The sequence below is a fragment of the Gracilinanus agilis genome, chromosome 4 (genome assembly GCF_016433145.1).
Source record: "Gracilinanus agilis isolate LMUSP501 chromosome 4, AgileGrace, whole genome shotgun sequence".
In the NCBI taxonomy this organism is placed as follows: Eukaryota; Metazoa; Chordata; class Mammalia; order Didelphimorphia; family Didelphidae; genus Gracilinanus; species Gracilinanus agilis.
The window spans coordinates 89431967-89504055 of NC_058133.1; the positions used below are offsets into that span (position 1 = coordinate 89431967).

Here is a 72089-nt window from a genome sequence, read left to right on the forward strand (position 1 = left end):
TTTGAGGGTTCTCACAGCTTTCCAAAGAGGTTCACAGGATGCCCAAATCCTAGGTGGTCCAAGATATCCAAGAAGAAAGAGTGTGCTTCAGAAACTGTCCACCAGGTCCCAAACTTCTCCTCTTCTTGATGCTGCTCTGTTGTTGCTGGAAATCCACCTCCACTCAGGATCCCAAGGAAATCAGGAAGCAGGGTCTGAGATCTCCCTGGGCTGGCAACAGTTTCTGCCCACCTCTAATGGAGTCTCTCTCGGGGCACAAGTCACTTCTTCCTGCTCCTTCATTCCATCTTGGAATTCCCAGCTCCAGCTCCTTCCTGCTAGATACACCTTAATTCTTAATTACTAACTAATCTAATCTTCCTCACAACAGTATACCGTTATCCCCAGGGTAGCCATATTCAGAAGAAAAAAATAAATGTGACCCAGAAACATACACAATATAGATGATTTATGTCTACAGTAGAAATTATACAATAAAATAAGTGTACCTTATTACAATTATGACAGCAGTGTTAATTCTTATTCTTGTTTTCATTTGCAAAACTGAGGACGTTTGACAAGATGACATCTGAGGTCCTTTCTAGCTCTAAAACCCACTTTTTTCAATATAAATAAAGCCTGGTTTGTCCTTTTTACTCTTTCTCATGTTTGACATAGTTAAGTATGTTTAAGATAGCTAGATGGCACAACAGAGTAACAACAGTTGGCATTAGAAAGACCTGAGTTCAAATCCCATCTGAGATACTTCCTAGCTGGCTGACCCTTGGTAAATACTTAACTTCTGCCTCAATTTCCTGCAATGTACAAAAAGGATAGAATGACAGCACCTAAACACAAGGTTGCTGTAAAGATCAAAATAAGATTTGTAAAGTGCTTAGCACAGTGAATTTATCTTGGTGTAGGGTGTGAGATGTTGATCTAAACCTAATCTCTCCCATATTGTTTTCCAAATTTCCCAGCAGTTTTTGTCCAATAGTAGATTTTTGTCCCCCAAATCAGGCTCTTTGTGTTTATCATACACTGTTTTGCTGATGTCACTTACCCCACGTCTATTCTACTGATCCTCCCTTCTATCTCTTAGCCAGTACTATATTGTTTTGATGACTGCTGCTTTATATTTTAGCTTAATATCTGGTACTGCTAAGCTACCTTCCTTCACATTTTTTTTACATTATTTCCCTTGATATTCTTGATCTTTTGTTCTTCCAAATAAACTTTGTTATAGTTTTTTTCTATTTCAGTAGAAAAGTTTTTTTTGGTATTTTGATAGGTATGGCACTAAATAAGTAAATTAATTTGGGTAGAATGGTCATTTTTGTTATGTTAGCTTGTCCTACCCATGAGCACTAAATGTTTTTCCAATTGTTTAGATCTAGTTTTAATTGTTTGGAAAAGTATTGCTTCCCTCCCCACCAGTCCCTTTGTTACCCTTCTACTTCTCTATAGGGTATGAATCAATTATCTGCCCCTATGGATCTGATTGTTCTTCTCTAAGTTGATTTCAATGCACTTAAGTATTGAATATTTCCTCTCTCTAACCTCTTTACCCTTACAGTGTATTGTTATTTTTTTCTGTTTTTCCCACAAGCTTCTTTATAGAATATAAATTTATTCCTTTTTGTTTGTTTTCCTATTTTTCTTGTTATTATCTTCTTCCTCCCCCATGTAGGTTCCCTACCTACCTACCTACATACATATATATCTTTATATATCACTTGACATTTCATCCTGTACAGTGTGTCCCTGTTCCCTCTATGTAAACTTCTAATTACCCTGTTGATAATAATAATTTGTAATATTTGCCAATACCTTCTTTTCTTCTTGGAATATAAATTTATTGAACTTGTTGTGTCCCTTAAAGAAAATAATTTTTTTCTCCTCCCCCCATTCTCTTAATTACCTTATGTTGATTCTCTTGAGTTCTGGGTTTGGGCAGCAAACTCTCTGTTTAAGTCCGGTTTTTTCTTGATGAATGTTTGGAAGTCCTCAATTTTATTGAATGACCATACTTTCCCCTGCAATAATATAGTTAGTCTTGCTGGATTGTTTATTCTTGGTTGTAGACCCAGTTCTCTTGCTTCCGGAAAATTGTGTTCCGTGCCTTCTGGTCCTTCAATATAGATGTAGCCAGATCCTGTGTTATCCTAACTGTGGTTCCCTGATATATGAATGACTTCTTTTTAGCAGTTTGTAATATTTTTCCTTGGTCTGGTAGTTTTTGAATTTGGCTATAATATTCCTGGAAGTTGTCGATTGTGGATTAAATGTATGAGGTGATCTGTGGATTCTGCCAATTTCCACTTTTCCCTCTTGTTCAAGAATTTCTGGGCAATTTTCTCTGATAATTTCTTGTAAAATGTTATCTAAACTTTTTCTTTTATCATGATGTTCTGGTAAACCAATAATTCTTAATTTGTCTCTTCTAGCTCTGTTCTCCAGATCTTTGGTTGATTCAATGAAGTGTTTCATATTCTCCTCAAATTTTTCTTTTTTTTAAATTTTGTTTTTTTTCTTATTTTTTTTTAATTTAAAATTTTTTTTTACTTAAATTTTGTTTAGTATATTCTTGCTGCCTTGTGAAGTCATTTTCTTCTAGTTGTTGAGTTCTGTTTTTTAAAGACTGAATTTCATCCCTGGCTTTTTGGTCATCCTTCTCTTTCTGGTCTGATTTTCTTTGTAGATCATCTTTTGCCTTCTTTGCTTCATTTTCAAGCTGCCTAATTCTGGCTTTTAAGACTTTATTTTCTTGTTTTAGTTCATGTATTTCCTTTTTCAAATTGTCTTCAGCCTCTCTTGATTACTTTTTGAGTTCCCGAAGTTCTTGAGTTAATTGAGTTTTAAATTCTTGAGTTAATTGAATTTTGAAATCTTCCAAAGCCTGTGTCCAGTTTGCTGGAACTACTTCCTCTTCTTCTATTTCTGTTTCATTTGCTCTCTTTTCACTTCCTTGAAAGAAGTTGTCAATTGTCATTTCTTTTTCTCTTTTTCTGTTGCTTACTCATTTTTTTCCCTTCCTTGTTCTGCTAGTTTGAGCAGATGTATTTAATGATCTTTGATGAAAGATTCAGCTGGTAATGGAGGTTTGTAGTTACTTTCTCTGCCCTCTGAAGACTTCTTGTCTGTCCAATTGTTGGGATTAATCCTCTATTGATTGGATTGATCTTACTGCTTTATCTGCCCTGAGGCTAAAACCTCTAGGGGAGGGAAAAACAAACAGAAAAAAATGTGGGGGGACAAGAAGGAGTGTTTTCACTGAACTGAGCTCTCCAGCAGTGGGGTCCCCTTGTGCTGTCTGCTGTGTTTGATCTGGTTTTCTTTCCTCTTGAATCCCTGAGTTCTCTATCTCGATATGAGGAAGCCAAGCTATCTGTGGTCTGGGGTTTGGCTCTAAGCCACCATCTCTTCTGGGTGTTTTTTCTGTGTTTCTCTGGTTTTCTCCTCCAGTCACCTCTCCATTGCCTGTGTTTGACTCCCTGAGTCCGATGCCAGCAAGGCCCTCTCTCTTGACTGGTGTGCCCACCTGCCCTGAGATTTCCTGGGCCTCTGGAGACTCCGCACTGCACATGGGGGAGGAGTCCTGGGATCCTGGGATTCCCCTTCTACACCCTCAGACCTGACAGTTCAAGAATTGAAGCCTTTTTCTTGGCGTACCTCTTTAGTTATGCTGCAGTAGGGTTCCCCCTGCTCTGACCCGTTATTAGATTTGGTCCTCTTTCTTCTCGAAGCACATTGTTTTCTATCTCGGTGTGTAAGGGTGAGGAGGTTTTAAGATTCACTCCATCTAAGCCACCATCTTCCCGTAAGTCCCCAGGATATTCTAGTCTGGTTTTTTCTTGATGAATGTTTAGAAGTCCTCAATTTTATTGAATGACCATACTTTCTCCTGCAATAATATAGTTAGTTTTGTTGGATAGTTGATTCTTGGTTGTAGACCCAGTTCTCTTGCTTTCTGGAATACTGTGTTCAAAGCCTTCCGGTCATTCAATGTAGATGCAGCCAGATCCTGTGTTATCTTAACTGTTGTTTCCTGATATCTGAATGACTTCTTTTTAGCAGCTTGTAATATTTTTTTCTTGGTCTGGTAGTTTTTGAATTTGGCTATAATATTCCTGGAAGTTGTCAGTTGTGGATTAAATGTAAGAGGTGATCTGTGGATTCTTTCAATTTCCACTTTTCCCTCTTGTTTGAGAACAACTGGAAAAAAAATAAAAAAATAAAAAAAGTCCATTACATATGATTGTGCCACAATGTTTCACTTTCTGTGTTCAATGTTATCCTGGTTCTGCTCATTTCTCTTTGAATCAATTCCCGGAGGTCTTTCCAGTTCACATGGAATTCCTCCAGTTCATTATTCCTTTCAGCACAATATTATTCCATCACCAACGGATACCACAATTTGTTCTGCCTTTCCCCAATCGATGAACACCCCCCTCATTTTCCAATTTTTTGCCACCACAAAGAGAGCATGGCTATAAATATTTTTGTACATGTATTTTTCCTTATTATTTCTTTGAGGTACAAAATCCAGCAATGGTATGGCTGAATCAAAGGGCATGCAGTCTTTTAAAGCCCATTAGGCATAGTTCCAAATTTCCTTCCAGAATGGTTGGACCAATTCATACTGCATTAGCAATGCATTAGTGTCTCGATTTTATTGGCCAATCTGGTAGGTGTGAGGTGGTACCTCAACATTGTTTTGATTTGCATTTCTCTAATTATGAGAGGTTTAAAACACTTTTTCATGTGCTTATTGATAGTTTTGATTTCTTTATCTGAAAACTGCCTATGTTCTTTGACCATTTGTAAACTGGGGAATAACTTGATTTTTGTACAATTGGCTTAGCTCCTTATAAATTTGAGAAATCAGACCTTTGACAGAGGTTCATGTTATAAAATTTTCCCCCAATTTGTTGCTTCTATAACTATATAACAATATAGTTTCCACTGTACCTTCTTAAGTATACTTCTTCTAGCTAGAAAGCTGATGATGATAATGATGTTTTAGTTACCAATATCATCTTTTCTTATAGGAATACAAATCATTTGACTTTAAGTCACTTTTTTTTCTTTCTTAATTATTTTTGTGATTCTCTTGAGTTCTGTATTTAGGCTTCTAATTTTCTGTTTAAGTGTGGTCTTTTCTTCAGGAATGCTTGGAAATCTTCTATTTTACTAAATTACGATACCTGCTGGATAGTTGATTTTTGGTTGTAGACCCAGTTATCTTGCTTTGCTGGATATCATATTCCATGGCTTCCAGGCCCTTAGTGTGGGTGCAACCAGGTCCTGTGTAATCCTGACTGTGGCTCCATGATATCTGAATTACTTCTTTTTAGCGGCTTGTAGTATATTTTTCTTGGTCTGGTTGTTGTAGAGCTTGGCTATAACATTCCTAGGCATTGTCATTCTGGGGATTGTCATTTTAGGGATTTAACACAGGAGGTAATCTCTGGATTTCTTTAAATCTATTTTACCTGCTTATTCAAGAATATCAGGGCAGTTTTCTTGAATAATTTCCTGTAGAATGATGTCTAGGATTTTTCATTGGTCATGATTATCAGGTCGTCCAATAATTCTTAAATTGTCTCTTCTGGATCTATTTTCTGTGTCAGTTATTTTATCAATGAGGTGTTTCATATTTTTCCATTTTTTCATTCTTTTGATTTTGTTTTATACATTCTTGCTGCCTTATAAAGTCATTTGCTTCTAGTTGTTCAATTCTAATTTTTAAAGATTAAATTTAATCCCTGATTTTTTTATCCTCCTTTTCCTTTTGATCTATTTTTCTTTGTTAGTCACTGTTTTTATATTTTACTTTCTTTGCCTCATTTTCCAGCTGGTCAATTCTGGCTTTTCCTAAAGCACTATTTTCTTGTTTTATTTCATGTGCTTTTGTTTCTAGATGACCTATTTTGCTTTTTTAAACCATTTCCCTAATTTTTTTCTTAATTGTTTTTTGAATTGTTTTTTTAGCTCTTCTAGACCCTGAGCCTAATTTGCTGGAGTTTCTGAGATTTTGCTTGCTATTCCTTGGCCTTCCTCTGTTCCATTTGTTTTTAGTTCAATACCTGAATAGAAACTGCCAATCTAAATTTCTTTTTCTCTTTTTTGTTGTTTACTCATTTTTTTCATTTCTTGCCCCTCTTTATGGGCTATATTCTTCCTTCTGTGTTTGTTTGCTGAATATGTGAGTTTGAGCTTTTCTTCCCTGAAGGGGCTTTTTCTTTATGTTGTTGGTAAACTGAATTAGGTAACCGAGCTAACCTGTTATTTTAGCATACCTTAAACCAAATCCTCCCTAGTTGCCAGCAGAGGCTGAAGGTGAAGGTGAAGATGTGGAGGTTGAAGGTAGTTACCCTTGGTCTTCCCCTCTGCTCCTCTCTGCCAAACAATGTCCTGCCAGCTCCCCAGTCAAAGGACTGAGCATCCCATTGTGATACCAAGGTATTCCATTGTGGTAGCAGCCTTTACCTTGGGATCCCAGAGTCAGCCAGAGCCCTTTTGTGGGTCTCAGGGCAGTAGGTGGGGGAGGGATGTTGGATCTTTCCCTTATATGCAAGAATTTGACTTTATCTGCGTACCTTTCAGGTCAATCAAATAGGAGAGAACTGTGGCACTCTGTCTTGTTGAGTTTGGCTTTCTGTCTATTTTGAAGCACTTATTTCTGCTTTTTGTGTAGAAGGAAGTCAGGGGTTTCTACTTCTGCTGCTTCTAACCTGCCATCTTGACTCTACCCGTTTTCTAAAATGACTTCTAGATATAACTCTATAATCTGATGATTTTAAATGTTTGTTTCCCTTCTAGGATAACCTAGAGTGTAACCTATGCAAATCATTTGTGCTTATATATGTTTGCTCTCATTGGTCCTTAAATCAGTTTGTAGTTCCTGCATAATATAAAGTTTGTTTTCATGTATAACTAGCTCAGTTTTTTATGTTAATAAAATCTCCCCCTCACTCCTCTTAGCCAAGCCATCACCCTTTTTTTAAAAAAGAAAGATCCATACCCTGATTAAGTTATTCTCTGTAATAATAATACACAAAGAGACTAATGTGGTATAGTAGAGAAAACTAAGTAATTTCTATTCTAGAGATCCAATGCAATTTCTTTCCTTTACTCCCCACTAATCTATACCTTTGAACCTCTTCTTTTCACTGATCACATTTTCTGATATCATATTTATTTCTATGCTCCTCCCCAGAGCTTGTATGTATGTGCATGCATATGTATTTCCTTAACATGTATTTCAATTACTTCTACAGAGTAGATATGATTCAGTTCAGTGACTGAGAAGTCATTAATTTTAATATTACTTCTATTTTTCAAAAATGAGGAAACTGAGGTTTGGCAATGTTAAGGAATATAACCAAGGCTATAAGGTAAAATAGGTACCAGAGACAAGCTTTGAGCTATGATCTTCAGTCTTTAAGTTTTGTATTCTTTCCACCTACACTAGGTGGAATTGGATTATTAAGTGCTATTTCTGGAGACCTATTAAGATCCTTCACTAGAATATCATGATAAATTCAGCACTGGCAAATTTTATTTAGTAGTGTTACAAGTTTTTTTTGGTACAATAAAAACTGAATGAAAATAAGACTTAAATTTCCAAATAAAAAAGAATGCCTCTGTTGTCATTTCCAAAACCACATTTTAGGTATATATTAATCATATTGTTTTCAGGGAAGGCATGAACAAATTTAAAGTATTTTTTGTCTATGCCAATTCAGCACTATGCCGATTAGTATGAACTCACATGATGGTATCACATTAAGGCTGTCATCTGTGCTATAGAAAGCAGGAATCATAAAGTTTACAAATGAAATTTGAAGAGAAGACAATGGATAAATTTACAGAGAAAAACAGGAAATGGAATCAATCCAAGTTAGATGCATTATTAATCTGCCTTATAGTTTACATACTATTTTAAGGTTTTGTTTAATTGAATCTAATGAACAAAATAAGCTAAGGTCATAGGATATAACTCTACCAAGTATATCATATATTTTTTTCTTTGGTAACCAGTGCTAATATGTATTTTGTGGATATTCTTTGTTAAATCTTTTACTTTTTTCTAATTTTCATGGAACAAAATTTGGCAATTGGATATCATGTTAATCTGAGAGTATAATTTCATGGAGAAAAAATTGAAGACACAATCTCAGATCTGATAATAACCATACCATTGTAATGTACTATTTGAAATTCATGGGACTTGGGCTTTCCCAGCTTTCTCTTAGTCCCATTGCATTTCTGAGAATTATGATTGACTAACCTTGCATGAAGGGTTTGCCCCAGAAGTTATTCCCTAAGTATGCCTTACTGTTCTCTCATCAAAATGGCTTCACTCTCAAATATTGGTTTGGTTATAACTCCTATCCTGCGTCTCTGCATTTTAAAAAATGTTTTCCATCCCTTGACACATCCATGACAATTGTCGAAGTAATGACATGTATGTATGAATATGTATGTATAAATGTCTGTTTATAAAAATATACCTACATAAACACATGTATTTAAAGTTATTTTATGTACACATATACACATCTAAGGGTACATGTAATGTGTGTATGCATATTACAAAATGGGTTCACTTACGAACTTATAAATTCTATCTAGTATTCCCCATTTTTAAGAACATTTTCTATTCCCCAACATATTCAGGATCTTATTAGAAGTAACAAGGCACATATGTATATGAATCTGAGTATCCCAAGAAAACATATGTATAGAAATATACTGTATGTACATATGTGTAATGTGTGTGTCACCTACCTACAGCACACCTTCTTAGGGATGAGGATTGAAAGAGATGAGCTCAGCTGCCATCATCCATGCACATAGTGCTATATGAATAAGACAACGATTTAGTTTTTCACCTCTGATTCCTTGTATGTGAGGACTACGAGCATGTATCGATTCAGATATCATAGATGCCCATCTAAGAAACAGGAAAGGAAACACCAAGTCAAAATCCATCTGTAAAATCATTAACCAGGTCCTCCAGCTTAGAATATCCACTTATACGACATTATTTTTTCTTTCTTTCTAAAAATAATGTTTTCCCCAAATGCATGTTAAAAACAGTTTTAATGTTATTATCCAATATTTATCATCCAAATTCTCTTCTTTCCTCCCTCCCTTCCCCTATTCCTGAGACAGAAAGTAACTTGATTTAGGTTATATTGGTGCAATCGTGCAATAATGTATTTCCATATTTTAGTCAGATTTTGAAAGAAAACTGCAAAAGAAAATGCTAGAAAGATATAGAGAAAAATACCATACACATTCATACACATTCACAAAATAAAACTGGCGTCATATGAAGTGATGCAAAGTGAAATGAACAGAACTAGGAGAAAATTATACACAGTAACACCAATAATGTACAATGATCCGCTGGAAATGACTTAAGTAATATCAACAGTGAAAATATCTCAGACAATTCCAAGGAACTCATGATGAAAAGGGCTCTCCACCACCAAAGAAGGAACTGATTGAGTCTCCATAAAGACTGAAGCATTTCATTCTTCATTTTATTTCCTTCACAATTTTTTTCTATTATAAGCCATATGTGCCTTCTTTCACAATATGATGAACATTGAAATTATATTGCATTTACGTACATGTACAACCTATATCATATTACTTTCCATCTTGGGGATGAGAGAGGGAGTAGAGGAAGTGAGAAAACATGGATCACAAAATGGCATAAAAATATTATTAAAACCATATCTATGCATAATCTGGAAAAATACAATAAAACAAAAAATAGCATACTTTGATCTTCATTCGAACTAAATCATGAGTACTTTGGAATTGTGTTGGCTTTTTATATCAATTCAAATACCTAAGTCATTCACATTTAATCCTCATACTACATTGCTGTTACAACATACAATGTTCTCCTGGATTTATTTACTTCACTTTGCATCTGTTCATGTAAATCTTTCCAGGCTTTTCTGAAATAATCTGCATCATTTTTTATGGCACAAAAGAATTTCAGCACAATCATATACCACAATTTATTTAGTCATTCCTCAATTGATGGACATTCCCTCAATTTCTAATTCTTTGTCGCAACAAAAATAGCTGCTATAAATATTTTTGTACAAATAGGTCCTTTTCTGATTTTATATTTTATTTCTTTGAAATACAGATCTAGTAGTAATATTCAAAAATATGTTTTTGATAGCCCTTTGCGTATAGTTCCAAATTTTTCTACAGAATGGTTGGATCAGTTCACAATCTCACCAACAGCTCATTATATCCCAATTTCCCCACATCTCCTTTAACATTTAGCATTTTTTACTGTCATATTACCCAATATGGTAGCTGTGAAATAAACCTCAGCATTGTGTTTTTTTTAATTTGCATTTCTCTAGCTAATAGTGATTTTGATTTTGAACATTTTAAAAATATATCCACAGACAACTTTGATTTCTTCATTTGAAAACTGCCTAATCATATCCTTTGACCATTTGTCCATTCAGGAATGCCTCGTATTTTGATATATTTGACTCATGTCTTTATATATTTATACATTTGAGAAATGATGTCTTTATCAATGTTACTTGGTATAAAAATATTTCCCAGCTTTCTGCTTGACTTCTCATTTTGCTTGAAACTGTTTTCATGCAAAAACTATTTAATTTATCATAATCAAAATTGTTTATTTTACATCTCATAATGCTTTCTATGTATAGTTTCATCATAAATATCCATAGATCCAAAAGATAAAATATTTTGTACTCCCACAAATTGCTCATATTATCCGTTTTCTCGTCTAAGTCATGTACTTACTTTGACATTATTTTGGTACACTGGCTGAGATGTTAGTCTATACCTAGTGAGAGGAACATTGTTCTATTGCTTTACAACATGGATTATTGTATTAAAGCAAAATTTAGAAAAGAAATGGCAATTATAAGTTTTAGAGTTAGACCTGGTTATTAAACTAATTGTATATAAGATGTCAATTATAATACCAGAATATTATCCAAAATATTAGAAAGGATATAGCTTGATATATTGGAATATTATAGCAACTAAATAGATTTAGTTTCTGTTGGAGGAAAGTCATGGAGAAGAAGCTGGGTTCATTGAGAGTGGAGAATGTACAACTGGCCTGAGGAGATAATATGAAAACAACCTTGTTTTCTTCAGATGTTTGATCCCATAATGATTTATGTTCTATTGGCTCCCCAGAATATTGTATCCAAGAAATGTTACCCTCACCTAGGTACGCTAGCTAACCTTGTTCTGAACATTGAGGATTTCTTAGCAAATGTTTCAAACCCTTTTCTCTACTTATTCAATGCCATTGTAGCTTGTAAAGGCATTCTAATTAGATAAGATAATCAACTGTACATGACTTATCTATTATCAGCAATGCAAAGATTCAGGACATCTTCAAGGGACTCATGATGGAAAAGACACTGCCAAGGAGAAACTGAGGGAGTCTGAATCAAGATTGAAGTGTGCCGTTTATTTCCTCCATGAATTTTCCTATAGTATATGTGATATGAGTCTTTTTTCACAAAATGACCCACAAGGAAATATGCATTGTACGATAACACATATACTACTACCTAAATCATATTACTACTATCTGTGGGAGGTATGGGGGTGATAGGAAGAATGGTGAGAACATAGATTGAAAAATGTTAGAAAATGATTATTGAAAATAGTATTGACATGTAAGCTGGGAAAAATAAAAAAAAGATCACCATTTGATAAAGAAAATTATTGTAGAAATATTCCTTACTTTGAAGGCCTATTTAAAATTAAAATTTATCTTTATTTTATTTCAATAACAAATTCATGGTTGTTGTTTTTTTTAAATAAGAATATTATTTGTCCTGAAAACTGTCTTTGAATCCTTAAAACCTAGCAGGTCATCTGGCACATAGTGAATGCTTAAATAAGGATTCAAATGACAAATTGCATATTTGTCTGTGATGGAATGAATTCTAGCAACACTATTATCATATAATAAAGAGAAAAGAGTTAAAATTCTGTCTTTGTCTCATGAATATATCATGGGTATTTGATTTCAGAAGTTATATAGGACTTGGATTCCCAAATTAATAGTTCCTCCTATGACTTCATCAAAAGCATTTCTCATATACTTGAAGAAATTGCAGATTTGCAGATAATATGCTTATATGTCTAATATTATCACAGGTCTCTTAGCCTCTAAGTAAATTCTTTGTGTATTTTAATACAAAGTTTTTTCAGTAATCTTTTCCTCTATTTGACTCTTTGCCTGTAAAATCCTTAGGATTTGGTGTGTGTGTGTGGTAGAAGGAAGGATGGATGGGAGGAAGGGAAAAGGAAGGTAGGGAAGCCAGAGGAAGGTAGGGTAGCTCCCAGCCCCAGAAGGGAGAAATTGACCCGAGCCCTTCAGAGGGTAGGCTAGGATCTTTAGGTAGAAAAAAGTCAGATTAATCTCTGGGGGTATTTAACTGGGTTTCATTTAGATTGGAAAAAGTTATGTAAGGGAAAGGCTAGGAGTAGATCTCTGATGGGTTCCTTAGAAAAAAATGCTCTGGGGGAAAAAGGTGACAAAAGCACCAGCTCTCCCTTCTCTTAGTGGGAGGTGTCTGGGGAAGTTGGGGGAGAAGATTCTGGGAGAGATACTCTTCCAGGGTTAGTGCATTTTAAAATACAAAATGGTATACATCAAATGTTAGAAAGCACAGTACCTGTGAAAAAATTTAAAAAAAAAAAATATATATATATATATATATATTCAGGAACTGAACAAATATTCATCTGAATCTGTTTCTATTATACTGTCCCTCAGTAAGAGCTGATTATTTTCAGAAAGGTTGTAATCTGATTCATTATCATCTATTAATAAGCTTGTACAATCAATCAATAAATAAAAGTGGTTTTCAAAGACATTTCCTCTGTAAGAAGATTAGAGAATTAAATTGGTTATGAGTATTATTTGCATGCCTTAGCAAAAGTGAACTTCAGTCACCACAAAGCTTATCCTACCATTTAACTTTAGTACAGATTTAAGTGTTATAGCCTAGTAATCACAAACCTGAGATCTAGAGAGAGATGAGGGATTATGTGAATATAGACAAATCATTCTAATATAGAAATGAAGTAGATATAGATTACTGTTAAATTCAATATAATTATTTTGGGAAGAATCTACATCACCAGTACATCATTATTGTTAATAATTTTCTTCATCATTTTATATCTGCAGATTTCAGCACATCTTTGCCTTTTTATTTCTTACAACATTTTCTGTAGTTTCTCATAAATTCTCCATAAATAATTTACCCATTAAGTTATTCCATTAGTATGTCAGAATGTATACCTTAGAAAGGTAGTACACATAGACAGTGAGCTATCCTAAGAATTGAATAGGAAGCAACATGATGGATTGCATATAGGAAACTGCAATTCTTTAAAATGATCCCAAGCTGCTCCCAGGAAGACACATGGATATATCTTAATGCCAGTTTTCTCCCAGCAATGCAATATTGTTGTGAATTATAAAATGCTACCTTGTCCAAAGAATCATAATTGCCAGTGATCCAAAGAGCAAAGTAGTCATGTGGAGAATATAAGTAGGCAGGAACATTTTTTTGTATCATTATATATTTTTAATTTTTTTTTGGTTCAGCGAGTACTTTAGGGGATTTAATCTTAAAATCCATACAAGATAATTTCAAAGTATCATAAAAGATATCCATGAATTAGTAGTTCTAACATATATACTTATATATGTATATATAATACATTTCTCTAAAATACTCAAAATGGCTAGATTGGGTTATTAATTTTTATGAATGAATTATATATTTGTTTTTGAAATTTAAGTCTTTGAGTAATAACAGATGAAGTTTACTGTTTCATATTAGAAACAATGAAACTATCTTACATGGTTTCATTTATGATAGAAAAAAAGACTAAGTAAAGAGTAACTGTACATGTGTCATTTATAATTTGGGAACATAATATTTTATAATTATTTAAACAAAAGAAAAGAGGACTTTGCCTAGAAGATGAAAATGTCAAAAAAATTTATTTTAAAAATTATCTGATATTGAGGCAAAGACTTCCATGAATAAAATATATAAATATTATAAATATATATTATGTTTATTTAACTATAATCATATAAGTAGCATAACTAGAAATGTATGTTATAATTATGTTATATAAATAATATAACTTTAAAAATTCTTTATTCCTTTTCTCTAATTTTACAGGGGACCCAGAGGTCTTCTTACCATAGAGATGTATAGGGATTAACCAGCCCACAGTGACAGGAAGGAGAAACCATAGAGACAGGAAGTGAGGTAGGGGAAGGTTTTAAAAGGGGACCACTGTGGATTGATTGGTCTGTCAGTTGATAGTTATAGAGGTCAGTTGCTGACAGTTGCAATCTGTCAGTTGCTGACAGGGCTGGCAGTTGTGGGAAGTTGGTTGCTGGGTGTGAGTTGGTTGTTGGTGATTGGTTTCTGGTGGTGTGGGTTGGTGATTAGTTGCTTTTAGGTGTTGAGTTGCTGGAATATAAAGACAGACTTGAGCTTACTGAGAGGGCTTTTAGCTTTAGCCTTTAGAGGGCTTTTTTACCTTTTGGGTTTTTGGCTTTTTGTTTGGGCTGTTAGTTTTTTTCCCCTTCCTTGAACTTTTTGGAACATTGCTGGTCTTTGCTGACCAACCTAATTGGGGTTGGATTAAACACTGATTGGGTTGGTTTTGATTGGGCTGGATTGGGTTGGAACTTTGTGGGGTAGTTTTTATTAGTGGTAGTTATAGGCAGTTATAGGTAGATATAGGCAGTTTTAGATAGTAGTTATAGGCAGTTATAGGATAACTAGTATAGACAATAGGAAAATTTCTTTCTCTACTTCTTTCCTACATTTCCATCCTTTACTATATTAATTTTACTATAATATTTTACTATCTCTGTTTTAATTAAACTAAATTGTCTAAGATCAGACAGGATAGGCATCAAGCCTTGAGAGGTGAATTGGTGGAAAAGCAGTTGGAATTCTTCCCAAGTCAGTACTGATCTTCTTAAAATTAATTGAAGAATTTAGGCCAGTGGCTTCTTTATGAGGACTCTAATAGATTAACAGCAGAAGAAATAGAATACTTAAATAATACAATATCAGAAAAAGAAATTGAACAAGCCATCAGAGATCTTCTTAAGAAAAAATCCCCAGGGCCAAATAGATTCACAAGTGAATTCTATCAAACATTTAAAGAACAACTAACCCTATTAGGGTATACAAATTATTTGACAAAATAAGCAAAGAAGGAGTTCTACCAAATTCCTTTTATGAAACAAATATGATACTGATTCCAAAGCCAAACAGATCAAAAACAGAGAAAGAAAACTATAGACCCATCTCCTTAATGAATATAAATGTAAAAATATTAAATAGAATACTAGCAAAAAGACTCCAGCAAGTGATGGTAAGGATTATTCATTATGATCAGGAGGGATATATTATATTAGTTTATATTATACCTGGGATGCAAGAATGGTTTAATATTAGGGAAAACCATCCACATAATTGACCATATCAACAACCAAACTAACAGAAATCACATGATTATCTCAATAGATGCTGAAAAAGCCTCTGACAAAATACAACACTTATTCTTACTGAAAACACTAGAAAGTATAGGAATAGAAGGGCCTTTCCCAAAATAATAAACAGTATATATTTAAAAACATTAGCAAGCATCATCAGTAATGGGGATAAATTAGAAGCCTTCCCAATAAGATCAGGAGTGAAACAAGGACAACCATTATCAACTCTATTATTTAACATTGTACTACAAAAATAGCAGTAGCAATCAGAGAAGAAAAAGAAATTGAAGGTATTGAAATAGGCAACAAAAAGGCTAAACTAGCACTCTTTGTAAATGATATGATAGTCTACTTAAGGAATCCTTGAGAATCAACTAAGAAACTAGTGGAAATAATCAACAACTTTAGCAAAGTTGCAGGATACAAAATAAACCCACATAAATCATCTGCATTTCTATAAATTTCCAACAGAACTCAGCAGTAAGAGTTAGAAAAATAAAATCCATTTAAAATCACCATAAACAATATAAAATACTTGGGAATCTATTTGCTAAGACAAACACTGGAACTATATGAACAAAACTACAAAATACTTTCCATACATTAAAACTAGATCTAAACAATTGGAAAAACATTAATTGCTCATGAGTAGGAGGAGATAACATGATAATAATGACAATCCTACCCAAATTAATTTACTTACTCAGTGCATACCTATCAAACTACCAAGAAACTTATTTACTAAAATTGAAAAAATCACAAAAAAGTTCATTTGGAAGAACAAAAGATCAAGAATATCAAGGGAAATAATGAAAAAAATGTGAAGGATGGGGATCTAGCAGTACCAGATCTTAAAATGTACTATAAAGCAGTGATGATCAAAATAATATGGTACTCACTAAAAGACAGAAGACTGAGGATCAGTGGAATAGACTTCGGGTAAATGACCTCAGCAAGCTCATGTTCAATAAGCCCAAAGATCCCAGTTTGGGGGACAAGATCTCACTATTTGACAAAAATTTCTGGGAAAACTGGAAAAAAGTATGGGGTAGATAAGGTTTAGATCAACATCTCACACCCTACACCAAGATAAATTCAGAACTGGTGAATGATTTAAATGTAAAGAAGGAAATTATAAGTAAATTAGGTGAACATAGAATAGTTTACCTATAAGATCTGTGGGAAAGGAAAGATTTTAAGACCAAGCAAGAGATAGAGAATATTACAAAATATTAAATAAATAATTTTCATTACATTAAATTGAAAAGGTTTTGTACAAATAAAACCAATACAAACAAAATTATAAGGGAAGCAACAAATTGGGAAAAATCTTTATAACAAAAAACTCTGACAAAGCTCCAATTACTCAAATATATAAGGAACTGAATCAATCTTACAAAAAAATCAACTGACTGATGGGCAAGGGACATGAATAGGCAATTTTCAGATAAAGAAATCAAAACTATCAATAAGTACATGAAAAAGTTTCCTAAATCTCTTATAATCAGAGAAATGCAAACCAAAACAGCTCTGAGGTACCACCTCACACCAAGCAGGTTGGCTAATATGACAGCAAAGGAAACTAACGAATGTTGGTTGGCATGTGGCAGAATTGGGGCATTAATACACTGCTTGTGGCTTTGTGAATTGATCCAACCATTCTGGAAGGTAATTTGTAACTATGTCCAAAGGGCTATAAAAGACTGTCTGCCCTTTGATCCAGCCATACCACTGCTAGGTTTGTACCCCAAAGAGATCATGAGGGAAAAGGCTTATACAAATTATTTATAGCCACACTCTTTTTGGTGGCAAAAAATTGTAAAATGAGGGAATGTCCTTCAATTGTGGAATGGCTGAACAAACTGTGGTATCTATTGGTGATGGGACACTATTGTGTGCAAAGGAATAATGAACTGGATGAATTCCATATGAACTGGAATGACCTCCAGGAATTGAGGCAGAGTAAAAGGAACAGAACCAAGAGACATTATACACAGAGACTGATACACTGTGGCACAATTGAATGTAATAGGCTTCTCTACTAGCAGCGATGCAATGATCCAGGACAATTCTGAGGGACTTACAAGAAAGAACACTACCCACATCCAGAGAAAGAACTGTGGGAGTAGAAACGCAGAAGCAAAACAACTGCTTTATCACAAGGTTTGATGGGATATGATTGGGGATATAGAATCTAAAAGATCACTCTAGTGCAAATACTAATAATATGGAAATAGATCTTTACTAATGACATATGTAAAACCCAGTAGAATTGCTTGTTGGCAAGGGAGGGGGTAGAGGAGGGGAAGGAAAGAATATGATTCATGTAACTATGGAAAAATATTCTAAATTAACTAAATAAAAAAACTTTTAAAAATAAAGTTAATTGGATACTAAATATTCTAATCCTAAAATAAGTGAGTAAAAAACAAATCACTGAAATAATCGATAGTTTCATTGAAAAAAATCATGAGACAACATGCCAGATTTTATGGGATGCAGCAAAAGCAACTTTAAGAGAGTTTTTAAAAACTGATTACTTAGATCAATACAATAGAAAAAGAGCAAATCAATAAATTGGGTATGCAACTAAAAATGGTGATACCTCAGTTTTCATTGATTATCAGTCTGGAAACAATCAGCGAAATTCAAAACAAATGAAAAATGAGGCAATTATTTCCATATGAATCAATGTAAATCCAATTAATTCATTCTAGACACTCCAAAATACATACCAAAAACACATTTTATAGAGAATATATATATATTGTTTAATACTAAAAATAATAAGAAAGTAATATAAAATGAATATAAAAGACTAATGTAAAGAATAAATGAATATTTAGAATGACATTTACCTTTCTGAAGACTTTTCTTGGCATATGGAAGACAGTGGGGGCGGGGAGAGAGACATTATTTAAAAGGGGAATCCCCCTCCATAAGGACTTTAAGTATAAAGGCACTATCCAGAAAGACTTTGGAAAGAAGCTGGCATGTAGAGGAATTGTTACCTTGATTATGTCTCTCTTCTCAGCTGAAGTACTATGGGACAATTTCTACTTGACTGAGATGAGATATCTCACTTCCAATAAGAGATCTCATTCATTTTGTAATTGTCAGGTATATATTCTCCTCTATATGCTTTTTCTGATTTTCCTTTGCTATCTGTTTGGATAAATGAATTTATTTGCTTTTCAATACATGTATTGCTCACACTAAGCAGGAGAAAGGTGTAAGTAGCCCTTTGCTTTTGCAAAATTAGCATCCAGGTCAAGTGGGCACACCCACAAAATCAGAGGCAACTGATGAAATTTTTCACAGGAAAAATCGATGAAAACCAAAACCTACAATAATCAATGTCAAGGAAAGCCAAATTATTACTGTACTTGAAAATAAAATAAGATGTTGCAATCTTAAAAATCAAAGAAGATATTAATAAATTTGAAAGTAGGGAAACCATAACGCTAATAAAAGTAGAAAATAATATTATGACAAAAATAATAAAATACAACAATCGTCACTGGATAATTTGATTTTTTAAAAAGAAGAAATCCAAACAATGATATAAAAATAAAATAATGAATTCAAAAGAAATAATACAAAAAAGTAATTATTAGAAACTAATTTGGCCAATTATTTGCCAACAAAATTTAAAATCCAAGTAAAATGGATGGATTTGAAAAATATATATTACCCAATTTAAGTGGAAATAAAATACTTAAATAAATCCATCTTAGAAAAATAAATTAAGCAAGTCATTAATGAGCTCATAAGAAAAAAAATCGACTGGGCCAAATGAATTTACATCTGAATTCTACTAAACTTTTAAAGAGCAATTACTTCCTGTAGTATACAAATTATTTGAGAAAATAGGTAAAGGAGTCATACCAAATTCTTTTTATGACACAAATAAAGTGCTTATACCTTATTCAGGAAAAACAAAAGCAAAGAAAGAAAGTTATAGATGAATTTCCCTAATGAATAATGAAAAGTTTAAAGTACTAGCAAAGAAACTACAACAATATATCACAAAAATCCTCTATTATGACCAACTAGCATTTGTACCAGAAATACAGGGCTGGTTCAATATTAGGAAAATTATCAGTAAAAAAATTATATGATTATCTCAAAAGATAGAAGAAAATCTTTTGATAAAATACAATACCTCTCCCTTTTAAAAATGCTAGAAAGCATAATAATAAGTGGAGCTTCCCTTAAAGTGATAAGTAGTATCTATCTAAAACTATCAGCAAACCTTTTCTGTGATGGAGAAGAGCAAGAACCCTTCCCATTAAGATCAGGGGTGAAGCAAGGATACCCATTGTCACCACTCTTATTCAATATTATAATAGAAATGGTAACTATAACAATGAAAGAAGAAAATATTATTATATATTTAGATAATCCTAGAACATAAACTAAAAATATGAAACAATAATTTAGATTAAGTGCTTAATAATTTTTGAAAAGCCTTTTTTAATGATCTGTCAAATGTCAGTCTTGAATCTAGTTCATTTAGACTATAAAGTACAGTCAATAACCATTGTATCATGTTACCTCTGCATGACAAAAATTGGCATACTAATTCAATTAAAAAGCATTTTTCCCTATTATGTCAAGCACTATTCTATGAACTGAATCTACAAGGAAAAAATGAAAATTTATATTTAGATTAAATAGAATTAATTTTAGGTTAAATAGAATAAATTTTAGGTTAAATACATTAAAATTAATTAAAATTAGGTTAAATTAAATGCAAATTAAATATTAACAATAATTAATTTTTTGATAAATAAAAAAAGATTTAATTTCTTTTTTTAGAAATAATTTTGAACATATGTTACTTATTCCCCTGAGGTATTGAGTATGGAAATCTACAAATGAAGTGTTAAGTTTCCAGGATAGTTAAATATCAACTAAAAACTGTGATTATAATGAACTATAATGGAAGAAGTATGTATTTATCACCTCTCATGCTTCTTATCTGACTGTAAGTTTTTTCTTTTGCATTTTCTTTTTACTTTTTCCAGATTACATATCAATACTATTTTAGCTAATCGCTTTCTGACCTTTATAAATTCTCATTCTTTTCCTACTTTCCACCCCTCCCCATCCTGAATAAGGCAGGAAATATGATATAGATTGTACATATTTTACCATAAAATGCATATTTATATGTATATCTTATTTAACAAGATATATATTGCTTATGCTAAAGAAAAATTCATGGAGGAAATAAGTGAAGAATAGTATAGTTCAATCTTCATTTGAAATCCATCTTTTCCTTCTGTGGAGGTAGATATCCTTTTTGTTATTTTTTTTCAATTTATAATAAATTTACTTTACATAAAGGAAGAAGCTTGCCAGTAGTGAAAAATTCAGTAGAAAACAGTTCCCCTGCTTTCCATCTAGTTTACTCCAAAGTAGAATCTGCTCGTTAGTGAAAACTTCAGTAAGAAACAGAGTATCCTATAAGAAAACACCCTTGGCAGGAAGTAAAAAGCTCTTAACAACAAATCTGAAGTCATGAAATATTTACTATGCAATATTATTGGCAGAAAAGCGTAGTTCTGATGGCTGGTAGTCCTTGACATTAAAAGGGAAGACTCTTAAACCTGCTTTTTACATAGTTAATCATATATAAATATGGTGTCATAACTAGTAGTCTGTATAGAGATCTCCCACTTAGTTAAGCAGTTCTAAATAAGTAATTGGTACTTTGCCCTTTTGATTTCCCCTTTCACCCAGCAGCCCATCTGAATCCGTACCAATGATACCATCTACTGTGATGACCTCATCTGCCAGAAGGGACAATTCCGTACTGTTTGCAGAAGTATGATCATAGACAACCCTGGCTTCCTGTTTCCACTGGATTCCTTCAAGTCCCTGATGGCAGGAGTAAAAGCTGTGCCACTTGTTGAAGGCAACAGAGAGGTGGTAAGGGCAGACGATGACATGGAGATATTTGACAAGGAGGTTGTGGAAGACTTTCTTACATAATGACAGATGGGAAACTCCAGATTTGTTTCTTGCAGGTCCAGTATGTACTGGTAGCACTGAGCAGAGCAAATCATTTGGGCTTCCACAAAGTCATTTGGTCTGCGAAGGTCAAATTCACTTCGAGTTATTCTTAATTCCTATTCAGATTATGCTCTTTTCTCTGAGATTTTTGCCTTTTTCAATCTAGTCTTTGCTGCATCCAAATCAAGGCTCTTATTTTGCAGTAGTTTCCTTTCTTTAGAAATTGTTTTTTTAATCTCCACCTATGAAGTTTCTAAAAGGAGTAAGGAAAGTTTATTGCAGCTATCTCCGTCTGCTGTTCCAATTCGTTTTTTGTGTTTCTCCACATTTGATGAGGGCATCACCATAAGCAGTTCCTGGGCCAAACTCATTCCCTGCATCAGTCATGTATTGCCCCAAGAGTTCTTGGTTGTTTATACGAGTTGGAGCTTTTCTTTCCAATTTCTCATAAAAAAAAATTCTTCTATTCTAGAATTAGGATTTGGCGCAATAGCACCTCTGTTTGCCTCATCATTTTTTCTGCCCATCATTTGGTGCATTCAGCTTTGCTAAGAAGGTTGTCAAAGGAGCATCCAATTCTGTCTTCTATGTCTGACCAAGCTTTTCTTCTGTGAACTGTATACACTGGGTGGCTGGAGAAGGACCCAGTGTCTGCCTCCAGCTTCTAATTGTTACTGGACATAGTATTCTCCTGGTTCTGTTTGCTTGACTTTGCATCACTTCATATAAGTCATTCTAGAATTTTACGTGATCATCTTGTTTGTTATTTTTATGGCTCACGAATATAACATTATAATCATATGTCACAACTTGTTCAGCCATTCCCCAGTTGATGGACATTCTTTCAGTTTTCAGTTCTTTGCCGCCACAAAAAGAGGTGAAATAAATATTTTTGTATGAGCAGGTCCTTTTCCTCTCTCTCTAATCTCTTTAAGATATAGATCTACTAATCAAATTGCTGAAGCAAAGGGTATGCCTAGTTTTATAGCGTAGTATATTAATTTGAAAATAATTTAAATTATCTAAATTTTTTAAGGGAGCATAAGATACATTTAATGGAACAATAATCACCAAAACAAAAAAGGTTTGTCTTCTTTTCCTTCTTCCTCTTCAGCAAACTTCTGAATATCCATGTGTCAACATATGTGTATGTATATATAATATATTATGTGTATGCATATTTATCATATACAATATGATATGACAATAAAGAGATTTTTAATCAACCATCATGTGTCACAGAAAGGCATACACATCAAAGTAGAGCCTATAAAATCAAATAACAACATCTCTCTGAGGCTGCAAAATGACTCATATTAAATAATTATTTTTAGAAATTCTGAAATAGAGGAAGTTACAAGGATTGTGTTTGTCTGCATTTGATTAAAGAAATGATCCTTTGGCTCTTTCAATCAGTCATCATTATCACATATTTTTTATATTTATCCCATTTGGGGAGAGGTACTGAAGTTATACTTCCTAAACTATTATAAAAGTGTTTAAAAGTCTTATTTGCTTCCATCTAGAAATTTTAGAGACATTACCTTAGCAAATTCTTATCACTGAAATGAAATGCTTCGAATATAACAGGAGCTTATTAAGGCAATCTGACAAGCTTTGGTTTATATAGGAGGAAAATTGCCTAACAATGTAGCTTAATACAAATTCACGTGTTTATAATTAAGAAAACATCATTTCCTTGCATCAATTTCCATTCCTGGAATACAGTACAGACATATTCTGAATACTTCTTCAAGAAGGAGTAGGGGAAAATCGTGATGAGTAATCAATTATAAATATAAGTTGAAGTTGAGTTAGAGTATAGAACAATCATGCAAATGAAGCCTGGCCCCAAAGCCTGACAAATTTGGACAGTAAGTAATAAATCATCTACTTTAGATACAAAAATTTCAATAAAAATGCAAACTATGACCATCTATAATTGATCTTTGGATATTCTTTAGGATATTAGTCTTGAACTTAATCAGATGTATCATTACCTAGTGAATACTATTCTCTTTCCACTTTTCTTCAGTAATACTTTAAAAAAGTGAGAGAGAATGGGGATTCTTAGCTTCTCAAATGCCTAGGTACTGACTTTGAAAAAAATCCTAAGACAGTGTGAAGAAATTATCAACATCCTTACTTATCATTTCTTTGAAAAACTAGTTATTCAAGAGAGTCAATAGGAGCCTTAATCCCCAATATCCAGCTAACCATAATTTCTTCATTGTATTCTTGACAAAATCAGAATGTTGGTATTTCCCACCTTTTTGTGTTTTTTACAAGTTACCTTTTTCTATCTTAAACATATTAAATCTCTTCTGGAATGATCAGTGCTGAAAATGAATTCTGGAGCAACAGAACTCATTAAAAAGCCTGGATAAAACATTTTTTCAGCCAAAAACAACTTGGCAGGTCAGCATGAAAATGTTAGGGTGAAAGTGAATAACAAAGCGGAATACCAAGACAGGCTTCACCTCAGTAAGACACCATGGACTTTGGAATTGACTGATTTTGCAGCAAAGGTTTCTGGAGCTCTTAGTCACAGATGGTAAGGTGGGTCAGACAACTGATCAAGGGATTACAGCAGTCCCTTTGCTGGCTTTAGATACAGAACTGTGTTGCATTGCCCATACAAAGGTTCTATTGTAGTCTCATGACACAGTCCAAGGCAGTGGAGGAATATTAGACATACTTATTCTTTACAGCCATGGAGAATAGGGAACTTTCATCACATTTCCTGGTTAGAATGTGTGCTTATATTCATTCAAAGTCCAGTGCATAGGCCAAGAAAATATTAAACACATCTCTCCTTAGATAATTACACTTTCAAAAAACCAAAATCATAAATTCCCACAATTAACTCTAAAGGCAGCTACTCAAAGAACCTCAAGCTTGGAAGAGTACCCCTTCATCACAGCAGCAGAGCCTACCTATACAAAATTTTTTTTTAAATTAAAAAGCTTGAAAATGAGCAAACGAACAGAAAAAGAAACTTAATATATAAAAATTTGTGACAAACTTAGAATAAGATAACTTAGTTAATACTACTACATTCAAAGACCCCAAGGAAAAAATGAATTTGTCTCAAATACAACAAGAATTAATGGATTAGTTCAAAAAGGATCTTAAAAACAAAATAACCTCTCTTAAAGGAAATTAAAAGGAAAATTGGGAAAAGAAATGAGTGATGAAAGAAAATCATGGAAAAAGAGTTGACATCTTGGTAAAGGAGGCACAAAAATACTGAAGATAATAATACTTTAAAAACTGAATTAACCATTTTGTAAAAGAGGCACAAAATCCACTGAAGAAAATAAATTTTTTAAAAAGTAGAATTAGAAAAATGGAAAAAAATATAATAGATTGCTTACCATCTCAGGGAAAGGTGTGGGAGAAATGGAGTGAAGAAGGGAAGGAAGGAGTTTCAGAAAGGAGATAATTTAGAACTCCAAACTTAAAAAAATGTTAAAAATTCTTTTTATGCATGAAAGGAGAAAAATATTAAAGTGAAAAAAGAAGAGATCTTTAAAAATTAGACTTGTTCAAATGGAAGCTAGTGACTCCATGAGAAATCAAGAAACATACATGGTCAAAAGAATGACAAAAATAAAAGAAAATATGAAACATCTCATTAGAAGAATAACTGACATGGAAAATTGATCTCAGATAGACAATATAAGAATTATTGTATTGTCTGACATCATTATCCAAAAAAGAACATAAATGTCATCAAGGAAAGTACCTCTGATATTCTAGAACTAGAAGATCAAAAAGATTTTGAAAAAAAATCCACGTCACCTCTGGAGATCTCTATGAAAATGTTCAGGAGTAGTATAGCCAAATTCCTGACCTCCCATATTAGGGAGAAAATATTTTAAATACTCAAAAGGAAACAATTCAAATATCTTGGAGCCAGAGATAGGAAGACACAAGATTTGATGTTTCTACATTGAAAGATGAGAAGGCCTGGAATATGATATCTCTAAGGGCAAAGAATCTATGACTTCAATGAAGAATCATCTATTCATCCAGAAAAACTGAGCGTAATCCTTCAGGGGAGAAAATGGGCATACAACAAAATAGAAGAATCTCTAATAAAGCTAAATATGTAAGGACAACTAGGGAGAAAGGTTTCAAACTTCTCTAGCCACATTCTCACTACTGTAGCTCCTGTGGGGCAGGAATAGAAGAAACAAAGGAATCCACAAAGTGGTTCCTGAGGGTGGGATTAGCAACTTGACCTAGTTTGCTGAGTCTGAAGAGTCTGCATCAGACCTCATTTGCTGAGTCTGAGGAACAGTGTTGGCTCCAGAGATGCTGGCTGGCCCACACCTGGGAACTGAAAGTGTGGACACCTTGATGTCCTCTGTGTCTTTTTGTCTCTGTTCCTCTGTTTCTCTGTCTCTGTCTCTGTTTCTGTCTGTCTCTCTCTCTCTTTGGCTTCTTCCATAAAGTGGTATCCCCCTGATTCTGGGGGCTCACCATAATAATGTCAAATATAGTGGACATTCAATTGACACAGTCCACTGAAGAGTAGAGCTCCCAAGCTCAAGAAAACCACCAACCTCATATTCCCTGGTATCAAGGACTACAGGCATCTAGTACCACACATAAGATGGCTTGTTCTTAGTTTAGCCATTCTGATTCTTTATGTTCACTTTTTCGTTACTAGCTGTTTATTAAAAGTTATTCTAATAATATGCTCTAGATTTTTGTGAGGAATAAAAATTAGATTCACTAAATTATCAGTTGGAGATGCTTTTTCACACTTTGATAATCAAATTATCATTTTCCATTTTCTAATACTGATCCACCATTAATATTTCTTAAGATATTTCAAAAATCACTAACAATGGCTCAGCAATAACACAGTCCTTTTAATGCCCAAGGATACGTTTCATGTGATTTGTATGGGAATACTTTCTAAAATACAGTTCTTCAAAGGGAAATATTCTGTTTCTCATGTGTGCAAAAATATTGTCAGTATCAAGTGGTTATAACTTTGATATATATATATATATATATACATATATATATGTATGTATCACATCAGATATTGTGTTACTTTTCCTCTTATGTCCCACAAAACAAAAATAATTCTTGTTTATGAGTAAGATATTTCATTGGGATATTAATGATTTTTCTAATACTACTATTTATAATGAGAGGGTTTATATGAAGAAAATTAGATTATTTGTTTTAGCTAGGTATTTTTGCTTATTACTGGATATAAGTGATGGATAAAATCTCAAAATACAATGGTGGTTCAGATCATTGCCCTTAGTAAAAGACTGAATAAAATACTAAAAGGATTATTCTTTTATATATTGCTCAGTATTGATTGAGTTCTAGGTTGACAGAATTACATAACTTAAAAGTTCTCAAGAAGCAATGGTTAAATGTCTCTTGTATGTTTTTAAAATAAAATTATTCTAGAAAGAATATTCATCTGTGTGGGTAAGGCAAATAAATAAAAAGTTTTAAAAATCGTGAGCAATGTTAATGAATTAATATATTAAGCAATTGCTAAATGTGACATTCTCTTTTACTCTCTTGCTTCTGTATAGTAATATCTTCTCTGTAAATGATAATGTTGAATTTTAAAAAGAAAGAAAAACAATGGGCAACAGAGCAATTAATCAAGATAATCTCTTATTTCAAGTTAATTTTCAACAGCCTTGTCTACCTGCAAAGCTCTAGCATCTTCAATTAATTAAAATTAATTTGGATAACCAATTCCTAATATGTTTTTTCTTATAGTTTCCATTCAGTCTAAGTATGAAAATCAGTATAAAAACAATATAGCTATTATTTGGAAAAACATGTAATTTTAGATTTGAAAGAAATCATAAAATATATCTATTTAAACCATTATCATCACTGAAAAGTCATCATCGAGGCTAGTTAGAGGAGATCACCTATTTTAAGTAGGCTGTTCCAGTTTTGGAAAGCTCTAGATACTTAGGTCTAATAATTTCTAAGATATGGTCCTTCTAATTCATAAATTATGGCACTGGATATGGAGTGCTACACTTAGAATCAAGATCAGAGTTTGAATTCTGCTTCTGTCATTTATTTACTTTTTTTCTCAGTAAAATATTTTAATCTCTCTCAATTGTTTCCTCATATAAAAATTAGGGATAATAATTATAGCAGTGCAAAACACTTAGAATCTCTCCAAATGCAAATTTTCATGGTAATTAGGAAGATCTCTGTGTTTTAGGTAAAGATGGCCTGGAATCCAGTTATTGTACTGCCACTTCTGAACAGTGTAGACATGAATAAGTAACCTAATTTCTCTGAGAACACTGCTTCTTTATCTGCTAAATATAGTTTGAATTTAGATTTTTACGTTTATTAAATACGAGGTTATTGGATTCCATTATTTCTGATTCTTTCCAGTCTGCTCTTTTCCACCAATCTATTTCTTGGTTTTGATGACCTTACCTTTAAAACAAAGTTTGTGGTCTGGAAATTCTATTACTTCATCAGTTCCACCTTTTTAATTATTTTTTATACCCCCTATTTTTGTACTAATGAATTTTTATCACTTTTTTCAATTTTTAAAATATCATTTTGATACTTTCATATTTCATTAATTTGGTATTGTCATTTTCAGTATATAGTCATGAATCAACCATGAACGCTGGATATTCCTCCAGTCTTTTGTTATTTATTTTTTAATTGAATACTTTGAAATTGTGTCCATTCAAATATTTTCAATATTTTCAGTCTGGTACCCAAGTATTTTATTTATTTTAGTTATTTTCCATCTGATTTCTCTTTCGTTCACTGTTTCTTGGATTTTGTTATTATTATGCAAAAATATGGTTGATTCTTGGGGGTTTAGTTTACAACTTTGCTATAGCAACTAATTGCCTTATAAATTGAAGTATGAACTCTGTGGAACTTAGGACTTCTTTTTTTCTCAAGGAGGAGTAAATACTCTGGTGCTTAGACTCCTAGAGATCTCCATCCCATGTTCCCAGAATGGAGGGATAACAGAGAGCTACAATGCCTTAAAATCAAGATAATCTTTAGTAAGCAAGGACATACATGTGCATGGGAGAAAACTGATCTAATAGCAACAAGCACTTAAAAGTATAATTGACCAGCAGCTATTGTTATAATTCTTAGAGAAAGGAGGTGGGAAAGGCATTCGAGGGGGCTGATCCAGGCAGGGATCTGGGGTGGTACTGGTGGAGAGTTCTTGGGATAGGGCTGATGGATTGCTAGGTACGGAGGGGAACAAAGACATCTTTGGTAAGTATTTTTGGGGTGCTACAAAGCACATTCCTTTTGTATGATAAGAAGTATGAACTAAATAGCTCCCAAAGTTGAGAATACAATATGGTGTAGATAGCAACAGAAGCAGGTTCCTTGTCAAGGTTAAATGTAAAAGTGAACAATACTGAAATAATTTTGTCAGAGAGAGTGAATCTGGGTTCAAGAAAAGAAGCCCAAAATACCAGGTCTGAAACTAGACTTGTTGATCTGAAGTCCTAGGACTTTTGGCTAACTCATCCCAGAAGGACTGAGAACTGGAATGGAATGAGCCAGAGGAGGTAGAAACCAAATTCAGTCTACTAGTTCAGGGCTGAGATTTGACTCCCAGGGCCATGTAGCCAGGCTGTAATTTTCAAAGAAAGTCATTTCCTCCAATAACCTTGAGTACCAGATAAATAGGGTCAGTCTTACACGTTTTTGTCATTCACATAGAAGGGTAACTCTATCATATTAAGAGTTTTCAAAATAATTTACACACAAACTCATTTAGTATCTTTGTTGATGCTTGAATTTTCTAAATAAAATTATTCCTTTTTGCTAATGACAAATATTTACTTAATCTCTTTGCCTATCTTTGCACTTTAATTTCTTTCTCTTGTCATATTGACTAATGTGAGCATTTCTAGAAGTATATCAAATAATAGCGAAAAGAATGGGGAACCTTAACTTCTGTTTTTCTTAGGCTTCTTATACATCCCCATTTTTTTGGTGTTTTGCTTTTTGCTTTAGGAACTTTTTATGATCTCCCTATGGCTAAACTTAAAGAGATTTCACATAAATCAAGATACTTAGACATTGACTGCTTCTGTATATGTTATTATAATTATGTTATATTTTTAAATATGAATAATTATTTTGATTGTTTTTTGTAATGTTGCCAATTTTTTGCAGCCTAGGTCTGGAAACATAGAAGAGAAATAAATTTATCAAGGTGACAGTGTCTTTTCCTTCAAACTTGAGGAAGCCGTCTTGTCTCCCCATAAAGGTCACTACACTCTTCACATTCTGTCTATTCTTTAGTTCTCTACCTGAGTGCTTCTATAGGAAGATGCTGCCTCTTACTTCCTCTGTAAATGTGAGGTAGAGGTGAGATCCACTGCTTGCTGCAAAAGAATGGAGAGTAGTGAGAGGAGTGGCAGGGTATGCTGGCAGCTATGAGATACAGATTTTCACACTACCAGAGCCTTGGGGCTAAGGGCACAGAGCTGTTGAGTAAGCTTCTTAGAGATGAGCATTTTCTGCTGTAAATTCAAATATTTATTATCTTATTAGGCCTATTTTGTTCTGTGTAGTCAGGTACAATTGCTTTTCTCTTTATATATAGTAAGTCTAAGGGTAGGTTTTAAAAGCTTTTTTGGAGTGTGGAAAATGTCTTAGTCACATTACCAAAATTTCATTTCTTTTTTATTGTGACTTTGATATCCAATATTTTAAATAGTTTTCCCTTATTATGAATTTAATGTAAAAATCATTTTTCTTGCCTCCAAGTATTGATATAAATGTTAAGTAGCAAAAGTTCAAGGATAGAAGCCTCTGGCACTCCACCAGAGAACTTTTTCTAGAATGACATACTTTGTGCAAATTAGTTCCAAATTCACTTAACTGCTTTCATATCTACCTCAGATTCCTTTACCTTCTCTATAAGAAACACAGTGGAGATATCAGATAATTCCTTGAAATCTAGGAAAACTATATCTATAGCATTTCACTGGTGTTTCATTCTGGTTAACATGGCCAAATAACAAAAAAGGTTAATATGACCGATTCCTGCAAGACTAAACAATATAACCCAAGTCTTACAGGATATTCAATGTTCTACATGGTCTTTCATGTCTACAAAGGAAGGGAAAACTTTTCTTCTCCATTAGTATAATTAAATTTAATAATTCAATCTACATTGCTTTAGCCATTAAATATATTATTTCCTTAATTGTACTTATTTCACGCTACATCAGTTCATATATCTTTAAATGCTTTTCTGAATTCTTCAAATATAGCCTTTAGGAACATGTTATGTTATTCCATTGTATCTCTCTATTACTATTTTGCATAACCATTCTTCAAATGATGACCCTATACTTGTATCTATTTTTTTGCTATCACCATTGTCCAAAAATTAGTATATATATATACTTTTTCTTTTGTCTTTGACTACATTGGACTATGTACCTCCCAGTAGGATTTCTAAGACAAAGAGTTCATGCATTTCGGTCTCTTTAACATTTATATTTTAATTCCAAACTGCTTTTCAGAAGAATAGTTGCATCAATTTACATCTCTACCAAAATTATATTAGTGTGCCTCCACCTAACCAAGCTCTACTCTTATTTTATTTTATATTTTTTGGAAATTTACTGGATAGTAAATGAAACCTCACATTTGTTTATATTTACATTTTTCTTATGATGACTGACTTGGAGCAGTCTTATGCTTATAGAGAGTTCATAATTCTTTATATTGATTCAAATTATTCTGTGTTGCTTGGTATAAAATTTTTGTTTTAGTTCTTCATAAACCTTGTTATCTGACTTTTATAAGAAATATTTGATGAAAATAGTGTTTTCTCTTTCAATCTGGGGCATCGTTTTTATCCTAGTTTCATTGATTTAAGAATACAAAGAATTTTACATTTCATGTAAACAAAATTATATAGTTTATTAATTTTATGATCATCTTATATTTTGAATGCTTAAAACCTCATACCATAGCCATTGCCATGATATATACCTCATATTGTTCTTTACAAACTCTACTAAGACATGTCCTTTAACACTGTGTTGCTCTTTTGTACTTACTATTGTATAAGGTCTATATAGATAGTATAAATTAATTTTTGCCAAAATTATTTCTACTTTTCCCAGAACATATTTTCACACAGAGTTCTTTGCCAAATAATTTTTGTTAGAAATAATTACATAGTTGAGTTAATTTATTTTTTAATCTTTTTCTACGGCATGTTGTAGTAATTTCCTTTTTAAGATTTTTAATAAAATAGTTTTGATGATTATTGCTTTTTAAGGCTTGTACATTCACTTTACATTCCTTATTTTGTATCATTTTCTTGACAAACTAGATATTTCTTCTTTATTTTTTTTTTGCTTTTAATTAATTTGGCTTTACAAAATTTCTCATTAGTATTTCCATTGGTAAAACATTATGTTTAAAATAAATTAGGTAGCAACATCAATTTTATTATATTGATATGATCCAAAAGAGCACCTTTTATTTAAATCCCCTAAGGTGCTCTTTTGGATCATATCTGGAAAGAATTGCTATTTTTATAAAAAAAATTTAATCTCAATATTTTATTTTTGTTAACAATATTCCATGTGTCTAATATTCTCAGCTTTCTGTCACATAAATCATTTATAATGTGATAAAATTATAATTCTTATAACAATTATTGCATAAAACATTACTATAGCATCATATTTTTTATTATTCTACTTCTAAGTATGTTTTGATGGCATTTTAAAAATCCTGAATATTTTTCCCCTTTCATTATTTTGATTAGGTTAATTAAAATTGTTTTCTTTACATAATTTAATGTCACTTTCATTTTGTATTGAAATTCTATTTTTTAAATTTTCATATTTATTTCCCTTAAATTTTAAGATTTAATTTTTTCAGGGTTTTGTTTGTGGATGTTTTCAATACATTAAATTGAATGTTTTGTTCATTAACATCCTTTTAAAATTTATTCATTTATTAATTCATTCACTATCTTCCTTCTAATTTATTATTTGTTCAAGGATATAGTTTTATTGGATACTACTTTAACTAAATCTCAGAAATTTTGAAATGTTCTATTATTATTATCACATACAGATTATTTTTCTATTTTTATTATATTATCTATTTATTATTATTATTATCTATTTTTCAGAATGTCATTATGAAATTTCTACTATATGAACATATATATCTTTTACTTCTGTTTTTAATTAAAAATTAATTTTATTGTGATTCTCTATATAAAAACATTTGCTATTTTATGTTTCTTTAGAATGTTCTATACCTTAACATATGGTCTAGTTTTAAAAGGCAGAATTGTAAGTACTAACAAAATTAACATCATGTCAAAACAAAAGTTTTAAAATATACATTAATATATGAAGGATTTTTTCCCATTCCTGTGTAGTCACTTTTTCCACTAATGTAGGTTAGAAAACTGTTATTATTTAATAGTCTTAGGAAGTTACCTAATACTTAAATAAGCTAATTAACTTGTCCATGGTGGTACAATTGGAAATTGTTAGTTACTTTGCTTCTTGATTCCAGAGTAATACTGCCCATCACACTACCCTGCCTCTACCAAAATGTTCATTATATTCCAGGAATAATAAAATTCTCACCAAAAAAGGAAATCCAAAGATTAATGCTATATGATTATGAAAATTTCAAACAGCTAGTGCATGTAGTTCTACTTGTTCAGTTTCTATATAAAAATAGGAAAATTAAGCATGTGCTTCAAAGGAATGTCATTTAAGAATATGCTTGTAGATGTTAGTCATTTCTATATATACATATAATACAAATATGACTTATTTTGTTATTATTAGTATTAGTAGTAATAGTTGGAGCATCTCTAAAAGAATATTTTCACAGCATTTTCCACAATTAAATAAAAATAGGAAAAAGATCTTATAAAAGTAGACATTAAGATGAATTTTAACTAGATAATGCATAGGCACAAACAGAACTGTTAACTTAGACACAGCTGATTGTCTTCTTCAGTCTCTGAAAACATACTGCTTTGGTGTTGTTGGAGAAATTCATTAGTTATTTGAAATATGAAGTCATATGTTTAAATGTGGTGATTTTTAATCTTACAAGGAGTCCTTAATACCCTGCTTTATGTTAAAAGACATCTACACAAGTGGGAAACTGATTTGAAGGAAGGAAGGGAGGGAATGAATGAATGGAAGAAAGGAAGGAAAGAAAGAAAGAAAGAATGAATGAATGAATGAATGAATGGAAAAACAAAGGAAATGAAATTTTTAACATGAAAATTGTTATATTCCTTCATCTTAACCCTGTAACCTTTCATTGGGGCCACTGGGCCACAGTTCCTATAATTTTTGAATGTCAACAATCACATAACCAAATCATATTGTAATCAAAATAAGAAAAAAAATAGTAACTCTTTGATTGGATGCATATAAATATAAAACTATATTCAATTTCAAAAGGGAAATTGGACATCTTAATACATTAAATGGAAAAAATCCCATTTTTCTATTCAGAAGTATGTAAACAAAACAGCCAAAACAACAAAAAACATGATATGTTTTCTATCCTTTCTTCTCTGCGTTATTTGATTTGATGTAGCCATGACAGAAAGAATATTATTACAGAATTAGAGTTTGAAGTTTCTTAGAGGTCATCTTCTCATTTTAAGGATCTTTTTAATAGAATGACTTAATTTTATTTTACTTTCAAAGAAAAAATGAGGAAAAGTCATTTAACTTTTTATAATGCTACTTTCAAGTTCCTCTATAAATAAAACTGATATCTCATTTCATTTATAATGGTAAAGGTAGAAAAGTCTTACAATATTATCTTGTCCAAAACCCTTATTTTATTAACAAGAAAAGTGATAGATTAATTTATTGGCCACATAGATGCAGTCATTTAATGGAAGAATTGTGAATATAATTTAAGTGTACCCTCATATACTCAAATATCCTTTATAAAGCATCATTCTTTCTCTCATCCTGGATATCCTTTATATTCAAATATATATATAATAAAATTTAAAGCCAAACCAAATTGTGTTGTTCATACTTTGGGATCCTCTTCAACTCTTCTATTTTCACAGATTTTCAAGTTCCAGACCAATGCATTCAATAACATAGAACTACTAAAAATAAGTTTGATTTTATACTTCATTGGATCTATAATTTTATTAATGTTTCATGGAGATAAGGACTATAGTGGCCTACACCTCTTATTAAATGATTAATTTATTTTCTTCACATTCATATTTGTGATTAATGACTTTTACTCCATGCTTCATACATATGTCATGGTTGGTAAATTTATTCATTCTGATTATAACCAGTATTTTTCTTCTCATTGAAATTTATGAATGAAATCAAAATATTACATGATTCTCAATCATACTGTTAACAAATTTAATATAAAATTTTAAGTATCATATTAAAATATAGATGACAAATGAAGTTTAAATAAATATATTAACAAATACTCATTTATTTATTCAATACTTACACTGGAAAATCAAATTACTAAAAAATGTGTCACAAATGAAGATGAAATTAAAGCAATTACTAGGAGTTCTTTGTGTAATTATATGCCAGTAAAACTGATGATCTAGCTGAAATGGAAAATATTTACAAAAATACTAACTTCTCAGATTAATGGAAGAGGAAATAAAATACTTAAGTATCCCTATTAAAAAAAGAAATTGAATAAGCCATCAATGATCAATGTGAGAAAAAATTCCCGGGAGCAGATGGAGTCTACCAAAATTTTAAGGAATAGTAATCCAAATGCTCTACAAACGATTTGAAAAAGTAGGCAAAGGAATCCCACCAAATCCTTTTTTTTAAGGAAATAAATATGATTTTAATACTTGGAGAGCAAAAGAGTTAAAGAAAACTCTAGACTAATTTCCTCAATTAATATTGATACAAATTTTTAAATAAAATATTATCAAGGAGATTATAACAATATATCATAAAGATCATATACTATGACCAGTGTTATGGATATTTTACCAAGAATACAGGGCTATTTTATTTTTAGAGAAACATTAGAATAATTAGCTATATCAATAACAGAAACAACAAAAGAACCTATGTATCTGGAAAGACTTCCTCTAGAATGTAGTTCTTGAGAAGGCAACAAGGGATTCCAAAATGCAGAACTAAAGAAGGTGTGCATTCCACCAGGGAAGACAACCATTAAAAAAACATAAATATATGAGACAGGGAAATAAGGCTGCAAAATCTTGGGTAAGCTATTATCATTAGATTGGAGAGTCCATGAAGGTGATCATATGCAAAAAGACCAAAAAGAATGAAGTTGTGAAGAGCTTTGATTACCAAACTGAAGAACTTGTATTTCAACTTGGAAGTAATAGGGAACCATGGGAAATTATTCAATAGAGGATTGTCATGATCAGAACTTAAAAAAAATTATTTTGGCGGATTCGAAGGATTTTGGTTGGAGGATGAGGAGAATTTAGCCAGGGTGACCAAGAGCAAAACTATTGCATGAGAGCTGAATTTAGCTGGTGTAATTAGAAAGGAAGTCACATATATAAAGGATGTTAATATACTAGAAATTACTAGCTTTGAAAATAGAATGGATAGGCAGAGTATGACAATGAGCAGATTGGCAGTGAAGGTTAGGAATCTAGGTGATTAGATGGATAACAGTGACCTGGTCATTAATAGAAAAGGACAGTAGAGAGAGATTTTGAGAGGGAAAGATAAATTAATTTTACTCTGAACATGCTATTTTGAAATACAGTATATATTCTTTAAGATGTTCATTTTGTAGTTGGCGAAGTAAGATTAGAGCTTAGGAAATACATTGGAACTGGGATGTATAGATCTGAGAGATTTCTGTTGTAGTGTAGAGTAAAAAAAGAAAAGAAAATCTAGAATAATCTCACAGGATACTCACTATTGATAGGTTTGGCACAGGTAATGAATTTCAGCAAAAGAAACCAAGAAGTCATGAAGGTAAAGAGGAGAAATGAGAAGAAATTCTCATAAAAATCCAGAGAGGAGTGTTTATCTCAGAGAAGAGAATAATTAAATTGTTAGATGTTACATGGTAGTTAGGAAGGATGAAAACTGAAAAAAAATTGAAAATTCAGCAAAAGTCATTAGCTTTTATAAGAAAGATCATAGGTAACTTATGCAAGAGTATTTTCAGTTGAGTAGTGAAGCAGTGATACTGGAAATTGAAGATGAGAAAGAGACAAAAAGAGAGAACTCAGGAGTAAATATGTGTTTATATGCAGATATGTATATATGTTTATGTGTATATGCATATGTGATTTAGTACATTTTTCCTCTCCTCTAAAACTTCTCCAGTTTCTTGAAAACACTCTTATGGCTTTTGTACAATTCAATATGTGGATGAGAGATATTCTTTACCGTGAAAGAAATAGAAGACAATTTTTATTATGTCTTTACTACATGGCTATATGTCAACAAATTACTACATTACCTGCAGAAGAAGTTGGATCTTGGGACCATACTTTTCTTACAATTACTGAACAATTGGGTTTTATCATTTGGCAATTCTAATCAGACATTGAAAAAGCAATTCCTCACATAGCTGTTTCATTCCTCTTCATAAGTTGTTTCAGTCTTGTCCAACTCTTTATAATCCCATTTTGAAGTTTTCTTAACAAAGATACTGGACCGTTTTACCATTTCCATCTCCAGCTCATTTTATAAATGAGGAACTGAGGCAAACAGGTTAAAGTGACTTGCCCAGGATCATACAGCTAGTAAGTGTCTTAAGGTCAAATTTGAACTCAAGAAGATGAGTCTTCCTGACTTCAGGCCAAACACTCTACTGAGTCACCTCTCTTCGTCCCTTAATTGTAGTTGATCATTTTATGGCAGATACCAGTTATTCCAAAGCAAATATTCAGGTTTAGCAAACCTTCCTTATTATCAAATTTATTTTATTTCATTTCATTCATTCATTCATTCATTTATCTATTTATACATATATGTATTTATTCATTTATTTGTTCACCCACTCATTCATTCATCTATTCATTCATTAATTCATTTATTCATTTATTTGCCCATTATTTATTTGTTTATTTATTCAATCATTTATTTATTTATCCATGTATCCATTTATTTGTTGATTTGTTTGTTTCTTTATTTGTTTGTTTGTTTGTTGAGTTAATTTGTTGCCAAGTATCAAAAGTTATTTTTAGGTGAACAATGAATCTACTTTATCATTTGTTTTAATAAGCTAGATATTTTTGTTTGCCCTTCATCTAAATATTCAGAGTTATTTATTAACGACCTTAATAAGGTTTTCCTGTTTGCAATTATTCAAGTACTTCTGATTCCAATACAGGATTCTATCCACTCTTCTTCCTAGCTTTCAAAGAATAAAATGGATTTTTCTTCTATGAGTGAAAGGTGATGTAAAAGTGGATTTCAAACATCCCCTACCAAATCTTTCTGATAGATTTTAACTTGACTCCTTTTTATAAAAGTCTAACTGAAACTACTCAATCTTTCCATGATTAGTTATTCCATTGGTAGAACATGGCTTAATGTAGATGAACTAGAAATTGATGTTGTAGCTAATAGTTTGTATCAAATTATAGCCATTGTAAAGCAATCATACCTTAAGAAGGCAGTTTCATTTTTCCAGTGATAAACTGCATGATGAAGTTATCAAGTACTTCTCTGGAAAATCTGTTCAGTGTTGTAACTTCATTATCCCAAGCAACTAAAGTATGAGCAGCAGGCATCTATCACCTTTAGAAAGAAATAAATTGGGAAACACTCTTTAGTCTCCAGAGCGTATATAATCTTTCTTTTAGTTCAATCATATTCTTAATTGTTTGTACTTTTTTATGCTGCCAAAACATTTCATCATCCAATGTAGTAATACACTTAAGCAAATCAGTCGGTAAACATGTATTAATTATGTACTGTGTTTCAGGCACTGTATTGTGCTGGGTTTGGAAAAAAGAGAAAAGGCAGCTCTGGATCTCAAGAAACTCCCAATGTAATAGGGGAGACAATAAGTAAGCAAGCAAGTTATGTACAGGATAAATGAGAAATAGTTGAGAAGGAAGACAGTAGAATCACAAGGGGTTTGGTAAGGCTTCTTGTAGAAGGGCACATTCTCTAGCAGGTCCTAGTTAGTTAGAATTGACTACACTAAAGCATATATTTGACTGTGTGGATCACAACTATATGTTGGAAGTATTTAAAGAGATGGGACTAACAAATCATCTTACTTGAGTCCTGAGGAACCTATCTGTGGGCCAAGAAGCAGCATTTAGAACTGAAGAACAAAAAGAGTATGATAAGGCTATATGTGGTCACCTCATTTATTTAACTTATATGAAGAGTACATGCATGCAAAAAGTTGGATGAATAAAAAGCCAGAACTGGCCAGAAGAAGTATCAACAATCTTAGATATACAGATGGCAGAAAGTGAAGAAGAATCACGAAGCCTCTTGATGAGGGTAAAAGAGGAAGGTATAGAATGCTGGCTTGAAGCTTAGTGTATATTAAAAAAATATGACCTTGGCAACTGTCCCCATTAGTTCTTGCCAAATAGAAGGAGAAGAAATGGAAGAAATGTCAGATATTATATTCTTGGGCTCAAAGATCACTGCAAATGGTGACTAGTTATGAAATTAAAAGACACTTTCTCTTTGGAAGGAAAGCTATGGAAAATCTGGACAGCATACTAAAAAGCAGAGACATCACCTTGCTGACAAAGGTCCTTATAGTCAAATCTATGTTTATTTTAACAATAGCAATGTCTGGCTGCAAAGAGTTGGACTATAGAGAAATCTGAGCACCACAGAATCAACACTTTCGAATTGTGGAGCTGGAGAGTCTCTTGGACAGCAAGGATTTCGAATGAGTCAATACTCAACAAAATTAATTTATACTCTTCACTGGAAAGTCAAATGCTGGACCTGAAACTTAAATACTTTGATCATGTAACGAGAAGATAGAACTCACTGAAAAACATTCAAATGTTGGGAAATATTGAAGGCAAAAGGGAAAAAAAAGCTGCCAGGAGATGAGATGGATAAAGAGTGTCAAGGAAGCAATGAACATCAACTTAGACAGACTTTGGGAGATAATGGCAGATATAAAGTTCCGGTGTCCATGGGTCCACAAAGAGTCAGAAAGAACTGAACAATAAAAACAAAAGCAAGTAAGAAGGGCTCTGTGAGGCTGACAACATTCTGTAGTTGTCACCTGAGGACATGTAGAGGATCTTACAGCCAAATCCAATCTGATGTTCAATATTTAGCTTGATCAAACACTTGGATTACTACTATGCTAATTGTACCTTTGAGATAAAATTGTCAAGCATACAATAACATGAGATATTAAAGATATGGGGTGAAAGCTGGATATGGGTGACAAAGAAATATATTTCTACTTTGTTATTTCTACTTTGTGCCAATTCTGGTGAGTGTAGGTACAAGCATTGTCTGCCATCCACCTTCCCTTCCACTGTATTGATTCTTTCATGCTTCTTCATGTAAGCTAATTTATTCCCAGCTTTCTCTCCTTTTTGCTTTTCAGTGTTTCTCTTTTTTATCCTTTGATTTTTAAATAAATACTATCCTATTATATTCAACTTATTCCCTGTCTACATATGTTCTTATTCATTGCCTTAATAGTGATAAAGTTTTGAAGCATTTTCAGTACCTTAACCATCCTAAGTACTTTAGGTAAATGTGTGCTTTCTCTAAGTTAATATTCAGGGATCCTTTTTATTTGAGTTTGACACCACTATCCTACACCATAATGGGGAATACATTTTGCAAATATAGTCAGTCAAAAAAGCATTTTTAAGGTCTTACTATATAATAACCAGTACGATAATTCTCTGCCTGCCTGCCTGTCTCTTTGTCTATCTCTTGCTCTCTCTCTCCCCTCACCTTGACTGACTTTTTTTAATCAAAAATTATTGAACAAAGCTTTTTTTTACTTTTAAGACTTCTAAGGAATCTTGAATGATTTTAATATATGAATGGGACACTACTTGTTGTAAACATGTCTATCACAAATGCTTTTTCATAAATAATTAACAGTAATTAAAATAAGATCTTTAAACAGACAGGAAAAGATGTTATTGATGTGGGAGATTTTCTTGCATGAGCTAGCTAGATATAATCAAACTCACTGATTCATCAGAGCTAAAATCAGAATTAATTTTTTAAAAAAGAAATAAGATCACACAATAGAAACACCTCATTTTCTCTGTATTGGGTAGTAAATATGCAATACTTGTCATTTATCAGCTTTAAGAAGCTTAAGAAGGTTAGAATTCTATCAAGTATACCCAATTGTTCTATAGAGTAACTTGAGTTACACTGGCAATTTCAGCCTGAAGCTTTCTAATTGAAGAAATTAATAAATGAATTAAATTAATAAAAATGCACCAACTCCTTGGATTCAGAGCCTGGTTGGTTCTTTTACTTTATCAGGACCACCAGTTCACTTCCCAGAGATCTCAATGCCATGCTACATACCAATTAACAGTAACTAAATCAACACTAACATTTTAACATTCCTCACTGATCAACATTCCTCTTCGTTTGCTATTTTCTCTTATTAAAATGTGAGCTCTTGGAGGGCAGGGATTTTCTCACTTTTTGCATTTATCTACCCAATACTTATCACAGTAACTGGCACAGAGCAAGCACTTTAAAATACTTATCCATTACTTCATTAATTCGACGATGGGATTGTAATAATAGTTTTGCCTTTTATGTGCCTTGGCTTCTTTTATTTCCCCTTCATCCTGTCTTAACAATATTCATATGCTACAAATCTATGCCCAGAGTCTTTCTCAAATATTTATTCATTTAAAAGTCAATATTCCTAACGAATGGCTCCCTCTACTCTGGAGGAAGATATTTGTATCCTTTGCCATCCAGGAGAAATCAAACAAGGTACAACTGAGTTTGGTCTCCATATCCTTGAAGTATATGTTCTAAGACCTACCTGTCTTCTGGGTGTTCCAGTTCATGCTCCTCACCTCCACCCCTCACCAAAAAAAAGACTAAAATAAAGTTTAAGTGGAACCACTGCTGCAAGTATAATTCCAGAGTTTATGAGCAGACCTCAAGGGCTTCAGGTTGAGTACGAATAATGGAAAACATGGACAACAAAAACATGGATAAAGAGGCCTTTGTGTTTTAGGAGACCTTTCCAAAGTTATAGTTGGCATTCTTATTATGCATTATATGCCTCTTTTGTCTACTATGGTCTAGATTAACTTTTTAAGGTTCTTCATTTATTATCTCTTTCCTTAATTGTTTTATATAATTATTTGCTATAACTCAAATGAACTCTCTTTTCACCTAGGTCTCTTAGAATTCATATGTCCCTCAAAGCATAGCTGAAATACCACTTCTTACATTTAATTTTTTTTTTATTTTCTACCTAAAGTGTCATTGACTAGTAAGAAACAAGCCATTTTGTTTAAAGGAGTAGTGAAGAGGCTGAGAGAAAGGATTATTTATTTGTCAAGGACTTTCAAATGAATTTCAGATTTTTAAATGATCACAATATGTTTTTGTAACAATGTAAAAATATAAAGTCAAATGAAATTTTAGCCTATACTTATTTGCTTTCTAATTCATATATTTAACTTCCCTAGGAGTTGTCTCAACATATTAGAAGGTAATAGACCCAATAACTTTTATAGAGAAAGTCATAAAGAAACAGAGAGCAGCAAACAAAAATTGATTTCCCAGTTATCTAGAAATAGCTAAGCTAGCAATAGTAAAGTGTTACATTAAAAACACCCAGTCTAAGCATCTTACATGAGTTGAAAGAAGTGTATGAGACTTTTGGGAGAAAATAATAGCAAGAAAACAACTTACTTAACATGTATTAATTATGGAAAAATTTAAATATTTTAGTTTTGGAATCAGTTAAGATGAAACTTGCAGAAGTCATATTGATTAAAAACCATTACTGAAATAAGTAAATCTTATGGGGATATGAGAGATTATTGACCTGCTTCCAGTCAGTGCTACTTCTAAATATTCTGACAAAGTAAGAAAGCATCACTGTGACCTGATTGCTGCATACAGTGCTTTCTGTATTCTAGGGATCTGTGAATAAAAGGGATGCCCTTGGATAAAGCATCTATAGTAATATATCATATTCAATCAAATTAACAATTTAAAATCCTTACTCATATTTACAGTACAAAACACTATGGTAAGCAATGGGATAAAAAAGGTTAAAAAGAAAAAAGTTACTCAAAGATGTTAGATTAGTATAGTATCTATGGTAGTATGTCTAAAAGATATATGCAGAAAATTAAATACAAAGAATTACTAGAAGGGAAAGATCATTCAACAGCTATCCAAGTTGGGGGAAGCTTAAGCAAGAAGATTGCCTCTTCCCTGAGAGTCCTGGATGAAGATAAGAACACTGGGAAAATGAGGAAGATATAGCTTCTACATACATATGTATGGATGCAAGAAATAGAATATTGAGTTTGGGGAAAAACAAGTACAACAGTTTGTCTGATTTGCAGGTGTTTCTTACAAAAAAGTCTTGGACTATAGATAGGTGCCAGATTGTCTAAGTTATTTGAAATCCTGTGCTGAAAAGATTATTTTGTTTCAATGCAGTAGTCAGCCCCTGAAGTTTGTGTTTTTGTTTTTGCTTCTTTCTCTTCACTCCCTTCATTTTGATAACACTTCTCTCTCCTGTTCTTCAATTTATCTATCTCACTAATCAGACTTCTTCATGAGAAAGTCGGCATCCCCCAAGACTTTGTTCTGAACCCTTTTCTTATCTCTCTTTATACTATTGATTATATTCCAGGATTTCAATTATAATTCTTGTATGTATGATTATCAGATCTATTTATTCAACCCTAAATTCTTTCCTCATATACAGTGTAAGGATATCTTCTATCATAACATTGGTTACTTGGCTCTTTTTACAACAGTTTCTCACTTCCAAATGCATATTCAAACTGAATGCTTTGTAAACCTCTACAATAACATGTCAAAAATTTTTCATGTCACCCTCAAAACCCTCTAATGGTCCTAATTTCGCTTTTACAGTCTATGACATCTCTATCTTCCCAGTCATCAAGCTAGCACTATAAGTTTTACCTTGGACCCTTCACTCTCTCTTAAGCTCCTTGTGCAAATCTGTTGTTTGATCCCATTGTTTTTACTTTTATAATGTTTCTCAAATAGAACCTATTTTCTCCTTTGACTAGCAGCACTCTGCAGTCCCTATTCACTTCATAGTTGAATGATGGCAATAGCCTTTTGGAAGATATACCCTCCTGAAATGATTAAAATAAGAAAACTCTTTTTATATTATTGGCTTTATTAAAGTAAGAAAAAACCAGTCTCCCCTGAATGAAATTAACTAACTCTCCCTCTACTGTAAATCTTCTCCCATTCAAAGATCCCTCCTCAGCAAGTGATTGGTCCTTATTTAGACCAATCCCATGCCTGGAAGTAGGGGGTGTGACCTCCCCCTTAGCATGGGGAAGTAGGAAATAGGTAATGGTCACTCCTCTAGCATGGGATTGGTCCGAATCGACCAATCCCATGCCAGGAAGTAAGGGAGAGGAAACCCTGGGCACACTGGGGAATGTAGTTTCCCCAGCCACAACATTTCCAAACCCACACTCCTCGAGTCTCTCCTGATGTCAATCCAGCTTCCATTTACCATCTATCAAGGTGATCTTCCCAAAGTACACAAATGGCTGTTATTAACCCTCTTCAATAATCTTCAGTGGTCAAATATAAAGTCATCAATTTGACTTGAAAAGCTCTCATGATGTCACCTCTACCTAACTCTTCACTTTTATACTTTACTCCTTGATGAATTCATTCTATCTCCCAACTCAGAGAATTTACTCTAGATATTCCTATTTTTAGAACTTTTCCTCTCCTTATCTCTGTCTTTTACCTTTCCTGACTTCTTTCAAGTCTCAGCTAAATTGCCCCATCTGCCAAAAACCTTTCCCAATTCCATTTTTACTTATACATGCTAATATGAGATTTCCTCCCATTCACAACACACACACAAATGTGTGTTTGTATATTACACGATACATATGTTTCCTCCCTTGCTGAATTGTGGGAATTGATTATTTTTGCATTTTTTGTGTCACCAGCACTTTGTGTAATACATAACACATAATAAGCCTTTAATAAATATTTGCTGATTGCATCTGATTGACTATTTGGCTGTTGATAACATACAGAGAAGCTAATGCTTTATATGAGGGGTGTGTGTGTGTGTGTGTGTGTGTGTGTGTGTGTTATTACTGTCCTTAAAATATTTAATAATTTACTTGAAGCTCTATTTTATATAAATTGCTTATCATACTATTTCCCAAAGTCATAATACTATATTTTCTTTCTTTGAGTACAGTCACTTACTTTTTTTTTATTCCATAATCTTAGAAGTTTCATTTTTAGAACTCTGTGAAATAATAGCTATAATAATGATTTACCTCTAATTTTATTGAAAAGGCATCTAATATCTTCTATTATATATAATGCAGGCATTTGGTTTGAGATAACTGCTATTCATCAAATCAAATCATTTATCTATTTAGATAATTGTGTGATTTTACTGGTTTCATAGGAGATAGTGTGGAATACTAAATAGAAAGTTGCCCTAAGAGGTAAGAAGGTGTAAGATCAAAGCTTAACTCTTGAATATAACTTGTCAGGTTGCTTAAAATTTGAGTATTCTAGGTCATCCTCTAAGACTAGAAGGAATGCCTGTCTTGATGAATTAAAATATTTCTGGATAATGGTAATGATGCTGGTTTTAAGGAGGAAGGACTTTCCTCTATGTTTGTAGATAACATGGAGATGCAAAACCAGCATGCTGGGTAAAAGCTCTTTGGAGGAGTTATACAAAGAAATATAGAAGAATTACACTGTAAGAGAAATCATGAATAAGCTGTGATCTGCCCTATTATAAGGACTGCCTAATCTATGGATTAAAATATCTCTGGGTAATGATAATGGTGTTTCATCAGCTTGTACCATCTGTAAAAAACGTATTTTAACCATTTGGATTGATTTGTGCAAAAGTATTCTCATAACGGTCATGTAACTATTCCTTATTGCTGCATATATTTCTGATATATAATAAAGTATAAACATTATGCAGTTAGTAATAAATAGTGCCTGGCATCTGCAGGTACAACTAATTCACTGGCATCTGCACATACAGCAGTAGGGAAATAATTATTTGATTTATCCATTCAAAGAAAGGTGGTCTTTTTATTTATCCCATATAGTTTGACATATATTGGATAATTAAATTTAAAGTTTAATCACCTAATGCTGCCTGGGTTGTACTTCAAAATTAGGGGATATCATTTTTCTTTGGTTATAACAAATCTTGATTAGAAAGGTTTATGTAAACATCTGTCTAACTGTATGGATGTTTTAATGGAATTAACTGAGAAGGGGCTTAGCCCAACTCATTAAGAAAAAACAATAGAAAAACTTCAAGTTTTAAAAATATTAATTTTCTCTCTGTCTGTCTCTCTCTGGTCTCTTCTCTCTTTTTCTCTCCTTCTTTCTTCCCTACTCTTTCTCTATCTCTCTCTATCTGAGTTTCCCTCTTCCATATAGCTGTCAGAACTAAAAATGCAATACCACTGTGGTTAAGATTAGTAGTCAAACTTTAGGAGTAAAAGTATTATCATGTCAGCGATTCATTCAAAAAGTTTATTTATTAATTTTTAGTTTTTTGAAGCGTTTGGAAATTTTATTCCATAGTCATTTGTCAATATCCCTTCTCTCATCAGTACCTCATAACAAAACATTACATTAACATTATGATGACTTGTGACCACCACATTTCAATCTCATTATTTCCCAACACTGTTCTAAAGAGAAGCAAAATTGGTTTCCATCAACTGTTTTCTGGAACTGTGGTGTTTCAGCTATTTACTCTAAGTCTAGCTGCCTTTAAGCATTATTTTCATTTAGATTACAATTATTAACACCCGTATCATTCCCTTGGTTCTGCTTCACTCTATATTAATTCATCCTTTTTTCATCTTTCTCAGTATCTCTCATATTTATGATTTTTTACATTTCAATGATATTATATGGCATTATTTTAACAACACATATAGCCATATCTTAAAATCCTGTATTGGCTACTCCTACACCACCCTTCTCCTCACACATATAAATTGCTCTTGTGAGTGATTTAATATACATCACAAACTATTCCCAAGAGATATAATTCTTTTTTGTTTTGCTTGTTTTTGTTTTTGTTTATTAGAGCATTTTGCTGAGTAATTAGGTCACCAAGTCAAAGGCTACAAATAGTTTAAAGAATTTTCTTAAATAATTTAATTTGGTTTCCAGAAAAATTGTGCTAATTTATAATTTATCCATTCTTTATTAGTCATATTTATATAGTATTCATAATATATATGCATATATATTAATATATATATAATAGTTTTTTAATGTCTCCAAAAGTTAATAATTCCACCTTTTATCAGTGTTGACTTATTTGAAGAATGTCACAAAAAATCAGAGTTGTATTAATTTGTATTACTCTCATTAATAAGAGAAAAAAACTGATTTAAAATGCTTCTTATACATTTCCTATGCCTTACTTTCTTTATCTGTAAAATGCAAATAATAGTAGCCCCTACCTCCCATAGTTTATGCAAGATAGTATAACAGGTACTCTATGGAATATAAAAGATAAGATATAGTTTTTGCTTTCAGTACACTTGTAGTATACTAGGAGAGATAAGGTGGCATAGTCTGGTTTTGAGTGGATAGAGAAAAGGGCTAGGATTGACTTCAAATCCAACTCTAGATACTTACTGTGTAACCTTNTATATATATATATATATATACTTCAAGATTCATTTCACACAAAAGAACCCCCCAAAAAAACTTTGTGTTTGTGCAGAAACACAAATTATGTCATATTAAAGCAAAATAAATTTATAGTTTTACAAATAATTTTCCCAAGAAGATAATGCTGGATGAGAAAAAATATCAAGGTTAAAAATAAGACTCTCTTTATCTAAAAGTTATTTTACCTGAGCTTGCCTGGGACACCTGGAGCAGTTAGAGAGATATACACACAGTTGCAGCTTTATTCTGCTGAGTGAAAAAAAGGCTGTTAACTCATTACGTGCTGGTTTCCTAAGAACTTAAAGTTTTCCTAGAAAATTAGATTACTGCTTTCATAGAATTTTATTCCATATTTCCTAGAAAATTAGATTACTGGTTTCATAGAATTTCACAATAAGAAAAGGTGTGGATCTGAAAAGGAGTCAAAAGAGGAGTCTTAATGGCTCCCAACATTATAGGAAATATATTTTGGCGGAATAAATGACTAGCCACATGTTGTAATTTCAGACTTTCTGGAGAGGTCTTGTGCCTGGAAAAATTAGTTTCCATATCCATTTTTTTAAACCCTTACCTTCTGTCTTGGAGTCAATACTGTGTATTGGCTCCAAGGCAGAAGAGTGGTAAGGGTAGGCAATGGGGGTCAAGTGACTTGCCCAGGGTCACACAGCTGGGAAGTGTCTGAGGCCAAATTTGAACCTAGGACCTCCCGTCTCTAGGTCTGGCTCTCAATCCACTGAACTACCCAGCTGCCCCCTCCATATCCATTTTTTATGTCCAAAAATGATCTAGATTTAGGTATTGTCCCTTTCCCCAAGATAAATCTCTCAAGTGAGGTGATACAATGTAGTAGAAAAAGAACTTTTATAGGGTTTACAATAACCCAAAGAGGAACATGGATTCCTAGAAAAGGAGTTTCCCTTTTATGGGACTCAGCATCCTCATCTGTAAAGACAATGGTCTATTTGGGATAGAGGTATTATTGAGGAGAATCAATTGACATTTGATTGCAGGATGCCAACATTTAATAGGGTTTAACCACTCATCCTCTTTTAGCAACAAGAATACAAATAATATTTATTATTATATAACAGCTTCTAGTTTGCAAGAATAATTGTTTGAAATAGGAAGCATGCTTTAGAAGTCAATGGTTGGTGGCATTGGACCTGGAATCAGGAAGACCTGAGTTAGAATCCAATTTCAGACACAACAATTGCATGACCTGAACAAGAAGCGTTTAACCTCTGCCTGTCTCAGGTAACTCCTCTACAAAGCGGGAATAATATGATAGCATATACATCTATGACTATTGTTATGATAAAATTAGATAATATTTGTGTTTTCAAAAACATATTCGTTATTTAATTCTACCAATAGCCAAAACCAAGTTGAGACCTTCTACAGCTTCTCTCTTCCTATTTTCTCCCATCCTTCAGCATCAACTCTTTTTAACTGACCTGGTAAGTTTCTATATTTTCCCAAAACTTAGAACTTAGTCTTGATTTTCTCTTTTGTTTTTCCAGATGAATTTTGTTCTATTTCTAGGAATTTTTTCTAGTTCCAGATGAATTTTGTTCTATTTCTAGGAATTTTGTTCTATTTCTAGGAATTTCTAGACAATTTTAGGTAGTTTGGTATGTTGTTTGCTCATTTTTCCCAATCTATTTTTTTTTTACTTTTATCATTATGGTAAAGTCAGGTTACTTCCAGGGTTTGGGATTGCTGACCCAAGCTTTAGGCTTTTCTTGCTAAAAATTTTCAAAATTAGCTTTGGCGATCTAGAGACTATTAGGCTTCCAAGATGATATGATTTAAGGAGAGTAGTCACTACTCTCCTGGCCTATTATCTGGTCTTTAACCAGAAAGGGATCTTATTCCCCTTTAGCTTTAAGTATGATTGTTCTTCTTGGTTCGGAGTCTATGACCATATCACCTGCTCTATTGCAACTGAAATTGTTAGTCCTCCCCCTCTCTCTTGAAATTGATACTAGGATTCCTATTTCTCCTTGAATGACCATAAATAAATATTCCTCTTCTCCCCTGAACCACAACCAGGTCCACTGTTCTGTATCTGCAAGTGCCTTTGTTCTTTTTGAGTCTATGACTACAACTGGGAACTGCATATGGACAAGGTAATAGGTTCTGAATCCAGAACCAGCAAAAGGGTCCCTGCAGTCTTCTTCTAACCAGTTATCTAACACCAGTGACAATGACATTTTAAAAGACCTAAATAAGCTCCATTTGAAATGGGTCTCATTGCTTTATAGTCAGATGTGTATAATTTCTGCTTCTGGAGATGAGATTACATGACCTCTAAGATCCCTTCAAAATGCAACACTCCTGAATTCTATGAAATTAAATGATGTGTTGAGTAGTATGTGACTGCTAGGGAATGGGATATAACGGAAATCTCCCAGGACCATTGTAGTTCTAAATCTAAAATTATAATCCTATAAGAGAAAATATATCTTTAAACTGGTTTTCTTTGATTATAATGTAAAAATCTGTATATTGGCAGTAATAATAATATATTTTATTATAAAATTATTAAAACACCTTCCATATTTCATATATTTAATAAACAAACATTGAATTGATAGAAATACATAAAATCATTATGTTTTTAATAAATAATAACACTAATCCCTTTTGCTGAAGGGCTCAAGTGGGCACCTTGACAAGAAGCCTTGCCTCAGTTCCTAATCAGTATGCAGCTCCCCAAGACTTCATGGGCTCCTTGCCACAAATTGCACATTCAGACAGAAGAGAGCCCTGGATTAGCAAATTGCCTGATTCAAAGACTGTTCTCTGTTAGAGCTTCCAAAATGTAAATGACTGACTATGTATTTTTGGTATCAGTTCAGATTAGATAATTGAGTTGACCTCACCAGGTCTTAGTCAAAAACAATGCAGTTGTCAAACTGAATTGATAACCTTAATTTGGCAGAGAAAACCATTCTACTAAAATAGTTGGGAAATATAACTTTAGGAAGAAGGAAATGAAGCTTCAGTAAACAAATTTAAGACTAAAAAATGACTACTTATATGGAGGAATTCATTTATAAAAAATGATATTTACTCTTCCTTCTAATTGAGAGAAATATTTGTTTTAGTGGGAATACAAAACAGAGAAAAAAAGACATCCACAACCAAGTGAACAAATTTAATATTTTATGTAAGTCCTTGTTATTGGTCCTAGAAAAGGTTGGATATGTCTTTTTTCACATTTCAGACAACATGAATAATTTCTACACATTTAATTTCTTTCTTCATTTTATCTAGAGCCATTACTGGGGTGTTAAGATTATACCACAAATGCCACTATCTGATAGGCCTCCTTGCTTCATAATATTTGTTTTTTTATTAATTCCCTTGATTTTCTCAACCTTTTGTTTTTCCAGATGAATTTTGTTCTAGTTCTAGGAATTTTTTCTAGTTCTAGGAGATAATTTTTAGGTAGTTTGGTATGTTGTTTGCTCATTTTTCCCAACCTATTTTTTTTTTACTTTTATCATTATGGTAAAGTCAGACTACTCCCAGGGTTTGGGGTTACTGCTACTGACCATGATCCATATGCTTTTTACTCTTGTAGTTGGTTAAACTTTGGGGTATTATGAAGGAAGAACTATGTGAGAAGAAAACTGGCTCTCTGGTAAAGGGAAAATAGATTGACTAATCCTGTTCCTACTGTTCCTGCCATGTAACTGCATGAAGCATCGAAGGAAATGTAGGATTATCGGAAAAGTTTTGTACATAGTAAGTATTTATGAAATATATATTAATTACTTAAATCATGGGATCTGCTGTTCACATTCCTACTAATCTAGACCGAGTAATTTTAAGGAAGGTTGTTTTATTTGCAATTTTTAAATTATTTAATGAATCAAAAGAATCAGCTATAAAATTTAAGTTAGCTATTAATATATCATCATAATTTTATATAGTGCTTAGTGGTGTGCAATTTGTTTGTACACCACTAAGCACTATATAAAATTCATTCATTCACAATAATCCTACCAGGTATATCTAATAATTATTATCCTCATTTCACATTTGAGCAAACTGGAGACCAAAGTGGACTTACCCAAGATCACAAAGCAAGTAAGTGGCAGAATGAGATATTAAAGCCTGAATATTTTATCCCAAACATTCAGGCATTTTTCAACTAAATTCTTTAAACAACATTGATGTCTATAGTTGAGTGCTATGAACTTTTAAATAAACATAAAATTTGAATAAAAGGCCATAGATTAAGCCAATCACATAAGATAAAAGTAAAACCTAATAGAGCTGAATTACCTTGCCCCAGGATATGAATCAATAAACATTTGTTAATTGTGTGCTATGTACCATGCACTGGGCTAAGCCCTAGAGAAGCAAAAAGATGAGAAAAGAAATATTCTGCCCTCAAGGAGATTATAATTAAATTTTAGTTAGGAGCAGAACCAGGCATATAATTCTGATAAACTGAAATGGGCAAATATCATTTTTTACACTACACTCTATTATATCTTTGTATTTTTAGTACTTTTATATGGTGTGTTTTTGTTGTTGTTTTCAATGAATGAAAATACATTTATTCCTTACTTGAGTTCAAAATTTCTTTTTAAGGTGTCTCTGAGCTGAGGAATGGTTAAGCCCTAGAGAAAGTTAGTGACATTATTTGCAGAGTTAGTAATAGAAACTAGACCTTCTGACGTTTAAAAATATCATTTTAATACTAGATGACACTTTATTACTAGTAATGTCTTTTTGTTATGTACAGCTCTGAAATATAGTGTATATGCAAATGTAATAATTTGTTGAGCACAAATTCTACATATTCCATGTGCAGTCTGTTCCCTCAAAAATTCTAGTATAGACAAAGTTAAATTTATATTCTACATTACAAACTTTTTAAAGGCTATTAAAATTTGAACTACAATTCATAAGTATAAGGTATATGCAATGTTTACTTTTTATTATTGAAAGCAAAAGTCTACCTGTCTCAGCCCATGTAATGAAAGCTTTATTTATAACTAAATTAGGATATCATTGTGTGTAAGCTCAGTTCTCCTCTATTTTGAAGGGCAAGTAAATTTGGTCCCATGGGAATGCACAGCGAAAAAGTGCTACATTCCAAATGCCACTACTTTCCAATTTATGCCATATATAGTCCCATGAAACTAAATTTAAACATCCTTCAAAAATAGAGAATGCAGTTCAAAACAGGTTTTATAGTAATTATATAAAAAATATCAGAAACCCAGACTGTATTCCTTTCTTCCTTATTGTTGGTAAACTTTTATTATATCATGGTAAAAATGAATATAAAATATACGTGTAAGATATTAGTCATAATTTTCTTGAAAAATACAGTGTTAGATATTTATTGTTGAAAAGGAGGGAGTGGATACATATAGGTGTCGGTATTTATTCAAGTTTGTACATACATATATTGTACCAAATTGTACCCGAACTCAGATTTTGGTCAGCCAATTCCTTTACATGTCCACTACAAGATTCTGATAAAAGTATAGTAAGTAGAAAATTTGTAAGTTAAATTCTTGGAGCACATTTTTCAGAATTATTTCTGGTATGCGGAGGACAGTTTATCAAGTATGGCTGGAAAGCAAAAGGGTAAGAATGATGATAGAAATATAGTAAAACCATTTAAATATCATTTCCAAACTATGTGATGTTAGCTTATTAGAATTTCCAAAATGAATAATAATTGGAAATCCTATCAGTAGAGTAACCCATGAGTAGCAGGGTTTACTGATTGATTATTAAGAACTTTGCTTAGGATTTTTAGTATTATTCTTTATTTTTATACTGTCATGCTCTTCAAATATGCCAGTCAACAAATACTATATTTTTGCACTCACCACCTCCTCAGTTCCTTCAGTTAATTCTCTTCCTTTTATTTGAGGGCTAGATTATAGAGCAACAAGAACAAGCGAAAACACCAAACTCTTCCCAAATCCTTCCTTTATGAAGAGCTCAGCATTTCCAGATTTTCATTTCTTACCAGCTGCTCTTGGTTTTGACTCATCATGCCTCTGTGCCAAGTATCATCTATTGAATCCCACATCCCCATTTTCAGCTTCCTTTTGTATGCATCTTCCATTATTATATTGTAAGTTCCTTGAGGAATATTCCCATTGCTTATTATAGTACACAGTATATAGAAAGCACTTAGTAAATTTTTATTGACTATTGATGAAAAATTATCTGTATTTTGGTAATCTCAGTGAGATACAATATAGGAGCATGAAATGCAACAAAGACTAGACATAAAGAGACATAGGTTCTCTACTTGTCAATATATAGCTAAAGAACTGGAAAAAACTTTTAATCTCTATAAGTCTCAGCTTTCTCATCTGTAAATAAAATAGTTTCATGATCCTAAAATTGCCTAATTTTTTATTATAAATTTAGTAATTTTTTGTATATATTTTTGAGTATAATTTAGCAAATATTAACATTTTCTTTGAAAAATCAAAATATGATATTCTCAAATAACTCTTTATTGGAAGGAGAAGCTGGTACTTTCTTGCTTGGCTAATGTTTGGAGAGTTTATATTGACAAACATTTTACAATGACCAATCACATATAGTAGACATGAGTGGTTCTAAAAAAGGTTCTAAAGATTTGATGTTCTGCAATGTCATTACTTTACTTTGTTGTTTCTCATGAAAAAAAAAAAGTCAGAAAGTTTAGTGTAAGCCATATTTTGAGCTGCTAGACCACTTAAAAGCTGAGTTGGTTCTTTTTCTCTAATTTAAAATAACATTTTTGCATTTGTCATGATGTCATTAGCAAAAAAGATACATAGCTAGTTCTACCTTGATATAAACTCTCTCCTATCTTCATGAGCATTTGTCATTTTAAAAATTGTTAATAGTGTGAAAATGTTTCAAAGAACTCCTTGCCCTGAGCAAATTTTAATACATTTTTGTGTAGCTTAGAAAGATCTGAGGCTTATCTTCAGAGGACATCTGCTACCATTTCCACCAGAGTATAAATGTCCCTTAATATAAAAATGCATATGTTTATTTTGAGAAATTGAGAATTTTCATATTTGTATGCTCATAAAACATAAAATGAAAATGTACAAATTGATGCACTGCCAATTAAAATATATGTTCTTTGAGTACTCTTAGATTGTTGATGAAAAATGCTTTCTGTAAACCAAACCATATATTTCATGGCTTGATAGAAATGCTAAAAAGGTTTGTTTATAGGTCAAAATAAAGAAGACATCGAAGATGCTCTAACCTCATTGAATCTTTTAAAGAACTCTTTAAAGATAGTCTTAGTGTTTAGCATTCATTAGGCTTACTTTCTATTTTTCAAAGTGCTATATGAGAACAGACTACTAAACCCTCATAAGCCAAACTACATTTATCTCAAAGAGTTATGATTGCTCTTATGAATATAGTAAATAATAATCCACTATCATTTGGAAATGGAATATCCTGGTTGATTGCATATTTTGGTTACTAGGATCATCATATATTTAAATATAAATTATTTAGTGATCTATTTTCTGAGATAAGATAATTATTATAAAGAATAATAATAATAATTCTATACTAAATACTATACTAAATATAGCATAGCATCAAATGTTTCAGAAGGTATATTGCCAAACTATATTTTTGAACCATAAACTTATATAAACTTTAATTCTGAGTGCTATATTTGATATAATGTTTGATTGAAGATCATTTATTCTAAGGAAAAATGTAAGTATTTCACTGGAAAATTTTAGGTGGATATGCCATGTTCATTTTTTGAAATACAATAATGATATTCAACAATATAGAAACAATTGCAGTGTTCAATATATTACTTCATGAGGAGTAAACACTCCTCATGAGGAGTATATTGACATTTCAGAGAGAAAACCAAGAAAGAACAGATTTCAAGCTATTTTTGGAGGTGCATAAAAATCATTCTCCATTAAAAGATCCAATGAGAAGAATACAATTTTTCCAAAATTATTCAGGTTTACCTTAGAAACCTTCTAGCATTTTGATTGAAAAATATGGAGTTATAACTGATGATTCCTCACATATTTCCTTCCTGAAAATAGGCACCCAAGCTTATGACCTCAAAGGTAAATCTTGATAAAATAATGGGTATACAAATAGATTATGTCATGCAATGCAAAATATGGTTGGATTAATCAGAGGAGGTAATAATGTGGTGAAAAGCAGATCATCTTGGTCGCTGTCTCCAGAAAAATCCAAAAGAATGAGATAATGTGGCATAGAGAATACCAATACACTTTCTATTAGCCATATCCATTCATTATTTATTAATGAAGACTTATGAATAAAATCAGAGCAGGATTTTTTTTAACTCTTTTGTGCTATCCACAATATAATAAAACTGAAAGGATTTTTGTGGCCAAATGTTTTCAATATACAAGAAATTATGCTAAGATAATATGATAGGGATCCAAAGACTAAATAATGAATGAATACTAAAGAATATTATAAGCTAATTATATTTTTACTTTTAATCAATATTTGCATTTAAAACAGTAAATTTGATACCTATTGTGGATGTTTTAACATTCACATAGTGGCCTGAAATAGCACATAGAATTAAAAATGAGCACTCAAACATAACAATGGTTGATTGATGCAATATCTATGATAAAAATCATGATAAAAATGATAATTGGCATTCTCAAGGCCAAATCTACAATCATAAGTTGTTATTAAAGGCAATAGAAAACTGAGGAAATTTGGAAATGATATACTAATGGAGACTTTGTGTGAGACAGCTCTGTAGTACAGGAAGAAACTTTAACATTGGCACCATTTGGTTTCTGGTAATTATATTGATTGTATTAAGTAATCCTAGCCAAAGTGATAGAACTGATCATATGAATTTAAGAAATAAATGGAATAGAAGAAGGTTGCTGGCAAATTCTGTACTAAACTGACATTTGAGAGGCAACTAGGTAGCACAATGGATAGAGCACTGGACCTAGAATCAGGAGGACTTGGGTTCAAATTTGGCCTTGGACATTTACTGCCTAACTATGTGACCCTTGTCAGGTCATGTTACTTCAGGAATCCAGCCCTTACTTCTCTTCAAACTTAGAACCAATACTTAGTATCAATTCTAAGATAGAACGTAAGGATTTTTTAAGGAAAAAACTGACAGATGAGTCACATTCCAAAGAAGACAGCATTCCCATAAATTTAAGCAAGAATATGTTGCATTTTTTTGCCTTTATCCCCAAATTTTACCTTTAAGTTGAGAAAAAATAAATGTCAAATTATGCATTTATTTGGTTTGGATTATGTTCTCAAGATAATGATAGAATGTCTTTGTCTTCTGGAAATGACATTGAAACATAAACTTCCAAAGAACACCTTCTGTAGTCATATTAGAGTCAAAACTACTTGTGTCATAAAAATGATCCTGGTTTTTGAAGTTTATTTAATCCAAATATGAACTTTGCAGTTTCTTTTTTTATTGGTTAATTAGGGAAAATGTTCCATGGTTACATGATTCATGTTCTTTCCCTCCCCTCCTCCCACCTCACTCCCATAACCAACACACAATTCCACTAGGTTTTATATGTATCATTGATCAAGACCTATTTCCACATTATTTATAGTTGCATTAGGGTGATCATTTAGCATCTACATCCCCAATAATATCTCCATTAACCCATGTGTTCAAGCAGTTGTTTTTCTTCTGTGTTTCTACTCCCACAGTTCTTTTTCTGGATGTGGATAGTGTTCTTTCTCATAAGTCTCTCAGAGTTGTCCTGGGTCATTGCATTGCTGCTAGTACAGAAGTCCATTACATTTGATTTTACCACAGTGTATCAGTCTCTGTGTATAATGTTCTCCTGGTTCTGCTCCTTTCACTCTGCATCAATTCCTGGAGGTCATTCCAGTTCACATGGAATTCCTCCAGTTTATTATTCCTTTGACCACAATAGTATTCCATTACCAACAGATACCATAATTTGTTGAGCCATTCCCCAATTGAAGGGCAACCCCTCATTTTCCAATTTTTTTGCCACTACAAAGAGTGCAGCTATAAATATTTTTGAACAAGTCTTTTTCTTTATGAAACTCTTTGGGATATAAACCCAGAAGGGGCATGGGTGGATCAAAGAGCAGACAGTCTTTTAGTGCCCTTTGGGCATAGTTCCAAACTCCTATCTAGAATGGTTGGATCAATTCACAACTCCACCAGCAATACATCAATGTCCCTATTTTGCCATATCTCCTCCAACTTTTATTACTTTCCTTTGCTGTCATGCTAGTCAATCTGCTCTGTGTGAGGTGGTACCTCAGAGTTGTTTTGATTAACTTTGCATTTTCTGCCAAACTGAAAAGTATTTTTTTAAATTATGTTCATTGTGATAGACTTTGCTTTAAATCTTTGATCAGCTGCCATAAATATAAAAAGACTTTATATCATTTGATCACTGTATCATGAATCCTTTGGCAATGGCAAACCATGAAACAAATTAAAAATATGAAATTACCCTCTGTCCTGTTATATTTTTCCATTTCTTCAGTAATCTGGCAGAGTACCTGGAAAAAGAATGGGAGGTTTTGAGGTTTTTACACTCTTTGTAAATATTGTTTATTTATTCTTATTCTGATTCTGAAGCAACTGGATGGCATCAACAAAAATATTCAAAGCAATTCAATTTAATTTATGAAAGACCTGCTTTATGTGTTAGACACAACTCTCTGTGAGCCTTATGTAGCCGCAAACTCTTGTGTGTTCTGCACCAAGTTAAAATGTATTGAAAATATATTTAATAAAATAAATAAAATACACAAAAAATCTCACATACATAATGCTAGCATGTGATTTCCTAAGTCTATATGAAGCTGTAGGGATATAATATTTTGTGACATCTATTTTTATTTGAGTTTGATGCTTCTGTGTAAGACATTATTCTACACAGTGACAATAGAGAAAATTTTTAAAGTCCCTATCTTTAAATCAGGAGGATGAATCATATACTAAGTTACATGCATAGACTTCAATTTGATGAGGGAAGACCTCTAATAACTAGGAGTCCAGGAAACTCATTGTAGGAGATGACACTGAAATGAATCTTAAAGGAAGTTCAAAACTCACAATATAGAGATGGGAGAGAACTACATTCCAGGAATTTTGGAAAACATGTCTTATAGCTGGACCTGGCAGATAAAATGAGTATCTCAGCAAACACCAAGTAGTTTACTTGGCTGAAAAATAGGATACAATGGGAAGTAACTTGAAATAAGCTTAGAATTGGAGTTTGAAGGTAGGCAGTATAGGATTTCAATATGGAGTTGCATTTTATCTTGGATGAGGTTGGGTGCCATTGAAATAAGGAGAAACCATAGCCAGATGTGACAAGTTTACATTCTTATTATAAATGTCTTAGAAGATCAGATTAAGGAGCTGAAGCAAGATGTATTTAAGTTGTACCTAATTTGAAGACATATACATGTCCTCTCTTAAAAGAGAGCCAGTAAAAAGGAACTGACACTGTTGGCTTCATTTTGCCCTCAAAAGCAGAAGTATATATAATTTCATTCTACACTTGGTTATCCTGACTCAGAACAAATAATGAAGTCAAAAAGACCACTATGATAACTAAAGCTCATTTATATAAAAAGAATGAGAGGAAAGAAAGAAATAGGAGAAAGGTAGAGAAATATGAAAGAGAGATAAAGAGAAAGGGAAAGAAAAGGGAAAAGAGAAAAAAGAAGACAGGAATACCAGAAACTTTTGCCTCTTTCATAAGAAAAATAGAATAACTTTCAAAACTTTTTTTTCTGGAATCACATAAGAAAAGTGGCAGAGAACATCAACAGGATTATTTAGTGATAACCTTTATAAAACTATAGCTAGTGAATCCCAGGACTGTCATGTTGGCTAGAATGAAGGCTAAATTAGTCCTACCATATTCCATCCTGGCATATGATTACTAGAATATTGTGCATTTTAACAGGTTTTTATCATGAAATTAAAGTTGAGGATCACCTAGAAGAAGGATGGTAATAATACTGACTATCCAATGATAGATCACACATTTATTCTGAAGATGAAAAAGAGATGATTCAAGGAGAAATAATAGCCATCTTCAAATATTTCAAAGGTTCCTATGTAGAATATGAATCATATTTTTTACTTTATTTCCAAAAAGCATATTCATGAATAAATAGTTAAAATTATAGAGAAACGGGGCAGCTGGGTAGCTCAGTGGATTGAGAGTCAGGCCTAGAGACAGGAGGTCCTAGGTTCAAATCCGGCCTGAGCCACTTCCCAGCTGTGTGACCCTGGGCAAGTCACTTGACCCCCATTGCCCACCCTTACCACTCTTCCACCTATGAGACAATACACCGAAAGTTAAGGGTTTAAAAAAACAAACAAACAAAAAAAATTATAGAGAAGCAAATTTTAACTTGATGTAAAGGGATAAAAAGGGAAAAATCCTAATACTTAGAATTATACAAGAATTTAATGCCATTTGGACATTTTAAAGTAAGAACAAGATAATCATGTGTAAGTAATGCAATAAAGGAAGTACTGTTCAGATTGTACTAGCTGTCATCTAATTACTTCTCAACTCTTAATCTTTGTGCTATTGTTACATCTGTATGACCTTAAGTAAATCAATCATCCCACTTTTTTTGGCCCCATTTTATCATCTGTATTATGATCGGGTTTGACTACAAAACTTCTATAAATTCTTTCATCTCTAAATCCTATTATCCCTTGATAAGTTCTGTTCAGTGTACCCATATTTTTAACAATGAGTAATAAGAGTAAAATGTATACACAAATACAATTCCCATAGTCATGTGAAAGGCTTGGCTCAAAAATCAGTTACATGTCAATGAAAAAATCATCTCCTAGCATCATTACCCACCCCAAAATGAATGACAGTGGTAAGAAGTGATTGTTCATTGGAACATAACTGATTAAGGTATTTTGTTATCTTTTAGGAGAAATCAAACTATCTAGTTTATAGCAATAGGTATATGGAGAAATAAATTTTTTACAAATTATTCAATGAACTGGTATGGAATAGAAATACAAAACAATGCTAAGAAGAATTCCAAGGATGATGATTATTGATTTTATCAAATGTTGTTAATTTATGCAGCATATATATGTATATGAAATTAATACAGGTTGTGAATGAAATACTTATTATTTCTTTCTGAGAATCAATTGAGAGTATTAAAAATAACACAGAGAAGGAAAATAACATATTTTGGGAAATCAAAATGTTGATGAAAAAAACATTTACCATGAAAGCTAGTTAAGTCATTGACTTTTTAATTGCATGTTTATTAGTTGAATAATTTAGGAATACATGATTTTTATCATTGAGATTATTTAATGAGTAATAATTTTCACGAATGTATCAATGTCATATGGTCATTAATAATAATAATAAGTGAAAACAATTTTCATGTTATGGCCGTATTTACCTGATCTGCTGTGAAACTCTCCAAAAATAGGTAGTTTGGTCCTTGCATGATGAATTTATATCCATCATGTCATTTGAATTGAAAGCCTCAACACTTTGGTAAGAAATATTCTAACATATGCTGTATTTGCCTTTTAAAACTCAAGGACACTTCCAAAATACCATAAGATATTAGGTTAGGAGATCAGTAAAAGAGCAGCTTCAGTAAATATATTTCTAGCACCATAGAAATCAGGATTATTAACGCCAAAGAGAAGTAAAATACAATTAAAGATTGTTTAGACAGTGTACCAATATTCTCATAAGGCAAAGTTTGTAATTTCAATGTTAAGCATAATGGGAGAAGAAATAAAATAGGAAAGGCTGTACAATAGAAGTTAATAGGGCTGAAATACTTTTTACATTTTTTGGAGAGGGTGCCAAAAAGCTAAAAGCATAAGTGTGTTGGAAGAAGCAAATGTGGTACTTTCATTAACTCTAGAAATAGAATCCAGGGAAAAAAGATCTAGAACTGGAAGAGACCTGAGAGGGTGTTAAGCCAAACTTCTTTATTTTACAAAAAAGCCCAACTAAGGAGGAATAGACTGACACTAGGAATAGTTAATGATAAATTGAATCCAAGGCCACAAGGTGGATTGAAAAAAAAACAACACAATTAGAACAAGAAAACTGAGAAAACCAAATAAATTGAAAGCAGTATTAATCAGATTACTAAAGGGAAGGAATAAATTGTGTGAAGTAGTAAAGATGATAAGCAGTGTAGCTATTTTCATATATTAAAAGCCTATTGTTTAGAGAGGAATTAAAAATGTATTTGCCTCCATAAAGAATACTCAGGAGAGGACAGCTGGGTTGCTCAGTGGATGGAGAAACAGTCATGGAGACAAGAAATCCTGGGTTCAAATATAACTCAGACATTTTTTCTTTATGTGACCCTTGGCAACTCACCAAATCCCCATTGCCTACCCCTTATTGATATTCTGCCTTAGAACCAATACAAAGTATTGATTCTAAAACAGAAAGTAAGAGATTTTTGTTTATTTGTTTGAAATAATAACTAAGACCAGAAAGTGGAAGTTAGAAAGAGGACAATTTAAGCTTAATAAATTAAGGAGAGCTTTCCAAAAGTGAAATGGATTGCCACAGGAGGAACTGAATTTATTTTCATTGGCAATCCTCATGCAAATACTGAATACCAAATAGATACGTTGAAGAGAAGATTCATGTTTTGATTTGAACTGGTTGGCACGTAGTGGCTTCCAGCCGTGAGATTCTGTGATTCCAAGAAAGGTGAAAATAGGAAAATATCTTTGAAAGACCTTCGATATGTTAGTGTGAGCCAAATGGAGATCAGAGAAGTGATTGATATAAAATAAGAGTAAATGATATCTTTCAACAGGAAAACACAACTTTCTATGCTAGAGCAATATCAGGGAAAGATAAAATGTAACTTGGAGAATGAAGTGGAAGTTGTAGAGATGAGAAAAACTGGATTAGTCTATGAAAATATCTGTATATGTAGTGAAAATATACAGTGTGGAAAGACATGAGAAGGGGGGAATTTCTTTATGGGATAGTCATATAATGTCAAAAAAAACAGCTGTCCTGAAAAGATACAGGAAATGAGGAAGTAGAGGATGCAAAATAGATTACTTTCCTATGAAACTTTATTTACAAGGTAAGAGTAAACAAATATTAAATACATACATATATATAAAAGAAACTAAAAATCTCAATGGAAAGAAAAGTGATTATAGGATTAAATTATGAAGATAATATTATAAGATGTTAACATAGAGAGATAATAGGAAAGAACATAGGACTGAAAGGAATTCCAAAGATATGGACTATTGAAAGACTTCAGAGGAGGCTAAAGAGAGTAACCAAAGAAATAATGGAGGAACTGATTCTGTTTATAATTCTGTATTCATTCTTCCAATGTATTCATTCTTCCAACATGCATTCAGACTTTCAGATTGTGCCCTATTTCTCCCTTTAGAGATCTAGAAATCTTCAGGTATCGAATGTTTTCTATATCTGTTACTTATAAGCCAGTTCTTACTAAAATGTTATCTTTCAATTATCTAGTTAATATCAATTAGTCATATGGACTTAATTAGATATAGCACTTGTGAAAGCCTAGATGTTTTCTTCTCATAACTTTATCAACAATGACTTTTATATATTTGTAGATTTTTTCATAAAATTTAATGGAGATGGGAAGATGAATAGTTACTTATATTTTTTCTCAATAATCTTCTGTTAGGAATAAGGACCATGTCACTCTGACACCAAAGACAGGACTTTTCACTATCACATGCTACACCAGACAGAAGGAATCTTGGCCCTTTGCTAAATAGTTATAAAAGTCTCTGGTTTATGAACCCCAAAATTTGCTTTACATTCATTTAATAGCTAACTCCTCTGGGCCCATTTTCTCATTTGTACAGCAAAAGGGTTGGACCAGAAGGTGTCTGATGTTCTTTTGACTGCTAGAGTTTTATTCCTATTGATTATTTCCAATTTATCCTATCTCTATCTTGTTTATATGAGAATGATTTGCATGTTGTCTCTCCCATTAGACTATGAGCAACTTGGGCACAGGGACAATATATATATATATATATATATATATATATATTTTGCCTTTCTTTGTCCCTAGCACTTAGCACCATGTAGTAAGACATTAAGTAAGACACTTAATAAATGCTTGTAGCCCTGGGGGGGGGGAAGTAAAACATTTTTCCCACCAATGTTTTAATATTCTTCCCTCAAAGGTATTCAAGAATAATGTACTTAATATCCTTAAGATTACATTTCCTAAACATGAACCCCCTTTGTATATTCTTGGTATGCCATTTTCCTTCTTTTTTTATTTAGTGACATTTCTATTTCCTTTATAGGTCATTGGTACTCGGAGTTTAGAGTTCAAATTTGATAGTTCCATTGTTACTGACTGAGAAGACAGTTAACAAATCTTAACAGGTCATTTCTATTTTTATATGCTTTCCTGCCTTTTATTTCCTTNATATATTTTTTTTTTTTTTTGCCTTTCTTTGTCCCTAGCACTTAGCACCATGTAGTAAGACATTAAGTAAGACACTTAATAAATGCTTGTAGCCCTGGGGGGGGGAAGTAAAACATTTTTCCCACCAATGTTTTAATATTCTTCCCTCAAAGGTATTCAAGAATAATGTACTTAATATCCTTAAGATTACATTTCCTAAACATGAACCCCCTTTGTATATTCTTGGTATGCCATTTTCCTTCTTTTTTTATTTAGTGACATTTCTATTTCCTTTATAGGTCATTGGTACTCGGAGTTTAGAGTTCAAATTTGATAGTTCCATTGTTACTGACTGAGAAGACAGTTAACAAATCTTAACAGGTCATTTCTATTTTTATATGCTTTCCTGCCTTTTATTTCCTTTCTTGAATGTTCTTAGAAAAGAATGAATAAATGAAAATAATTTTATTAAATTTCTCTCCTGGGTCTATATTTATAGTGACTGAGGAGACAAGGTCTATAACAGTGTTTTTGTTTGTTTAAAATAGAGATAAGGGGGGCAGCTGGGTAGCTCAGTGGATTGAGAGCCAGGCCTAGAGATGCGAAGTCCTAGGGTCAAATCCTGCCTTAGACACTTCCCAGCTGTGTGACCCTGAGCAAGTCACTTGACCCCCATTGCCCACCCTTCCACCTATGAGCCAATACACAGAAGTTAAGGGTTTAAAAAAATAAAATAGAGGTAAGTAATGTATAGTAATCTCGTAATGAAAGATGAGTATATTGCATGTAAAAATCTCTACTATTCTCATCTAGCCCTATTAGGGTTCATGTAAAAAGGACCTAGGAACTCTATATGTCAGTATGAAAAAAGATATCACAAGTTTTAAAAAAAGAAATATCACAAGTTATCCTTGTCATTATTTTAGTTATTGTTGGCAATCTATAGAGTTAGGTGATGTAGGTTCCAGGCATGACTAAATTCATAGTTTAACTTATAGTCTTAGGCAGGCCACTTTGGCTTAAAGATCTCAGATTTTTTATCTGAAAAATGACTGAATTTTGCTAAAAATAATACTAAGATCCATTCCAATTCTAAAATAGTTAGTGATTTTATTATTTTCAATATAACTTTATATGCCTTGGCTTCTCAAAGATCAGGAGTGGTAGCATCATTGGAACCGCTGTGTAGTATTTTTATGGCATTCTGTATCCTCCAAATTGAAGGCATATAATATGAATTTTGTTTGTTTTAGTTTAAAGAACATCACTAATGTCTACAATATTTTTATGAATTCTTATTGTAAAGAACATTGAAAGAGTATTTGGTTTTATACAATAAGAATTAAGAAAGCCACCATATCTGAGAAAGGAGGAATGGGAGTAAGAATATATAGCTTTTGGGAATGAAATAAAAGTAAAAAATGATATTTTTGGTACATATTACATACATACACACACACACACACACACACATATATATATATATCCTGTGGATTTTATTCCAACTATACAATCCCTTGAAAGATAGTTTTCTAGGAGTTCTCAGTCCACAGGTTGGGAAAGTTCCTTATGGACATTAGGTCTAGGCAACTGGTTAGGTAAGGACTTACATATTGTCTTTTCCTTGCAAGAATGACTTTATCTCATATTGACTGCTATATCTGTTGTGACATGGTCATGACCCCTGGTTGTGAAAGGATAATTTATTTAAAAGATAAACTATGAAAGTTCTCGCCATGACGAAAAGGCTCATAAGTAGAGGCCCATGACAGGATTCTTTGTTTATTCCTTTGGCGGGAAGTCTAACCAAGTTCAGATAATTTCATGGTCAATTAATTATTGTAAAGTTATGGAATTTGTGTCTAGAGTATATCATGAAAATCATCTACTAATAGTAAAATGAGTTAGCAGTAGATGGACTACCCATCATGAGGTATTCAGTGAAATTTCTTCAATATCAAAATATAAAATTCTCATTTCATTATTTTATGAAAAATTTACTCATAGAGTCATTTAAAGTCAGAGATAGAAGGAGATCTGAGTGACCATTTAAGTTTGATCATTTTTAAAGAGGAAAATAAGGCCTGAGAGACTGTTGGTTTCCCAACATAATTCATGGTCTGTTAGAGTTCTAGATTTCAACTTTTCTGTCTTTTTTTGTAGAAAAATTTAATTAACTTTAAAGATTTCTTGGAGAAGCCCTCAAGATACTTGGATTAGATCAGTAATCCCAAAGAACTAGGAGGTGTCTTTTACATCATCTGGACCAACTCCCATATCTTAGAGATACACCTGTATTGAATTAAAAGTTATTTTATTCATTTTATTGCAAATGCAGAAGAGACAAACATTTAATAATCAGAAGTATATGAAGGAAAGGATTTAGATTTTCCCTAATGCATATAACCAAATGAATAATAAAAATCTCATTTTCTAGTAATTGCATTTTTCATTCCTCTTAAATACACTGAAAGAATTCTATAGTAGAATAAATCATTCTCTGAAGAACTGAAATAGTAGGAATTGAAGAGACTTGTGTATTATTACTTTCACCACATTTATAGAAGTCAAAGACTTACCTGAAAGTAAAAAAAAAGTGTGACACAGATGCCATAAATACCATATATTCAAAAATGTCTTCCAAGCACTTTGCTTTCAATGCCTTTTCCTTCAGACTAACCACCTTTTATCTTCAAAATACACACTATGATGAATAAATGGAGATAACTGCTTATTTTTCAAGAACTCTCAGTATTGCTCTTCATCTTCTGAATTCTTTAAAGCTTTGTCTCCCAGGCAATCTTTTTTCTTTATTTTATTTCCCCACCTTGTGCCACCTAAGAGGCCAGAGGGATAGTTTCTTGCTTCAGCTTATCTTATCTATAAATGATTTAACTCTTAAAATAGTGCCTAAATATTAAAGAATATATATAGCATAGAATTATCACATACAAAGTACAATCCTAATTCTTCTAGTATGGTATTTTTGGAGGTGAAACTATAAATATTTATTTTTTCTATAATTTTGTTGGAACTATATACTAGGTAGGTCTAAAGGACTAAATTCTACTGGTTGAGTTGAATGGATATTTTAGAAACTGCATTTACATCTTTTAATATTCATTTTCAATGACAGAATGTTTTTCTTTTCATCTAATTCTTTGGAGGACACTGTGTTGCCATAAAACTTAAAACACAAAAGGATAGAAAAATCACTGAAGCACTTGTTAGCAGACCACATTATGCTACTCAATTCAAATGAACAAATACGTATTTATTTTTTAAAACCTGGTGTATTTTATTTTTACCTCATCTTCACATCTCAATCTCCCTCCCCACAATCTTTTATAAAAAAGAAAGAAAAGGAAAGGGTTAGGGAAAAGTAGTTCAGCAGAAGTCAGCAACAGATAAATTCAATCTAGTGGTATATGCAATGGTTCACACTTATAGTGCAAAATTCTGCAAGAAATAGATAAAAGTACAAATTCTTTTCTTTTGTGCCTAATGTGGTCAATTTGGTTCTGATTTGTTGGGCTGTTTTTCTTTCCAATTCCATTTTTGTAGTTTTTATATTGCTTTTTTCCTAATTGTATTTAGTTTACCATTTACAGCTTAGTTTTTAGCCTCTCCCTTCTCTAATACATCATTCAAAAATATGTCATACACGGATCAGACAATATTCATTTGTGCAAGAAGCTTCAGTGGCTCTGTTTCTCCTATAAAAACAAACAGACAAACTTAAGAAATCCAAGTCTCTTCTTTTTAATAATTATAGATATTCCTAAGGTGTGTATAGCTTTCCTTTCCTTATTGTTTCATATTATTCCCCATCATTCACTTTTTATTTCAGTCAAACTGGCCTTGTTGATGTTTCTTGACTTTGTTTCTATGTACAGATTATCCTCAAGGACTAGAATTCTTTATTTCCTTACTTCTGCTTTTTTAGATACCCTGACTCTCTGAAGCTCAGTCTAAGTGCCACTTTCTATAAGATGGCATTCTTGATGCCTCCACTGTCAGGAATTATTTACATTAATTTGTAAATATTTTATATTCAATTATTTGTATACCCGGCATGTCTCTCTAAAAGAATGCAAAATTATGCATCAGGAACAATGATACTTATATCTTCACATCCCTAGCACCAAGGCCAATAACTGACCCACAGTAGGTATTCAATAAATACCTTTTAAATTGAATTTGGCATTCTTTATGGTTAAATCCTGGAAACATTGTTGGTTTTTTTTTTATAATAGTGACAAATGACTACAAAAGCACAGTGACACACACTGACCAGAATCTTAGTCAAGGTCATTCAGACATAGACTATTTAAACATATAATTGGAAATAGTACAAAGTAGAAAGACATTATTTTTATATCAAACCAGACTAATAGAAAGGCTTTTTGTTGTTGTAGAAAGAATGCTGTCAGAGGCTTGAAGATTTCTGCCCGATTTACTCCTCTTAGTTTTGTGTCTCTAGGCAAGTCATTTAAGCTCCAGTGCCTTAAGCAACTCCTCAGTTCTTAAATACTAAGTTATAGATGTGGTGCCATTTAAACAGGTGGAAGGAGTTTCACCAGGCTAATGAAAATCAGTTTCTTAGAGCAATGTCATACTGTAGGCAGAAGCAAAGAAAACTCTAGGAGAATGAATGTAAGGAAGTAGGTTTATTATTGACATAGTACAAAAACAAAGAACCTATTCAATCAAAATGAGCCTCTTCTTTTTGGCTGGTATATTGGAAAAAATAATTATTCAAATGATTAATATTTTAATTCAATTTTTATTTAGGTGATTTTTCTGGAGGAAAGAGTTGAGAGTGATAATGAAAATAACCAATAAAGGAATATAGAGAGATAACTGCCATAATATTACTTTTGCACGAAAATAAGTAAATTCCTCTCCCCTGAATCTTCAGACTAGCTAACATAAGGGTGACATATATATATTTAAATGAGGATACTGCTATCATATTAAAATAGCTATGGAATATTAGGTGATTCATGGTAAGAATGGTAAAGATATTATTTAAATATGAATTTAACCTTTATGTAAATTTGGAGGAAATTTATATAAGTCTTTTTGTTCAGCTAATTGGAGTGTTATAGCACTACTAAATACTGTTAAATTTGTAAGCAATGGACCATCCAAATATAAAATAATTATACTTTTTGGAATTCAGAACATCTTCAATTTCTCTAGGAAGATCTCCTTTTTATAAGCTAGAGTAAAACAACCAGAATCCTTACTGAAATCATGATATAGTTCTTTAAATTGGAAGTGTTCTCAATTATAGCATCATCAGTGGTTTCAAAATATCTTAATGGGGTCAGAATGATGCCTTTATGCAATGTCTTCAGATGTCTTTTCTTTATATTATAGAAAGAAGGAGATCTTGGAGCTTCATGGAGTCTTCCATGCCCCACCAAACTTCTTTGAAAAGACTTTTAGGGTACTTTTTCAAAGGGTCATGGGATCAAACACTTAGACCTGGAATGGAAATGAGAGGCCATCAAACCCAACACCCACCAACTTCAGGGATCAAAAACCTTAGACCTTCCAAGGTCAAGTGACTTAACTGTCATTAATTTTATATATATATATATAGGCATTGTCCAGATTTGAAATACACTTCTTAATTTTAATCTGTCATCCCTCAATGATATATTGGCTCTGAATCACCTGAACACTTTATATAGAGAGAAATAAACACATACACATGTGCACACATGTATGCTCTTGGTTGGAGATGGCTTAAAAGTTCAGCAGGAAAGAAACCAAGATGGTAGAGTAGAATCAAGGAATCTCCAAACCACCATGAGAATGCTCTCCTACCAATCTTAAAATAATGCCACAGAACAAATACAGGAGTGAAAGAAGCAACAAGGAGATAGAGTGAAGCATCTTTATGCAGAGAACAACTTGAAACATAGGCAGAAAATTTCTGGGTCACTGGGGGGAGAGGGGAGCACAGCCAGTATGACAAAGAGTAAGGAGTAAGCCTAAAGTAAGTCCCCCCCATAATCCCATCCCTCCAGCTCACATCTGCTTTCCCAGGTTCTGAACCTAGACCCAAGGCAACATCCAGACTGTGAGATGCTAACTAAGCCAACATGAATGCAACCCAATACATACCTTGTAAAGTCCCAAGCAAACCTACTGTGAGGTCCAGAATTCCAGCCCAGGGGATTTTGGCCTGCATGTCTGATATGTGTGGGCCCAGAGCTAGGCCTGGAGTCATCAAAAAAAAATAGAGAAAATGCAGATCAAATGAATTGGGCATGCAACTAAAAATACTAGAAAAAGAACAAATGAAAAATCCTTCTTTAAAGACTGAATTGGATATCCTAAAAGTTAAAGGAAAATTAATAAAAATTGAAAGAAAGGGAACCATTGAATTAACAAATAAGAATGGGGGTTGGTGTTATAAAAACACAAATAAAAGAGAGTATGTGTTAATTTGATTAAAAAAGGAAAGAAGAAAATCAAATAATTATCAAAAATGAAAAGGGTGAACTCACCACTAATAAAGAGGAAATTAAAACAATCATTAGGAACTATTTTGTTCAATTATAAGCCAATAAATATGACAATTTAAGTGAAATGAATGAATATTTACAAAAATAGAAATTGCCTATATTAACAAAAGAGGAAATAGAATACTTAAATAATCCCATATCAGGAAAAGAAATTGAGCAAGCCATCAATGAACTTCCTAAGATTAAATTCGTAGGGCCAAATGGATTCACAAGTGAATTCTATCAAACATTTAGACAATTAATCCCCAAACTACATAAATTATTTGGGAAAATAGACAGAGAAGGAATCCTGCCAAATTCTTTTTATGACACAAATATGGTACTGTTACCTAAGCCAGTATGGCCAAAAAAAAGAAAAAAGAAAAAATTAAAATTATGGGCCAGTTTCATTAATGAATAAAGATACAAAACTTTTAAATAAGTTACCAGCAAGAAAACTACAGCAATATATCACAAGAATCATTCACTATGATCAGGTGAGATTCATACCAGGAATGTAAGGGATTATTTAATATTAGGAAAATTATCAGCATAATTATTTATATCAATAGCCAAACTAAGAGAAATCACATGATTATCTAAATAGATGTAAAAAAAACTTTGACAAGCTACAACACCCATTCTTATTAAAAACACTAGAAAGCATAGAATTAAATGGGTCATTCCTTAAAATGATAGATAGTATCTACCTTAAACTTTCAGAAAGTATCATTTGCAATGGGGATAAGTTAGGAACCTTCCCAATAAGGGCAGGTCTGAAGCAAAGATGCCTATTATCCCTACTATTATTTAATATTGTATTAGAAATGCTAGCTTTAGCAATAAAGAAAAAGAAATTGAAGGAATTCAAGTAAGCAAATATCACTCTTTGCAGATGATATGATGCTATGCTTAGAGAATACTAGAGATTTGAACTAAAAATTAATAGAAATAATTAAAAGTTTAGTAAAGTTTCAGGATACAAAATAAACCTACATAAATCATCAGAATCAATATCTTACCTACCAAGCCCAGCAGTAAGAGTTACAAAGAGAAATTCCATTGAAAATCACTCTAAATAATATAAACCAACTGGGAATCTAATTGTCAAAGCAAACACAGAAATTATATGAACACAATTACCAAACACTTTTCACACAAATAAAGTCAGATCTAAACAATTGGAAAAATATTGATTGATCATTGGTAGACCAAGCTAATACAATAAAAATGACAATTCTACCTAAATTAATTTGTTTAGTGCAATAGCAATCAAAATACCAAATAAATATTTTATAGAACTAGAAAAAATAAAAACAAAATTAATCTGGAAAAACAAAGGTCAAGAATATCAAGAGAACTCATGAAAAAAAATGTAAAGGAAAGAAGCCTAGTAGTACCAGATCACAATGACCTGGTATGGGCTAAAAAAAAGAATGATAAATCAGTGGAATAGATTAGATACACAATATACAGAGGTAAATGACCTTAGAAACCTAGTATTTGATAAACGCAAAGATTCCAGATTTTGGAATAAGAACTCACTATTTAACAAAAATTGCTGGGAAAATTGGAAAATAG

The 72089-nt window shown here is 32.4% G+C and overlaps 1 pseudogene; it reads right to left on the reverse strand.

Annotated features, from left to right (window-relative positions):
* Positions 1 to 21259: 21259 nt before the first annotated feature.
* LOC123245931 lies at positions 21260 to 53590 on the reverse strand (annotated as a pseudogene).
* Positions 53591 to 72089: the final 18499 nt, after the last annotated feature.